The sequence below is a fragment of the Electrona antarctica genome (assembly GCF_951216825.1).
Source record: "Electrona antarctica genome assembly, chromosome: 4".
NCBI classification, from domain to species: Eukaryota; Metazoa; Chordata; class Actinopteri; order Myctophiformes; family Myctophidae; genus Electrona; species Electrona antarctica.
The window spans coordinates 32,951,653-33,019,152 of NC_136809.1; the positions used below are offsets into that span (position 1 = coordinate 32,951,653).

At 43.5% G+C, this 67,500-nt stretch overlaps 5 protein-coding genes and 1 pseudogene across 7 annotated transcripts in view; 4 read left to right on the forward strand and 2 right to left on the reverse strand.

Annotated features, from left to right (window-relative positions):
• Positions 1-2,874, forward strand: part of LOC306921991 (dolichyl-diphosphooligosaccharide--protein glycosyltransferase subunit TUSC3) — a 138,221-nt gene extending 135,347 nt beyond the window's left edge. For both annotated transcript variants that reach the window (XM_079499342.1, XM_079499341.1), the window contains one exon: positions 2,651-2,874. In XM_079499342.1, coding sequence (XP_079355468.1) covers positions 2,651-2,666 — 16 coding nt within the window. In that variant the 3' untranslated portion in view covers positions 2,667-2,874. The remainder of the gene's footprint in view (positions 1-2,650) is intronic.
• Positions 2,875-25,356: 22,482 nt separating this feature from the next.
• Positions 25,357-26,256, reverse strand: LOC306921259 (ATP-dependent (S)-NAD(P)H-hydrate dehydratase-like; the record flags this gene model as incomplete). The annotated part of the gene is made up of 1 exon (XM_079498369.1): positions 25,357-26,256. One exon carries the CDS (start codon positions 26,254-26,256, stop codon positions 25,357-25,359), a length of 900 nt encoding a protein of 299 aa, XP_079354495.1.
• Positions 26,257-26,760: 504 nt separating this feature from the next.
• On the forward strand, positions 26,761-28,458 carry LOC306921260 (mitochondrial import receptor subunit TOM70-like; the record flags this gene model as incomplete). Its single annotated transcript, XM_079498370.1, has 1 exon — positions 26,761-28,458. One exon carries the CDS (start codon positions 26,761-26,763, stop codon positions 28,456-28,458), a length of 1,698 nt encoding a protein of 565 aa, XP_079354496.1.
• Positions 28,459-37,273: 8,815 nt separating this feature from the next.
• On the reverse strand, positions 37,274-38,335 carry LOC306921261 (solute carrier family 25 member 3-like; the record flags this gene model as incomplete). The annotated part of the gene is made up of 1 exon (XM_079498371.1): positions 37,274-38,335. One exon carries the CDS (start codon positions 38,333-38,335, stop codon positions 37,274-37,276), a length of 1,062 nt encoding a protein of 353 aa, XP_079354497.1.
• A 789-nt stretch (positions 38,336-39,124) lies between these two features.
• LOC306921263 (mitochondrial inner membrane protease ATP23 homolog) lies at positions 39,125-40,264 on the forward strand (annotated as a pseudogene). Its single transcript has 2 exons — positions 39,125-39,323; positions 39,886-40,264. The product of its transcript is annotated as a mitochondrial inner membrane protease ATP23 homolog (transcript).
• Positions 40,265-46,688: 6,424 nt separating this feature from the next.
• On the forward strand, positions 46,689-47,710 carry LOC306921983 (cytoplasmic tRNA 2-thiolation protein 1-like; the record flags this gene model as incomplete). The annotated part of the gene is given in 2 exon segments (XM_079499332.1): positions 46,689-47,085; positions 47,088-47,710. Coding segments are annotated over 2 exon segments (1,020 nt in total).
• Between the last annotated feature and the right edge of the window lie 19,790 nt (positions 47,711-67,500).

Below are 67,500 nucleotides of genomic sequence, written 5' to 3' on the forward strand. Positions count from 1 at the left end.
TATGGCTTATAGAGTAATGTCTTACAGAAAACGGGAGGCATACTATGATCCGACGGAGCATTGGTTCGAAGGAGCATTGGTCCGAGGTGCGCTGGGGGTCGGGAGAGGGTTGGGGTTAGGTTTAGGTGTGCTGCCCCGGGGAAGGTTAGGTTTCTGGATAACAGCGAGTTGAGAAAACAGGCTTGAAAGGTTCACTTCTGTGGTCTCTAACATTACACCTAGCTACATGTTTAAGCATTTATTTCGAGTTCAGCTCTGACATTTATTTGAGACATGCTCTAGTATGTGAAGAGTCTGCCTGTGCTATTAACTCATTTTGGATAAAAAAATCTGTTTTTCTCCGTGAAAAGCTGGAGGCTCACTGGCTCAGTGGCGAATATAGCGACGGTGCAACCGGTGCAATGCACCGGGGCCCAGCGCCCCCAAGGGGCCCATGAAGGGGGAAGAAGAAGAAAAAAAAGAGTCAAGACGACGGTGAAAGCCTGGTTTCAGAGGCTACTCGGTCGCAGGAAGAGTAACACCAAGGAATTGTCAGTGATGTCACTGACTGACTGGTTTATAAACAGCTTCACATAGATATTATAAGAAATAGATGCCTCACTGGCCGTTACAGTTCATTGGAGCGATGTGTATCCCAATGAAGGCGGAAGTGCAGTGCTGAAGGCTTTTTTTATTTTTTAGCAAATCTTTATAACAGTCATGACAATATACATTACAATACAAAACAAGACAAACAAACAAACACAAACAACAAAGTTATTAACAATACAACATCAGAGCCAGGGGGGATTAGATTACTAACGGAAAACATTAAAGAGTGAACACAAAGCAACAGTTCTCCGCAGCTTTCTTATTTAGAAGTGCTGAAGGCATTTGCTGAAGGCGACTGCGTCGCTGCCCAAGTGACGTCACTCATGCGACTCCTCTCTCGCTGTCACTCAAGTGACTACTGGCCAATCACAGCGTGTCTTTTCCGGGACTTATGTTACGCACGCGGAAGCTTGACAAGCTTCCGCTAATGCTTTGCAAGGAATGTCGGGAAAATTGTGCCTTCAATGGTGACACGCGCCTCAGAGCCGGAAAGGGCGTCTACGTATATATGTCTATGCAGCTTCAAGTCCATACTACCTCCGTTTTGCATAACAGTGACATCACTGTCCACTCCTTCTTGGTATCTTTACCACAGCCTTGTTTCAACGTGTGTGTTACTGTGTTCATGCGCTGCCTGTCAGCAGCACAACATAGCTCAGCTCAGCTGTAGCCTATTTTGTCACGTTCTGTCGCGCTAATGAAACACTAGATGGGGTTATTATATGTCATGTCAGCACTATCAGAAGCTGTAACCCAGGTAAAGTAATGGCACTCTGCAAGTTTAACTAAAGTTGTTCCCATCTATCCAAAGTGCAGGCTGCAGCCCTGCACTTAGACAGACATTACAGAAAACAGATACATACAGATTGATTGAAAGTGAAACATACAAATTGATGTAAACATACATACAGATTGAGCCACAATATTTAATTTTCTAGGGGGCCTAAACAATATATTTGCACCGGGTCCTATTATGTTTATGTTTATTTATTTGATATGGACATAACACTTGCATTGCTCATTGCACAGTTGTACAAATTGTAGATGCATCGTTTACAGTGTGTTAACACATGTGTACAGCTGTGCCAGGTCCATTCGCCACTGTGGAGGCTGCAAAATGGCAGTCCACAAGAGATTGAGCTAACAGACAAGAGTCTGTTAGCTCAACAAAAGCATATCCACACTCCATTTTTGTTTACCATAGCGTGATGAAACAAACCTACAAACACATGGTCTGTGTTGAATGACCATACCGAGGAGACTGAATACACATGGTCTGTGTTGAATGACCATACAGAGGAGACTGAATACACATGGTCTGTGTTGAATGACCATACCGAGGAGACTGAATACACATGGTCTGTGTTGAATGACCATACCGAGGAGACTGAATACACATGGTCTGTGTTGAATGACCATACCGAGGAGACTGAATACACATGGTCTGTGTTGAATGACCATACCGAGGAGACTGAATACACATGGTCTGTGTTGAATGACCATACCGAGGAGACTGAATACACATGGTCTGTGTTGAATGACCATACAGAGGAGACTGAATACACATGGTCTGTGTTGAATGACCATACCGAGGAGACTGAATACACATGGTCTGTGTTGAATGACCATACAGAGGAGACTGAATACACATGGTCTGTGTTGAATGACCATACCGAGGAGACTGAATACACATGGTCTGTGTTGAATGTTTCCTAATTCTGATTGCTACGGCCGATCATGTGCAGACATGCACGTCAACGCACTTCAAGGTGTGTGTGTGTGTGTGTGTGTGTGTGTGTGTGTGTGTGTGTGTGTGTGTGTGTGTGTGTGTGTGTGTGTGTGTGTGTGTGTGTGTGTGTGTGTGTGTGTGTGTGTGTGTGTGTGTGTGTGTGTGTGTGTGTGTGGGGTAAATATGGAATGGCTGTCCTGGCAGTCCATCCTGAAAAGTACATATTTTGGACATATTTGGTTTCTGCACGACAGCAGAGATTTATATAAAAAAAACTCTGATTGTGACAGCCATACTTGAACAAGCTCTTTCTGTGTGTCTCTGTTTCAGCTTCCTTATTAAATAAACACTCCAGAAGAGACTGTTGGAGAGAGCTGAGCGCACGATACTGGAAGAGGAACAAGCATGATGGCATACTGTACCGTACTGTAGTTGAACTTATAGTCTAGAGTGCATGGTCTTTTTACAAACTACTGAGTTGGGTTATCACCTTTGCAATCTGATTATGTAATAAATTATTCTGTCACAAGCGTGAATAAAGTCCTGATTTTGAACAGTACTGTTGATTTCTGCCCACAGAGTTGGGGGTGGGGGGGGGGGGGGGGGGGGTGGTGTGTGTGCGTGTGTGCGTGCGTGCGTGCGTGCGTGCGTGCGTGCGTGCGCGCGTATGGCTGCCTTTCGCAGCCCATCCCTCATGGACACACTTTACAATACATTATATTTCCTGACACCAAAATATTAAACAAAAATAAATAAATGTGTGTGATTGTGTTGGTGTGCCTTCTACAGAACTACAAAAGGTTCTGTTTTTGATACCGCCACTGCCAGCTCAGAGTGTGAGTAGCCCAGCTTGGTTAACCACTTAAAGGACCACTTCAACCTATCTTCATATAATTGGTACTCACTAATGTTCATGATAAATTACCAACATTTTTTTTCAACCGAGTCTGTGTCTCATAGGAGGGCTGTGGGCAGTTCAGAAACCCGTCCACCAGTGACATCGTTGATATTTTTTTCAAAAGATATTTAGATGTTTGTTGTCCATTAACGCATTGCAACTTTTCAAGGAATAGAAAGCCTGCAGTTTATATTGGCTTGGATTCCCCATCGATGATGTCACTGGTGGACGGGTTTCTGAACTAGCCTGGCTAATAAGCCAGACTCAAATCACACTGTCGTGTGGTATTTGAGTCTGGAGATGCTGTGTATGGATCTTGTTTCCCGGGGGGCGGGTTCAAACATTTTCTCTTTGACGCAATTGGTTAGAGCTACTGTCAGTCAAAGGTCTCAAGCATTGAACGTCACTGTACCAAAGCCCGCCCATATTGCATACCGTGTCCCGATTGGCCACACCAGTTCTCTGGTGTAGGAAATGGGCGTACAATTGAGCCTCTCCAGACCGTAATCCGCCGGCAGGCAATTTTTTTTTGCCAACGGCTGATTCGGTCTGGCTTATTAGCCAGGCTATTTCTGAACTGCCCAGCCACAGCCCTCCCATGAGACACAGACCGAGTAGAAAATAATGGTGGCATTTTATCATGATCATTAGTGAGGACCGATTATATGAAGATAGGTTGAAAAGTGGTGAAGTGGTCCTTTAAACCAGCATGTGAATTCTGTAGAAAACTTTTAGCCGGAAATAGCAGATCTACAAGCTCACAGGCTTGTGAGCTTGTAGATCTGATATTTGTGCTGAACAGAAACCCCCCCCAAAAAAAACACTTGACAGATGGACTCTGGTCAACCATGTATATGGCTTAAGTGTTGGAGAGCCCCCAGTGAGGCTCTCCAATGTCGGCCCTACTGGTCAGAGGTGGGACTGCAGGCGGACCCGTGGAGTTATGAGGAGGAAACCCCGTGCCGCTGGAGTTTAACATTGATTGCTCGTTTGCACTTCCGCATTTTGGGCACCAAATCGAAAAAATGCGGAAGTAGACGTGCTTCAAAACGCAACTTCCACTGGAATGAATAGCAGGTGGCGGGGCTGTCACTCCGGTTCGGCCTCTATCCTTTTATTACTCTATGGCGTAAACCCCTATTGTTTCCGTAGGCCTACGGATTCCGCCATTTTAGCAGTTTTGGCAGTTCTGTGCTGTCGTTTTCCACAAAATTCTGCAATAATATGGTAGAGGGCCGTGAGGATCCCTCAGTAACTGAAGCTCACAGTCATTCGTCAAAAGACCTCTTTAGATCTACCAATGAGTCAATTTTATGATTTGCTCGATCCACTTTTTCGGACGTCAAACAATTTTGGGGCCTTTTTAACCACTCTCCTTGAAATTGCATTTCCAATCATGCGACATGATGCGAGTGGAGTCTAGACTCTGGTTACGGGACTACAACATTGACAGACAACCTCTTTAGCCAATCAGCATAACAAAAAAAGCTGATGTCATCTCCAGTCTCCAATCAGTGAATGACACTAGCCCGGGACACAGAACCTGATATTATGATTAATTATTCTATATATTCTTTCCTGTTGTGGAGAAAAAATCACACCCGTGTGAACTGAGTGGTGTAAGGTCTTATATAGCCTGATCAGCTGTGGTCTGACGTAATGTCTGACATAATGAAATCACACCCGGGTGAACTGGGTGACCGTAGCAACCATGCTCATTTTTTGATACGAACAGACAGACAGACAGACACGTAAACTAACAAAGCCAGTCGTAGGAGTGGTTTACACCACTCAAAAACCCTTCAAAGGCATAACGCCTATTTGGAAGATGAGATGACATCACGCCTCTCTGTATTGCATGCCCCTCTGTATTACTTATAATATAGCTCATTGTGTATATTGCATATAGCTTTTTTCTTTTTGGGCTTGATTGACCCCGTCTTATAGCTATATTTTATTTTTGAGGGGCGCTAGCCCCTCCTATATCCATCTTTTTAACTTTGTCCTACACAAACATTGAATTCCCATTGACAGAGTATATGATAAGATCGAGTGCCCCTCACTTCATACGGATAATGCCAGCAGGACAGGTACCGGCTATATCTGACCCCATCAGTTTCCGTTAGCATTGCTACGAATGTGCTTTCTCAGTATAACTGTAGTGCCGATTGAAAACACTGTCATCGCTTATCAGGCTTGCAAACCATGGATGACGAGGCCAAATTTCTGGTGCACACAATTTACATTTACAATTTACAATTTAGCAGACGCTCTTAATCCAGAGCGATTTAGGCAAGAACAAAAAGCATGGCAATACATCACATACATAAAAAGTAGTATTCAAGAAACATGTGTAAGCTAAGAACGTAAAAGTGGAATCTCTATGAAACTATACATATAAACTATACATACTGTATACTATACATATAAAGTGATATGACTACATACAATGCAATTCTAGTGCTGTCTACATCACATGCTATAAGTCTGTATAAAATGCTATTTAAGTCTACAAAAGTGCTATCTAAGGGGCTAGGGTAAGTGCTACGGGCCATGATGGAGTCTGAACAGGTGGGTTTTCAGACTACGGCGGAAGATTGGGAGTGAGGTTACAGTTCTGATTGTCATGGGAGAGTTTGGGACGTGTGGAGCGTTGACCCGGCATTTTTTAGTGAGGGTACTTCCAGCTTCCCTGTGTTGGCTGATCTGAGTGTGCTGGAGGGTTTGTAGGGTTCGATCATACTTGCAAGATATGGGGGAGCCATACCTTTGGTTGCTTTGAATGCCAGCATCAGAGTTTTGTATTTTGTGCGGGCAGCGACCGGGAGCCAATGGAGGGAGCGGAGAAGGGGGAGAGAATTTTGGCTGGTTGAAGACCAAGCGAGCTGTGGCATTTTGGATCAGTCAGTTGGAGGGGCTTAAGTGCACATGCCGGTACGTTACACACTAATGTAATGTAATACCTATGTTTATTTATTTTCACATGTTCATTTTTATGATTTTTATACTTTTGGAAATATTTAACTTTAGTTGGGACGTAACATTTGCCACATTGGAGCATGTGGCTCCGTCTGTACATGTTGATTTTTTGAGTGGTGTAAACCACTCCTACAACTGGCTTTTGTGTGCAGAAAAAAATGAGCATGGTTGCTATGTTCAAAATAATTTCTGACGTAATTAAATCACACCCGGGTGAACTGGATGACCGTAGCAACCATGGTCATTTTCTCTGCACAGAAAAAGCCAGTTGTGAAATCACATCCGGGTGTGATTTCATTACGTCAGATCAGAGCTGATCAGGCTACATAATACCTTACCTTATTTCATTACGTCAGACATTACGTCAGACCACAGCTGATCATGCTATATAAAACCTTACACCACTCAGTTCACACGGGTGTGATTTTTTTTGTTATATTAGAGACAGTGAAAGACCTTGCTCAAATATGGAGATGACCTACTGTATATACATTTGTGCACCTGGGCCAGAGTGGATGTGCATGCTCTATTACCTTTGCTACCGCTATCATAACAGGACACATGAAGTCTGAGATCTACATGGAAGACTGTCTGTCTGCCTTTCATGTCCATAAATGGAGTTCTGTATCGGGCTTGCCAAAATATGAACAGGCCAATCTGTGATGTCAGTACTATGACACCATCATTGTAGTTCCTATAGCCTGTCTGTCTCTCTGCCGTTAATGTGGACTAGAGCGGCCTACTTTGAACGATGCAAGTTGCAAATTAATGCCCCACCCAGATGGTATGCGTTGGCGCCTCTACAGCGGTGCCCGTTGGGCACTGGCCTACTTGGAACGATGCAAGTTGGAAATGCATTCTCCACCCAGATATTATGTCTGTGTCTCTTTTATGCCCATATATGGAGTTCTTTGTCAGGCATGCCCAATTATGGAGTATATGCAGACGTCAGAATGATGTCAGAACACCGGCCACACTCGACACCGGCCACTGCACCCCCTGTGGTGGTGTGGAACACGCGTGTCGAATTTGAAGTCGGTGGGGTGAACGGTTCTCAAGTTACTTGGATTACACACAGACAGACAGACATACAGAGACTTGATGCATTTATAGATAGATAGATGTCAGATTGCATGTGGCCAGTCTATTGTATAATGCCAGTGCTAAGATGTCGGTCATCTTCATATTTAGGCAGTTTCAGCACAATGTGAGCTCCGTTGAAGAAAAGTTAACTTCCTTGGGTTACTGATCGGTCCAGTGCCACTAGTTTGTGAGATTAACCCTGGACAGACACAGACAAACAGATCGACCCTCGATCTTCTAGAAGGCTCAGCCGCCTACAATGCCACACCGTAAAGATTGGTCAAGTTAATTTTGCTATTTAGATTTAAACAGGTCTCATTTGCAGTGACATGAGTATTCCTCAAGAAGGCTTGAGTAAACCCCACCCGACCAAAGAACAAGAAAAACAAGAAAGAAACATCCAAAATGTGCTTAAGTGTCTATGCACTTAGCGTTGCCGTTTTCTGTGTCTTTTGTGTTTCTTCTTGACGGTACATTTAACACAGAACCACTGCTCATCGTCCGGTGGAGCTGTCAGAATTCCAACACAAGGCAAATGGTACCAGTCATCACAGACATCACAACCTATCATCAAGCTGCCGTCATCAGGCTGGTTGCAGCCAGGACAGGTCCAGATCTCGTTTCCGCATGTATCTGGGACCACAGCGGTGCATGCTGGTGTTTCCACTGTTTCTCCGATACTGATGGCCTGATCTACAGCGGCCTCATCTACACCGGTGCATATGGGCGTTTCCATGGTCACCTCATCGGTACCGAGGGCCTCATCTTCTATTGGTGTTTCCAAGGTGCCTGGAGTGGACAGTAGAGAGATGGGAGGAAGCATGGGCGGGGGGGAAGCAGAAGGGGGAAGTGGCGATGCAGGCGGTGCCAGAGAGGGGACGGGTGGACTGAGAGCTGGGGCTCGCGGCGGTGTCAGGGGGCGCTTTCCAGGGCCAGATTCTGACTCACAGGTCTTAGGCAATGGTGGTGTTTTGGGCTCCAAGTTTGGGACCACATTGCTAATAAAAAATGTGTCAAGTCCAGCTACCACGCTGAGGGTCAGACTGGGATTGACTGGGGACAGGACAGCCACTGGGGTGTCCAATTTAACTTTTTTTAAGGAAATATTTTCTTCATTCTCTTTTTTGTTATCTTCTCCCCTCTCTCTTTTCCTCTTTTCTTTCACCTTATCATTCATCTTCTCTTGCCCCTTTGTCTCACTCTCCTTGTCCGTCTGCTTCTCCTTGTTGGCCCTCTCTTTTCCTTTTTTCTCCTTCACCTTATTGTCCATTTCCTTTTTCTCCTCCTCCTTTTCCTTCTCCTTATTGTCATTTTTATTTGTGGCCTTCTTTTGCCCCTTTTCCTCCTTTGTCGCAATACTGCCCTTGTCCTTTTCCTTCTCCTTACTGTCCTTCTCCATCTTCGCCTTGGCCTTATCGTTCTCCCTTTTCTCCTCCTTGTCCTTTATCTTCTCCTTGGCTGTATCTTGCCCCTTTTTCTCGTTCTCCTTGTCCTTTTCCTTCTTGTCCTTTTCTTTCTCCTCCTTGGCCTTCTCTTGCACCCTTTTCTCCTTCACCCTGATGTCAATTTCCTTCTTCTCATTTGCCTTCTCTTTCCCCTCTTTCTCCTTCTCCTTATAATCCTTTTCTTTGTCCTTCTCCTTCACCTTTTCTTGACCCTTTTTCTCTGTTGTCTCAAGTTTCACCATGTCCTTTTCCTTCTCCTTCTCGTACTTCATGGCCTTCTCTTGTCCCTTTTTGTCCTTGTCCTTTATCTTCTCCTTGGTTGTCTCTTGTCCTCTTTTCTCGTTCTCCTTGTCCCTTTCTTTCTCCTTTTTCTCTTTTCCTTTATCTATCTCCTTGGCCTTCTCTTGTCCCTTTTTCTCCTTGTCCTCGTCCTTTCCCTTCTCCTTATTGTCTTTCTCCTTCTTGGCCTTCTCTTTCCCCTTTGCCTCATTCTCCTCCCTCTGCTTTTCCTTCTCCCTTTCCTTCTTCTTCTCTTTCCTGTCTTTGTCTTTCCTCATTTCCTTCTCCTTGATCTTCACTTCCTTGTCCTGGAGTATTGGAGGCAGTATGGAGGGGACTTGTGAGCAGGTGGAAGGGCTGGAGAGGGGTGTGACATCGCCCAGGCTGAATGAAGGGCTGGAGAGGGGTGTGACATCGCCCAGGCTGAATGAAGGGCTGGAGAGGGGTGTGACATCGCCCAGGCTGAATGAAGTGACTTTACTCCTGTCCTGTTTCTCTTTGTCCCTTTTGCTTCGCTCTTTATGTTTTTTCTTGTCTCTACTCCTGTGTCGTTTCTCTTTATGCCTTTTACTGCGCTCTTTATCGTGTTTGTGTTTCTCTTTCCTGGACCGATAAGCATCTTTGGCCTTCACAGACCCAACAAAGTCATGCTGATGGACATATTCCTCATCCTCACTGCCGGAGGGGTTGAAGAGAGGCGGGACATTGTCCAGATGTAATGGAGTGAGGGAAGACACTTTTGGCCTGTCATCATTCCTCTTGTTTTTACTCTTGTCTCGTTTCTCTCTGTGCTTTTTACTTCGCTCTCTATCTTTCTTCTTGTCTTTGTGTTTCTCCTTCCTGGACCCATCAGCATCTTTGGACTTCACCTTCACAGACCCCTCAGGCCCGACAAAGTCCTTCTGACTGAAATGCTCCTCATCCTTACTGGCAAACTCCTTCCAGGGTATTTTGCTCTCCTTGGTGAAGTCCTTGCTCTTGTCCCTGCTCTCATGCTTGTTCTTTTCTTTGAGCTTGCCCTTGTCCTGGCCTTTGTCTTCGGCCTCATCCTTGGCCTTCCTTTTTGTTTTGATCTTCGGCTTCATCTTTATGTCTGCTGATGGAACGTTCCTGTTCTCATCTGCCTTCGGAAGGGGTTCAGGAGTGTTTGGTGAAGCCGATCCTGAAGACTCTCCTTGTTTTTGCGGGTGTGCGTAGGGCGTAGGGGGCCTTCTTGGTCTGATGACCCTGTTGCTCTCAGACTCTGAGCCTGAGGAGAAACCAAACAGGTCAGGCTTCTGCTCAAAACATACTCTAGCAATCACAGCATCAATAGAGTCATCCATGGCAGGGTCGTCACATTCGAGTTGAGTCTTAGGTAACTCTTCACCATCCATACTTGAACACATGTGGATGTTCTCCTTGCCCTGGGGGTGAGATGCTTTGGCATTGTCCAACTTTGGCCTCTTGTGGCTTTTAGGACTCTTAGTTCTGACCACTGGTTTTTTCCTCTTCTTTGAAGATGTCAGAGAGTCAGAGCCAGCATCGATAGGTGGATCATTGACCTCTTTCTGGGATTTAGTCCTTAGTCTGCTGCGGGTGGAGACCTTGGGCTTTCTTGTGGCGGTGCCATTGGACTTGAGCTCAGAATGTGTAGGTACTGCTGGAGTTGATGTTTCAGGTGTTTCAGGTGAAAGGGTGCGAAGGCTATCTGGAGAATCTAGGCTGCTCAGTGAGTGGGTCTCCCTGTGCTCACCCTCCCATTCTGGACTGAGGCTAGGATCCAGGCGTGGTCTCTTGGACGTGGGCATCCTACCCATAGTTGAATCAGGGCTGTCAGGGTGCCACTTCAGTGGGTGGTTCTCATCTTCGAGAGCCTCGTCTTCCTCCCTTTCCTCGTCATCTTCTAGTGGCACATGCATAGCTTGAGCTAAGGTGCCCATGTCAGATAGAACCCCTTCTTCCTCTTCTTCTGGTAACACAAGAGGTGGCATATAATCAGGAATGTAGTCCTTTCTCCCATCTGCTTCCACAGGCTCTGGAAATTGCAGGTTGTTGTTTTTGCTGACAGGGAAAAGTGGAATTCGATGGCCAAATGCCACAGGCCCCATGGTGTGGACGTAGTCCTCCAGTTCATTCAAACGCACCCCTAGCAGTTTGAAGGCCTGGCCAACATCGTCCAGCACTGGGTCCGCCTGTGGCCCGTGGTGTCGATGCTCAGAGTATTGATGGCAGGCCCTGGCCAGGCGATGGATGTATCGCTGCAGGACATCCGACAGAAGGTCACACGCGCTCAGCTGCACCGCATCCCAGCCCAGAGCCTGGCAGATCTGTGCCACCGAAACATGCAGCAGTGAGCGGGCATAGCTCTCGGACATCTTGCAGACAAGTATAAAGTTCCTTAATCCGGTCAACCCCGACTCCAAAACATGTCCCCAGTCAAGTGTACGTTGAAAGACACGACAAAGAACTCTGGGGAAAAAGTAAATAGATGCAAATACAAAATGTGCGGGGAAGATTAGTCGGTTGATGCGGAACAACCTATGATATTGTAATTCAGTCACACTGATTGCTTGTTTTTGTCTCTGAAATCTCTTAACTCTGCTGTAGCAATCTGACAGCTGTGGTGCTGCACGATTAAACAAGACAGGATCTAATATCCATATTTAATCCCTGTCATATTGATGTCGTAGATCATACTCTATGATGACGTCAGTCATATATGACATCACTACTATAATGACATCACTGTGAGTACTATAGACGAATAACAGTTTAAGTCCTAATTTTATTCTGACCCGTCCACGAAAAGGCCTCGTTGTCCTGACCCCTTATCCATCATCTATACATTATGGATAATTAGTGTGGACTGATATTCGTCTATAGTATTTCGGAGAATCTCAAGAACAGTCAATGACATTGTGAGATGGAGGATGACTGATTTAAGCAGTCACACCTGGCCTGAGTCAAACTAGAACTGGACTCAGAGCTGGGTGTGGCTGCGCACCTGTTGTGCATGGACTTGATCAAGGCACAACAGGATAAATCGGTCATCTCCACAAACACTCAAGAGAGAGCCTCTGTCCGGACGGTGGAGAGCTATCGCCTCTCCTGTGTTAAATGTCATATGTTGCGTTATTCCTTGCACATGGAGGAATAAAACAGTCTACTTAAGAAAGCTGCCCTGTGTTGTGTCCTTCCTTGCCCTGGGTGGTGACTAGTCGGTCACAGACATCAATCCGTTATGGTACTCCATATTTGGGTATATTGAGAGAGATGCAAACAGAGATTTGAGGAATGTATAGATATATCGTCTCTGTGGGGAGGAAACCGAATTATGTCCAAAACGTACTTTTCAGGATTCAAAGAGTAAAAAATAAAAAAAGTAAAAAAATGAAAGTGTGCGTGTGCGTGACGGGGAGAGATATTTGAGGTTTCAGAGTTGACAGCTCATTGAGTCTCATCATCATTGATTTACCCCACCCCTCTTCCTGTCATCTGTCTCAATACTTCTATCATACAAATGAAGACAGTCTGTAGCGTCTAAATACAAACACAGTCTTGAAGTATGCAGGGTGCAATTATGTGCACAGAAACATGCTCTCTCTCTCTCTCTCTCTCTGCCAGCTCTCTAACTCTGACTCCCTGATGTATTGCATTTATTCTCTTTCTAATAAGCACATCGTTGACAGTGCGTCAGTCATGTTGCCATGGTAACCAGAGAAGTCCACTCAGCATATGAAGTGAAGTCAATTGAGCATCGGTTGCTGCAGCTTGGTGGACATAGTGGGGGCAAGGCTGGTGGCATGGCTTCTCCCAGATGGAAATAAGGAGTGGTGTATAGTGACTAAGTACATTTACCCAAGTACTGTATTTAAGTACAATATCATTTTGAGGTATTTCCAAGTTTTTATACTGTCTTTATACTCTCCATTGCAATTCAGCTACAATTCAGCTACAACTCAGAGGTGAATATTGTACTTTTACTCCGCTAAAATTATTTGGAGGAAAATAAATTATTATTCGGGGGTGAAAGTGGGCCGTAACGGGCCGGTACTCTGTTCCGGTAAAAGATTCAGCGCCAGGACGCAGTGCCGTTAAGACAAGGGGACGACAGCTGTCAACTTACAAGGAAACTAATTTTGGCAAAGTCAACTTGACACAATATCATGATAATTGCTGCGGGCCGGTGACACATCCTGGGCTTCACCTCCTCTTTACAATATCAGGAGCTAAGAAGCACCAAACCTCCTGCGATACCTATAATCTCCCATGGAGGAATATATAGGAATATATATATTCAAGGAAACTCATTTTGGCAAAGTCAACCCGACAATGTCACAATGATTGCTGCGGGCCGGGTACTCAGTGTGGCTTTCCGCTTTTGTTTCCGAACGTAATCATCAAGATTTGGAGCAATCATAGTTGCCTTAGTTCAGACTTCACTGGAAGAGAGAGAGAGGGGGAGAGAGAGATGGAGAGATGGAGAGATGGAGGGAGTGAGGACAGGGTTTTAAATGAAGGAAGGAAGAGGGGATAATAGAAATGGTAGTTTGAGGATAACACCGTAGCTTGACAGCTCGCCAGGTGTGATCTGCAGAAGTACTGCCTCACACATCGCATTAGGGCTGCTTCCCACAAAACTCATTCTGAGGAGCAATATTTCATCTCTGATGAAAAACAGACACTAACAAAAAGAATGACAATCCTCTCATGTACCAGTTAGTATACAGTATGGAGATGAAATGATTAAAATGACTTACTTATAAACATTAGTTACAAAGTTCTGTAACAGTTTTTCCTTTTTACAAAACAAGTTGAACTTGTGTCTGATAACGCTAACCTATAGACGAATCCATGGAGCAGTGCCCTGTAGGCCAGGTGTAGGCAATCAATACTGAGGTGTTAAGCACACACCTCACAGACACCTCGGCTATGGCTGCACTCAGGGCACCCCTCCATGGATTTTACTATACGGCCAATCTGCACTCACAGACAGACAGACAGACAGACAGACAGACAGACAGACAGAGAGACAGACAGAGAGACAGATAGACAGATAGAGGGACACTTGAAGAGCCACAGTCAAATCGATACTTCCTATCGAGTGATGCCAGGACAATGTCAGGACAAGCTGTCATCGCCATGGTAACTGGTCTGACCACTCAGAGCTGACTGCGAGCATGGTGTGTGTGTGTATGGGGGGGGGGTCCTCACGGTGCCGTGTCGTTAGTCAGAAGGTTCCTTGTTCCGAAATTACTATCCCTATCTCTAATCCTAACCTAAACATAACCGCAAGCACGGGAGCAGTGCATGTTCGGACCAACGGGACTTCGGATCTATGGGCAGTTCCCGTCCTCACATATGTCTCTGTCGAGTGGAAACTTTTACTTTTCTAGATTCAAATTCAAAAATAGCAGATCGACAAGCTCGATTCGAGCTTGTATAGATCTTTTGGATGCTTTTGTGTGACGTTGTAGTATTCACCTGTTTTTGTTGACGCTGTAGTATGATCAAGTAGGGCGTTAATTTGCGAAGGATTCCAAATGCTTATCAAAATAGCTAGAAAGGCAGCGCAAAGTGACGCTTTTTTTGGCTTATCGATTTGTAATTTGAATCCCGAAAAACTAGCCAACACCAACTCGGGATTCCTGGATCGCTGCCCTCCACAATTTCCTATCCAATAATCCAACATCAGGTTCTTGAGCTCTGCAGTGTTGTCAGCCAAGCTGTCGCGCCGCAGCACGTCTACATAGGTGGTACGCTTCTTTCCCCTCCTGGCTTTGCCCTGGGTTGGCTCCCATAAGGTCAATTTACTTGCCACAAGTTCTGGGTGCCTGGCGCAGTGCCCTGCCAGCCTCATCCTTCTCTTTCTGACTTTGTCCGTGACCCGTGGTAGGTCCCCATAGAGGTACACATTTTCTGATGCGGTAACGTTATAACTTTATAACTTTATAACATTAACGTTATAACCTTATAACTTTATAAAGTTATAACTTCTAAAATATTAGATCAACTTTCGTTCATTTTGGACAACTCTATCACACAGAACTGTTTTTTGTGTCCAATAGTTCCATGTGATAGAGGGGTCAAAGTTGAGCGAAAGTTGTGCTAATATTTTAGAAATAGGTCAACAATACAAATGACGCTAGTTTTGTGGATTAATTTACTTTTAATGCGTGCGGAACTAATTAATATTCACCAAAACCAGAGCAGAACTCCCACCATGGGACTCAGGCAATCAATTAATACAGTTGCAACCACTGTATTAATGGCACGTGTTTCATACAACTTAAGTTAAAAATGTGTGAACTATCCCTTTAAGTAAGTTGCAATACCACAGTGTAGGTCATTCAACATAATTGAGTATCAAATTATACTTAAAAATACCAAAATTAAAATGACTCATTATGTAGAATGTCTCACTTAGATAATCAAAGTCACCAGGAACTAAAGTAAATAAAATCAAATAGGCTAATTGTAGTGACGTAAAATTACAACATTTGCCTCTGAGATGTAGTGGAGTAGAAGTAAAGTATTGAAATGGGAAATATTCCAGTAAAGTAAAAACTTTAATGGATGTGTGTGGGCACATGCAGATGTTGTGTTTGGCAAGTAAGTGTTGTTTGTTTCAAGCACGACACTAAGAGGAGAAAGGTTAATTATATATAGACTAATTATGTCTCAAATGAAGAAAGAAAAAACATTAGCATTTGCCTCTCATGTCTGCTATATAACTCTTCACTGGCAACAGCCTTAAAGACGTAGGAAAATTAAACATATGTTTTTCACACTTTTAGAGCATATCTGTGGTATATCTTTACCTAACAACAATTTTTCTATACCAAAAAAATTGGAACTTTGTATTTGTATATCAAAAGTCCATAAAAAACTAATTTGAATTGCTTCCTTTGAAAGAAAACGTGATATGATGTGTGATGACGTGTCGAGTCTTGCATGAATAAAAAAGGAATTTTGATTTCATGCACCTGTTTTATTCCCATCACTGCGCGTTCCTCCAAACCAGCTGGTTTTGATTACAGAACGACGTTTTTAATCTCATTCAAGATGACATCCAGACATTGTATTACTTGTTTTAAACTTAATCTTCACGCTAAAATATGTATCTGAATTATTATTTATATAACATATATATTAAATAGATATATATTATGTAGAGATAAGCCACGAGCTTTGCTGGCCATCTCTCTGTGACATGTAAACAAACAAACTCAATGCACGTGTCGCGCGCGCACATGTACAGTAGCTACAGTAGTTGCTACGTCCCATACCCTGAAGGGATGCGATGTTCTGATTGGTTAAAAAACACACAGCTTTCCGTTTCAGAGTGAAACTTCAATATAAAATTAACGAAAAAGCCATTGCACTAGACCTTTAACCAAAACCACTGGTGATCTGCAATGGCATGTTTTACATGGAATTGTAGAAGTGGATCATGAGGTTTCAGACGGTTTAGAGTATTGTTTGAATATAAATATTATATGAAAACAAATTGAGGTCTTGGATGCGTTCAAAAATATTTTGAATCACTTTTGTTGATGTGTTGCAATGTGTCATCATTTAGAATTGAGTCAAAATTGTATTTGTTCGGCATTGTATTGTATCTGTGATTGATTGGTTGAAAGAACTAATGTAGGAAACACTTGTGAATAAACAAGTTAAATGAAAACTATCTCTCCTCATCCCTCTCTCCATCTCTCTCTCTCTCTCTCTACTTTGTATATTCTACTTCACTACAGTACATCACAGAGGCAAATATCGTATGTTGTTATGACACATTTAGTCGTAACTTTGTAGTTACTTTGTTACTTAGTATAAAATAAATAAAATCTGATTTTGTCTGACTATTTTATAGTTTGTCTATTCAATCAAAAATCAGATACCTACAAAAATGTGTCTATGAGACCTAATCTCTGTTCAAATTTAAAGTGGCTCCACCATAAATTAGACATTTTTCAAGATGTTTTGTGTTTTTAGGTTCCCCAGTGTATTTTTACACCACACAAAGTTGTTTTTAACATTTTGTGATTGTCTGAATGGGACCTGATTCTTCCCAATATGGCGTCAGATTCTGTGAACCAATTTGAATAGTCATCCCCCTTTAATTGTACTTCGGGAAGCGTGTAAAGAAATGGACCCCAGGTCATCCCACTTTGTAGGCTACCTCGGGGTTACAAAAACAGACGGCTCGGTTCAATATATTTTACATAATTCCTGCTGGGATCCGCTCATAATTTCGACTGCACATTAATGGATGGAGTCGTGGAGCTGGATGGATGAAAACAAACACTATACAGCCAAAACCATTCCGAGGCTCCAGTCCAGACAACATCAACGCTGCTTTATCAGCTGCAGAGCTCTTGAGAGATTATATTTTACTTTGTCAATCATTGCTGTATTTGCGTCGTGAAGCATGGGAAAAGTTCCAACATGATACAAACTTGTTCAATTCCCCCCCCCCCCCCCCCCCCCCCCCCCTTTTCCTCCTCCCTCCCTCCCTCCCTGACACTGAGGTGGGCGGGGATAAGCGGTGAGGAGGGAACGGGGAGCTGGTGTGGGCATGTTTGGTATTGCAGCTGAAATACCTTGGAATAGCACCCTGAGAGAAAATTACTCTCAGCGTGCTTAATTAATAATCTGAGTGGTTGTTTAGGCTTCAGTGTGTATGAAAAAGGTATTAAAGGGCAACATTTATATAATACATTATAGATTTTAAATTCATGGTGGGGCCCTTTTAAAAGATAAGTATTTTTTAGCTCTGCACCAGTGCAACGATCGGGTGTCCATAAAGTCGCTTGGTTTAATTACTTGAAACCTAGGCATCAAGCGTTTTCTGTGAATGTGTGCATGCATGCACACTAATACTCTGATTACTGCAATCAGGTTAATCAGGTTATGGCAATAATTGGATTGAAGTGTTTACATGCATAGCAATACTGTGATAATGGCTGTCAGCCTCACATCCACTGCCAACAGTACATGTAATGTACAAATCCAATCATGAGAGAGAGAGATAGAGAGGGAGAGGGAGGGGCGGGCAGGCAGGCAGGTCAAGCTTTAAACGTGGCATGGTGAACTGAAACATTTAAAAACCTTTAGAGCATATCCATTGCCATAATATGGACATAGGCCTACCTTACAATAAATGCCAAAATCTTACATCAAAAGTCCTAAAAAGCCAATCTTAATTACTTCCTGTCAAACGAAAACATATATCACTATATGATGACATACACTATTATGAATATAAATTCATCTTGATTTCATTCACCTGTTTGATTCCCATACTGTAGATGCACGTTCGTCCAAAACACCTGATTGGAGATTCCAGCATTCTCCAGGAGTGGACCCTCTGATTGGTTGCGACGCTGCTCGAACTCTGTTTCAGACTGAAACTTTAAGTAAAATAACAGAAAAAGACATTTACAGCACGCCTTTAAGTCTGCTTCTATTTTACTTTTTATTAGACTCTTTGTGTGGTACAGTTCTGGCCGTTTTATTTGATTTCCTTTTACCAATTTAAAACTATGTGTTCCTATACGTCATTGTCGTATGCTCAAACCCTCCACTGCTGCCCAATTTAGCTCTGTTTTGTACGAGCTTAGATCAGACTGAAAATTCAGAGGGATATCAGAAGCCAGCGCCCTCGATTCTGTTGCGCCTTTAAAAATCCTGCGCCCCCGACCTAACGTTGAGCCATGGCTCAATGACACCAGAAGAGAATGTCAGAAGGCCGTGCGCAGGTGGAAAAGTGACAAAGCTTCACGCATCATATGACATCATCAAAGTATGTTGGAGAAATTATCAGATTACTGTCAAGGCTGAAAAAACTAAGTATTTCTCTGATATGATATGATTGAGAGAGAGTGTTGAGGGGGTAGAAAACAGCTCATGCAGCCCTAGAGAGTGACAAGCTGGAATTTTAAATACATTGTTTTCAATGTGGGCGGTGCAAATATCAGCAATTTTAGGCATATGGTTTCTTATCTTGTCCCCCTTAGGGGACAAAAATGTAACCGTTTGTTGCAGAAAAAGGATTTTGGGGGGATAAATCCCCTCTAAATTAATTAAACATAATCACAGGCGTGACATGACAATGTAATTGGCTAGCAAAATAAGTGGGAGGGGCCTATGTAAGCGATTGTGGCAATTTTTCAAAATTGGAACTTTTCATGTATCTTCTTACTTTTCCGGATTGTTATTATATATTTTACTTCGTGCAGCACGAAGGTTTGGAAACCTTGTGTCTTATGAAAAGTGCTATATTGGACATTATGCACTTCATTATTTAGTCTGTGTCTCCCCCTCATCCTCCTCTCTCTCTTTCTCTCTCCCCCTCCCTCAGGCATGACCAGTTGGATGAAGGCAATACAAAACTAACACACAGTGACATCTTGCTCACTCGCCCTCACTTTCTTTCTCCCTCTCTCGCCCACGCCGCTTCTTCTTCTCTTCTCCGCTTTTAGAAACATGTCTGAACTCCCTGAAACACTGCCATCCTCCCGTTTAGAAACAAGTCTGAACTCCCTGAAACACTGCCATCCTCCTGTTTAGAAATATGTCTGAACTTCCTGAAACATTGCCATCCTCCCGTTTAGAAATATGTCTGAACTCCCTGAAACACTGCCATCCTCCCGTTTAGAAACATGTCTGAACTCCCTGAAACACTGCCATCCTCCCGTTTAGAAACATGTCTGAACTTCCTGAAACACTGCCATCCTCCCGTTTAGAAACATGTCTGAACTCCCTGAAACACTGCCATCCTCCCGTTTAGAAACATGTCCGAACTTCCTGAAACACTGCCATCCTCCCGTTTAGAAACATGTCTGAACTCCCTGAAACACTGCCATCCTCCCGTTCAGAAATATGTCTGAACTCCCTGAAACACTGCCATCCTCCCATTTAGAAATATGTCTGAACTTCCTGAAACACTGCCATCCTCCCGTTTCCTTTTAGAAACATGTCTGAACTCCCTGAAACACTGCCATCCTCCCGTTTAGAAATATGTCTGAACTCCCTGAAACACTGCCATCCTCCTGTTTAGAAACATGTCTGAACTCCCTGAAACACTGCCATCCTCCCGTTTAGAAACATGTCTGAACTCCCTGAAACACTGCCATCCTCCCGTTTAGAAACATGTCTGAACTCCCTGAAACACTGCCATCCTCCCGTTTCCTTTTAGAAACATGTCTGAACTCCCTGAAACACTGCCATCCTCCCGTTTAGAAATATGTCTGAACTCCCTGAAACACTGCCATCCTCCCGTTTCCTGGGAGATGCTTCCTTAGCAACCCCTGAGGCCTCAGCAACAGAGACAGCTGGGTTTTGTTTCCTCGCTGGTAGAAACCTTTCACCAGTGGTGGAAAAAGTACTAGCATCTCTTGCTTAAGTAAAAGTAAAACATTAGCCTACTTGAGTAAAAGTAAACTATTGGCGTCATAATATAGTATAGTACCAATGTGTCTGAACTCCCTGAAACACTGCCATCCTCCCGTTTAGAAACATGTCTGAACTCCCTGAAACACTGCCATCCTCCCGTTTAGAAATATGTCTGAACTCCCTGAAACACTGCCATCCTCCCGTTTCCTTTTAGAAATCTGTCTGAACTCCGTGAAACACTGCCATCCTCCCGTTTAGAAACATGTCTGAACTCCCTGAAACACTGCCATCCTCCTGTTTAGAAACATGTCTGAACTCCCTGAAACACTGCCATCCTCCCGTTTCCTTTTAGAAATATGTCTGAACTCCCTGAAACACTGCCATCCTCCCGTTTCCTGAACTCCATGATACACTGCCATCCTCCTGTTTAGAAACATGTCTGAACTCCCTGAAACACTTCCATCCTCCCGTTTAGAAAATGTCTGAACTCCCTGAAACACTGCCATCCTCCCGTTTAGAAATATGTCTGAACTCCCTGAAACACTGCCATCCTCCCGTTTAGAAATATGTCTGAACTCCCTGAAACACTGCCATCCTCCCATTTAGAAAATGTCTGAACTTCCTGAAACACTGCCATCCTCCCGTTTCCTTTTAGAAATATGTCTGAACTCCCTGAAACACTGCCATCCTCCCGTTTAGAAATATGTCTGAACTCCCTGAAACACTGCCATCCTCCTGTTTAGAAACATGTCTGAACTCCCTGAAACACTGCCATCCTCCCGTTTAGAAACATGTCTGAACTCCCTGAAACACTGCCATCCTCCCGTTTAGAAACATGTCTGAACTTCCTGAAACACTGCCATCCTCCCGTTTAGAAACATGTCTGAACTTCCGGAAACACTGCCATCCTCCCGTTTAGAAATATGTCTGAACTCCCTGAAACACTGCCATCCTCCCGTTTAGAAATATGTCTGAACTTCCTGAAACACTGCCATCCTCCCGTTTCCTTTTAGAAACATGTCTGAACTCCCTGAAACACTGCCATCCTCCTGTTTCCTGGGAGATGCTTCCTTAGCAACCCCTGAGGCCTCAGCAACAGAGACAGCTGTTACAAATACGAATTTGCATATCACCTCTGTCATTTTGTTGTCAACGCTGATGAGGAGGAAGAACTCAATCTGATTCATATCTATATTCTATACTTTATAGCACAAAATGTTGTGTCCGTTTATTATATTATTCAAAAACCCTCTCCGATCTTGTTGGTGCACTCCTCATTAGCTCATTTCTGACATTCCTCACACCATATGTTCCCTCCACTGACTGAGAATAAGTACTAACAGGCATGCATCCTCTTCTCCCACATTTCCTTAGTCACTCTTCGTGCTTCTTGGAGCAGGCCTCTTCTTCACAGACCACTCGTTGGTGGACTTTTTGTTGCTTTGGTCATTTTCTCTTCTAAATCCTAAAAAAATTCTGAAAAAACATTATGTTATGAGTGGTGCTCAAACCTTTTCATGTATCTCAAGGACTCCCAAAATGTATTTTACCGCGGACCCCTATTGGATCCCCAAAAGCAAAGGTTTGAGTTAAAAATGCTAAAATACATGAATATATATATTCTGTATAGGGCATTCACAGATTAGAGGCATTATTAACACTCTTAAATATAACGCCAGGATTTATTAATAACTCTTATAATTCACGCAGCATTTTCCCCCGTTCAACCCTTATTTTAAAGAGCAAAAAGTCTAACGGGAAAAGTATCGGATCGGCCCTTATTTGTCATATCGGGTCATATCGGTATCGGTGAATATGCCAGTCTAACCACATATCCGACACAGGGGTAAGGGGTTGGAACTATGGCAGGTAAATAAAATGTTGGGACATGTGGAGTTTACTTTGGAGTTGCCCAAACTGCAAGTGAACATTTGAGTGAGGAGTCTGCTATAAACACGACATGAGATCACGACACTGGTATCGGTATTCGGTATCAGCTAACACAGAAATTGAGGTATCGGGATCGGATCGGAAACGAATGAATATGATCGTGACGCTACATTTCTTTTCAACCAGAGCCGCCCGTCAGCTTCAGTCTCACAGACCAGGCAACATGCTATACTGCGTCGTAGAAAAGTGTTTCACATCTCGAAAATAGCAGATTTACAAGCTCACAACGCTTCCATCTGTGAGGCATAGTGGACTTGTAACTCAGATTTTTCACAGCTACTGAGTTTAGTCCAATTATAACGACAGCTGCTGTTCACCGGCCCCGCCTATAGTTAACCCGTTACTCGCTGGTTAATTTCAAGCGCGCTTCCAACACAGTGTTTTAATCATTGTATTGGATGAAAAGATATGATATTTTACCAATGAATAATTGTCTATTCGACTCTAATTTTGGTATTCGAGTCGACTACCAAAAATCACTATTGTTGAATGCCCTAATATATTCAAAGATTTGCAGTTAATGAAATAGTGACAAATTGGACACTGGGTGTTTTCAGGTCTTCCAATAAAAAAATGAATACATTAAAATAATTGCATTAGAAGGACAATATCAGGGGATAATATCAGTCACCAGAACCAAGGTTGTGAGTTTTCTTTCTTTCTTGCAGCCAGATCAGTATTAAAGACTCCTACACTTCTTCAGAGAATGTGGATGTTTTTGTGTGTATCTGCACCCAGTTTAACCTCAAGACAACACCTCAAGATTGCCCTTTGAGGTGATAGCGCAGCTTTCCCTTGAAGTGAGTTTCAAGAGTGGCTTGGAGGACAGCTGTGTGCGTACAAACCCGGAGAGAGTGGCCGACAGCAACATTCTGACAAAGCTGAGAGTTCCGATGGCTGATACTGCTCCAGAAGGCTGATCATAAGTAGAAAGAGCTCGACAACACAACAGGGTAAGTGTTGGTGTTGTGTTCACCCATGCAGGGTCACGCATGCACACACACAGGCAGGCAGGAAGGCACGCTATGCTTGTATTACTGTACTTTTAGGACAGCATTTAAAATTCTGCATTGACATAATGGAAAATAACCACACAAAAAAAACCAATGTCCAAACTTTTGTTTGGACGTGTGACATCGACTACACCAACCATTGACCAAGTACAAAAAAAAGGGAAAGAAATCTGCCTATAACCATCAATTAGTTGAGTTGTAACGGGTTCCATTCACGGTATATGTTCTGTTGCTTATCCTTTTGACAAATACATGTACACAAAGTATGTTTATGCATTGTCTATGTCTATTATGTCAATCTACATTACAAAACAAAAGCAGAAAAGACCATGAACATTATGTAGTCCTAGAATGGCTGATATATTCCATACATATACAGCCATGGAACATCTTTGGCATGCTAATTTGTCACGCTCTGTGTGTACTCGCCCAATGATTAATTGCTGGTATTCACAGCAGCACTAAACGCATACAATCTTTCTTCAGAAGCACACAATGCAATCACAAATTACCAGGTGTGATTGAAGTACAATTACCCAGCACCAAAGGCAAGGCAGGAGTGTGATGCTGCATGATGCTGTTTATTAGTATCATCATTTTATTTTTATTTCTTTTACTGTTTATTGGGGTATAGAGTTAACTCGTTAAGAGCCAGAGTTAAAAGTGTCTATGCCCGCGATTTCAAGCATTTTTACTATATAACTATAGAATATCTTTCTCTGAGTCTCTGAGAATCGGAGATATTAAAAGTGCTGTCGCGACTCGCGATGCTCCGTTCCATATTTATGGGCAGTTGTATGTGGCTTTTTTTTGCCAAAAAGCAACAGAAAGCAGAGAAAAACTAGAAAAAGTGCCCTTCTGGGCACAGGTCTCCACCAGGAGGATAGGACTGTGTGAGATGTTTGGAAAAATGTTTAGGAGTAATATAAACATGTTTGCCTTTGATGGCAATTGGATGATTTGAGGCATTTTGTTCCAAAAATGTGTTTTGCAAAAATCAACCTGTTGGTGGCGCTATAACAGGCCAATGTGAAAAGGGTGGGATATATTCCTCAGCCTAGTAAGAAAATGTGTGAAAGATTTCACGTAAATTGCATGCTGCGTTCATGATTTGAGGCTTTTGTTCAAAACGGGGCAATCTTGCAAACTGTGAAAGCCAATTATAGCCAATTAGGATGGAATATGAAATATCGGACAGATCCGACTTGAGCACACGACCATAGAGATACTGTGTAACGATTTGTGAGATTTTTGGACAGAATCTGGAGGAGTAATATCAAAACATGTGTTTTACAAAAGTCGGCCTCCTGGTGGCGCTATAAAAGGCAGATGCGGAAAATGCAGGTCAAAGGTTTGTTCTTGGCCTCTAGGGAGTGTGCATGCAACGTTTCACGCAGATCGGTGCAGTTTTAGGTAAAAAATGTGAAAAGCTGCCTCATGGTGGCGCTATAACAGGCCGTTCTGGAAAATGCGGGGCATCGACCGGGTTAACGGTGCCGGAGATTAGCTGGTAACGGACGGACGGAAGGACGGACGGACGGATGGACACACACACACACACACACACACACACGGACGGAGTGCAAAACATACTCTCCCCATGCCTTCGGCCTGGTGGAGACAATAAATAATTTAATATTACGCTAAACCAGGATGAAAAAGCGATTGATTTTGGGCTGTAATCTCCTTCATCACTCCTAAAATCATTCACAGGTTACGGAAGAGTGCCCTCTATCGTAAACACGACAGGACGGGTGACTCGTCATGCAATCACAAATTACGGAGGTTGGAATTAGGGTGAACATAACTTCTCCCTGATTCAGGGTGCTTTCGCTTTTCTTAGGCTCGCCCCCCTATGTTGCCTACGAGAAATCTGCAAAAGAATGAAAAAAAATGAGTAGGCTTATAAACAATTGTGTACAGTTTGAGTGTTGGATTCATTCATCCATCCATCCATTCATTCATCTATTCATGCATTCATTCATTCATTCATTCATTCATTCATTCATTTCAGTTTTCAAAGAGCTTTTTGAAGGCAGAGCCGATCTCCTGGATCATGTCTGAAGTGGTTGTGGCTCGACCACGTTGGTGGAATGCTTGACGGTTGCACTGCCTGGTAAGGGAACAAGCCCCAAACGCTGCAACGACTGCTGGATTTACGCTTTGGAACATTCCAGCAGGTATAGCAAAGGCCCAGTGTGAGAGTACACCCAGGGATCCAGAGAGAAGATCACCTTGTCCACCACATCGTCTGCCGCTGCCCTCAACGCCACACAGGATCACCTTGGTGCCGTCCGTGATTAGATCCTGTTCCCCTTTGAGCACCACGGTGATGTTTCCCATAGCCACGCTGAGCTGCATGGCACTCCTCTGACGATCATTGGTGTCCATAGGACCATGGTGCAGTGCCTCATATAGTCGCGTGAACTCCATGAAGTTAGGGGTGACAATCCCCTTCTGGTACCCCTGGATGACAGATGGCTGCTGTGCAACAAGCCATAGTCCGTCTGCATCGATAACTATAGGAATATCTCTGGCTTTTGTTTTCTCTATAACCTCCATGGCTGTTTTCAGGAGTGCGTCATCTCTCCCTAGTCCTGGGCCCACCACCAGGCTGTGCAGTCTTGGGAGCCATTTCTCGGTCTCTTCCACTGCGTCAGGGCTGTCCAACACAGGGTGCACTATGAGCTCAGGGCTGTATGATTTGATGACAGTTGCGGCATCCCTGGTGCAGAATATGTGAGAGAGGTCAGCGCCCACTTTCAGTGCAGAAATGGCAGCAAAATATGGCGCTCCTGTATACTCTTGGCAACCTCCAATAATCCCGATTATTCCATCTTGTCCCTTATGCTTTTTTGATGTCAGCGGGGGAATGATACCCTTCACCAGTGTGAGGATATCATCATCCATACCTCTAAGTCCAGCAGAGCGAAAGCTGAAGTGGCGCTCTGCGACTGCACTCAAATGATGGGATAAAGCTGAAGATAGGACAACAATATTCTTCTTGATCATAAAGCAATTTGATGATAAGTCATCTATTGGTACTCTGAGAAAGGGCACTCGTCTTCTACTCTATCTATGAATCCAGGAATCTCAGTGTATCTATATTGTGTCTGTGTTCCTGTATGCCCATAGAGATGCCTGGTGGAGATGTCTGACACCATCGCTAGCCTCCAAAAACCTTTTACTCAGTATGGGCATAAGTTAATGTCATCAATTAATGTATATAATGGAGATGTCTGATGTCATATGTCATTAATATGACGGCATGATAATGCTGATGTGATCATTTTCCCCCAAGTTAACTCTGATAACTGGTAATGACATGCTTGCTGTGAGCCCCAGAAGTCAAAGTCGCAACTGACACCATCAGCAAAACTCTGTGAATTAAGTGCTCCTTCACAGCTAGCAGAAATGCTCTTTGTGAGTGCCCTGCCGCGGTTCCAGCTGGTGCTGCTGATGGGTTCCCCACTAGTCCTTGGAGTGGTGTACATGTGTATCTGCAAGGCCATAGAGAAGCAGCGTAGCGTGACAGGTAATGGAGAGAGTAAGACTCTTGAAGCCAGCATGAACCCCTTGCAAGGCCAAGACAACAGCCAAGACGACAGCCAAGACGACAGCCGCGACCAGGAAAGCATGAGTTCCTTAGACCAGGCCCAGGCAGCAAAGAAAAAGGGCAACATGTATTTCAAGGCTGGCAAGTATGACCAGGCTATCCAGTACTACACAGAGGCCATCACCCTCTGCCCCACCGAGCAAGGGGCCGATCTGTCAATCTTCTACCAGAACAGAGCTGCTGCTTATGAACAGCTGACACAATGGATGGAGGTGGTGCAGGACTGCTCTCAGGCCGTGAACCTTAATCCGCACTACGTCAAGGCTCTGTTCAGGAGGGCCAAGGCTCTGGAGAGACTGGACAACAAGCAGGAATGTCTGGAAGACGTCACGGCCGTGTGCATTCTCGAGGTATTCCAGAACCAGCAGAGCATGATGCTAGCAGAGAAGGTGCTGAAGCTGCTTGCAAAAGAGAAGGCCGAAGACAAGTACAAGAACCGCAAGCCGGTGCTGCCTTCTCCTCAGTTCATCAAGTCGTACTTTAGCTCGTTCACGGACGACATCATCTCCCAGAAGAAAGAAAATGAGGGTGAGTTAGCAGAGGCCAACAAGAGCTCTCCCTACCTAAATGCCAAACAGTACATGGAGGAGGAAAATTATGATAAGATCATCGGTGAATGCACCAAGGAGATTGATTCTGGAGGTAAACACACAATAGAGGCCCTGTTGCTGCGTGCCACATTCTACCTGCTGAGTGGAAATGCCACCAGGGCACAGCCTGACTTGGACCGCGTCATCAACATGCAGGATGCCAATGTTAAGCTCCGTGCCAATGCTTTGATCAAGCGTGGCATTATCTACATGCAGCAGCAACAGCCTCTGCTCTCTACGCAAGATTTCGACATGGCAGCAGAGATTGACACACGCAACTCAGACGTCTACCACCACAGGGGGCAGCTTAACATCCTGCTGGACCAAATGGATGATGCTGTACGAGATTTTGATCGGTTCATCCTGTTGAGGCCAAGCTGTGCTCAAGCCCATGCACAGAAGTGCTTTGCCCTCTACAGAAAGGCATTTACTGGAAACAACCAAGCCCAAGTACAGACGGCAATGAATGGTTTTGAGGATGTCATCAGAAGGTTTCCCAAATGTGCAGAGACGTATAGACTTTACGCTCAAGCCTTGATTGAACAGCAACAGTTTGGAAAAGCAGATGAGATGTACGACAAGTGCATTGACCTGGAACCAGACAATGCAATTACATATGTACACAAGGGTTTGCTGCAGCAAGAGTGGAAAGAAGACATTGACCTTAGTCTGGAGCTCATCAGCAAGGCAATTGAGATTGATAACACATGTGACTTAGCCTTTGAAACAATGGGACGCATTGAGTTTCAGAGGGGAAATCTCGACAAGGCAATAGAAATGTTCAACAATGCCATTAACTTTGCCAAATCAGAGATGGAGATTGTCAATTTGTACTCGTTGTGTGACATGGCCTACTCTCAGAAAGAAGTGGCAAGGAAGTACGGGCTCAAACCACAAATACCTTAATGTCTCTTCCAGCTGTAACCTAGACGAAAGGGAGTCTACTGGCACACCTCAGCCAAAACATAAGCAAGCCCAGTGCATCACAGGAGCAGGACAACACAGAATGCAGAGAAGGCACGAGCAACTGGAAGCCTCTTTACAACTAAGGATGTGTCTTAGTAATTCCGAGGCCAATACAATTAATCTTACTGTTATAATGAATTACACCATGGCACTTATTTTCAGATGTGTCATGTCTTATGCTTTTGTCATGTCACATGCAGTAAGCCAAGTGACTGAAGTGGGGGTTGTTAGTAGCAAGACAGCAGAAGAAACCACAGGGCAGATACAAAAAAGGAGATACAGCTAAGGGTAGTATAACAATATATATACTTACTGTATATAGTAATAGTAAATAATGATACAGAGTACAGACACAAAATATTTTAAATAACTGTCAGCTGCTCACTCTTTAGACATGACAAATATAACCGCAACATGGGTGATTTTATTGATATGTAATGTGAGAACATGATCAGTGGCCTGAAAAGGAATGTATGAAAACACTATGGAAAGTAGTGCTTCTGCAAACTTCCAAAGTTGCAAGGCCAATTGTTGAAATTGGCATGGAGGTTGAGAGCTGCTGCCTGTATTATACATGACAATGAAGGAATTAAGTGATGTTTGTTGACAGGTGCGTTAAATGGGAGCAAGCAGAACGGGAGGTCTTCAGAGAATAACAGGAATGTAAAAAAATAAAATAATTGACGCAATATCTCTACAAATCCCTCAGTTGTCTGGAATGAGGTATACTCTGCCTTGTACTGAGTGCAGCCTGTGATGTACTTGCTCTCGCATGCACTTTCTACAGACGCAAATGGGATCTATGCACAAATGGCATTTTCGACTTGGGCCCCTTCCCTACTTCCTTCACAGGAAGGTGTTACCACTCATACTAATGAAGGCTCTGTTCCATTCTGGTCTTGTGCATGTTGGCTCACTGGAAACACTCTGCTACACCAGTGGTTGTCATTGTGTCCTTGAGTGGGTTCCAAATGGCCCCGTACCAATGTGTAACTCTGAGAGTGTACAAATGGACCCGTTTTTTTTTTATTAAAACGTTTTAGAACCACTGCACACACACAAATGGAACAGAGCCTTTATTAGTATTATCAGTAACACCTGTGAAGGAAGTAGGCATGCGGCCCAGAAGTAGGAAGAGTTATTCTGTATGCATATAGCCCATTGCAGTCTGTCACAACCATGCACATTGTCTGTAGACCCACATATCAAAATGCTATGCCTCTTCTCAGAACTGCGCCTTGCATTTTAACCCTCTCGGCAACTAGGATTTTTTTGTTTGTTTATTTTTTTGTATTTATTTTTTTTGTTTTTTAAAGATTTTTGGTGGGACCCTATTTGGGTCAATTCTCCAAAAAAATCTACTAAAATAATATGAATTCAAAATTGTGAGGACATACTGAAGCTAGTGATCAAGATTCCCCTTCTGTTTGTTTCTCTAATATATTGTTACTCCGCTTACTATGAGTTTCCTAAGAGGTTCTTTCACCTCTCCTCCTCCTCCTCTGCCCTGTGTGTATTAATATTCTGTAGATCTCCTCAGGGTTGACCCAAGGGCAAGACTCTAAAACGATCTCATTTTCACTGGAAGCTTCCCATAATGCCCTCATAAAGGTGCAGAGTGGAGCCAATACATTTCTCTCGATAGGGGCAGAAAACAGAACACACCACATGCATACATGAAGGCATGGACAACACGTGTGTGTGTGTGTGTGTGTGTGTGTGTGTGTGTGTGTGTGTGTGTGTGTGTGTGTGTGTGTGCGCGCGCGCGCGTGTGCGTGTGTGTGCACGACGTGTGTGTGTGCGAGAGAGTCCAACCGTGAGTGAACAGAGTAACTCATTTAAGGCGAAGGTAATAAATAAATCTCTTTAGATGCAGTGCACGCTTACAGGTGCTTGACAGAATTTATTCAAATAATAAAGCGTAGAAGCAGATAATGGTTTAAGAAAGCCAGGCTGTTATCCAGGCCTGCTGTGCAATTGCTGTCTGAGCACCTTGGCTGCACAGGGTCTGTGTGGAAAACAGCCAACAAGCTGCAATCCATATTTTGTCCAGGCTTTTCTTGCTTTTCTTGATAATCATAGTGAAGGAAAGGGCAAAAGAATGGGTCATAGCATGTAAGCATGGTCCATTCTGATCTCCTAAACCCACATGTAGATCCACAACTTGAAGATCTATCAGTCTTTGTTCTTATGGAAACTTCACGGGCCACAGAAGCAGCTCTACTTGTATCCCGTTTTTAAATATTTAATTAACTTGGCGGAGGAAATGTCCCACGGGCCCTGATGCGAGATTGACAGCCCAGATTCCCCCCCCCCCCCCCCCCCCTCCCATTCCCAATGCCACTTTTACTCCATCTATCTTGACCAGCTCTTTTGAAAGAGTCTGTGGTTCTGGTTCTTTTCAAAACTCAATTTTACCATTTACAAATCTGTTCACAACCTTTTTAAATATATACAATTTACAATTTAGGCATTTTGCAGACACTCTTAATCCAGAGTGACTTGCAGTAAGCAGGAACAAAAATACATGGTAATACACCAAATACATACAAATAGTCATCATGAATCATACGTATATATGCTAAAAACCTAACAGTGGAATATCTATATAATGAGCTATGCATACAGTATACTATATGGTGCTGTGTCTACATAAGACGCTATCTAAGTTACATAAATTGAGCCTTTGCGTATGCCTGTAAGGTGCCTGTAAGGCTGCATGGTACAGCTGGTGCATGCATGTAATGCACCATAATAATAATAATAATAATAATAATAATAATATGAAATTATGCACCGGCTATATCTATAAGACTTAAATCACAAATGTTGTATATCCAGACCCGGGTCCCCAGTACCCCTTTTTTCTTTTCTTTTTTTGTCTCACAGCCAAATGCATATTCATTTAGGTGTGATCAATCTGGGAACCAATTCAGTATTCTCTCTCTCTCTCTCTCTCTCTCTCTCTCTCTCTGGGGGTAGGTAATACAATACATTTAAATAAATAATGTGACAGTCATCAATTACAGCCAATAGTTGTGAATAAACCCAGAAGATGAGGCGGCCCATATACATGTAGTAGCAGTGTGGAGGCTCCCATTAAGGCTGCACTGGAATATATGCCTAGTTGTGTGTGTGGGTGTGTGGGTGGGTGTGCGTGTGCGTGCGTGCGTGCGTGCGTGCGTGCGTGCGTGCGTGCGTGCGTGCGTGCGCCACGTTAAGAGATGGTGGGCGGTAAAGGCGCGGGTCGTTTATTTAAAGAGCCTCTATAAATGTTGGGAGCAGTGATAATGGCCGCTGGGCCCCGGCGTGACATTTTGACAAACACTGCTTATTATAGAAATGGTTTTATCAATGTGTTTACGGTCCCGTCCAAGTGTGTGTGTGTGTGTGTGTGTGTGTGTGTGTGTGTGTGTGTGTGGTACACGTACACATGGTTGTGTGTGTGTGTTGGTTCATTGCAATTGTGTATGCGTTGTGTAGGCCTATGTATATTTTGTTTCCATTTGCTGTGTGTGGCGTGGGTGAGTGTGTGTGTGAGCGTGTGTGTGTGCAGCTATAGTACCATTGTTATATTGCTGGGACTAGAGAGCAAAGCGAGACAATAACTGCTAAATAATGTATGTTTGTTTTTGACTGTTTAAATGAGCGGGGCGTTGGGGGACAGAGAGACTGGGGAGGGCCGAGGGGGTGCTCTCAATTGAAGTCTAATAACTTCATATATCTTCTTTCTCCGTCGCCCACTCTCCGTAATCTATACAAAAACACTAAGATCGCACGCACAAACGCTCAAATACACACACAAAACACACACGCACACACACGTGTGCACACGCATACACACACACAGGTTGTATTAATACTTGTGAGGGTGTCAATATTTTAGGACAACAATTTTGCCATTTTTAACTGTAAGCCTAGAGCCCGAAAATAGCAGATCTACAAGCTCACAATGTATGTCACGCTCCGGACTGCATGTGATTATACTTTTCTTTGTGGACATTATTCCACATTCCCAACCCTGTGAATAATTCAGAAAATAAATGGCACTGTTTTGGCTTTCACAATTATACTGTCTCAGTCTTGGTTTGGGACGGATCAGTTATCACTGATTGTGTGTGTGTGTGTGTGTGTGTGTGTGTGTGTGTGTGTGTGTGTGTGTGTGTGTGTGTGTGTGTGTGTGTGTGTGTGTGTGTGTGTGTGTGTGTGTGTGTGTGTGTGTGTGTGTGTGTGTGTGTGTGTGTGTGTGTGTGTGTGTGTGTGTGTGTGTGTGTGTGAGCGAGCCTGCCTGCCTGCCTGCCTGCCTGCCTGCCAGCCTGCCTGCGTGCATGCGCGTGTGTGTGTACATTTTAGTGTGTGAGCGTGCATCAGTTTGTCTCTCTCCCCTCTCTGTAGACCAGTCATCATCAGTGCCTGTGCCTGTCACGTTGTGCATGGTCAGATGAAGTCCAACACACTCCGTCACAGGTGTTGGGCTCCTGACGCTGACAGCTAGACTCAATTATGACCACGTTTGCCCATGAGCTTCTCACTTAATCTGTCTGTGCTCTCTCTCTCTCTCTCTCTCTCTCTCTCCCTCTCTCTCCCCTTTTATGGTATTTTCCTTCCTGTTTGTCTGCCCCTCTCACTTGTCTTTGCGTCTCTAATTCCCTCTGCATTGTCTATCCCTCTCTGTCATTTACATTGTCACTGTCGGATAGAAACCTTCTATCTCCATATAGTTCATATTTTCATGTTGTTGTTTCATAGATGCCTAGAATGACATGTCAACCATATGGGTACCAGGTTGAAAGTATGTCTGTCCTCTAATTATTTAACCAATTAAAAGTATTGAAAACAGCTTGTGACTAAATACGTGTGTGTTTATCGAGGGTCGAATAAGAAAACCAACCAATTAATTTATCTCGTGTGTAACTGCAAGGCCATGGCAGTCGGACAAGTCCATCACCTTCCACCACTCAGTCTAGGCGAACATGACAGAGTATGTTGACAACTTCACGCATCATGGAAGTAACATCGTGGACGTGGAGAAAGATGTCAAAAACAGAATCGGCAAAGCTGCAGGAGTGTTCCAATGGCTCCGGAACATCTGGTCGTCCAAAGCCATCACTACTGCCACCAAGCTACTGTACGCCTCTATATGTCAGTGGTCATCCCAACAGCGACCTACGCCTGTGAAACGTGGATGAGGACAGCCAGCATTACAAATAAGCTTGATGTCTTCCACAGACGTTGTCTCAGATCCATATTGAAGATCTCATGGAGAGACCATATCACCAATGAGGAGGTGATGAGAAGGGCAGGGGTAACACCACTGTCTGACATCGTCTCTGAAAGGAGAAGGAGAATGGCTGGGCACGTACTCCATCTGCCAAGAGAGAGACCTGCAAGTGTGGCAATGGACTGGAAGCCAGAAGGTGGAAAGAGGAAGAGAGGGAGGCCAAAGAAGACATGGAGACAGACAGCCAAGGAAGAACTATGCGAGATGGGTGTCAGCTGGCACGGAGCAAGAAGGGTCGCTAGGGACCGGAGCAAATGGAGGGGACTCGTCGCCCAATGTTCCAATAGGAACGGGAGTCTAAGTAAGTAAGTAACTGCACAGTAGATGTAGGCCTATCAATAAACAATAAATACATAAAAAAACATTAAACCTTGACCATTGTATCCTTTTGAACAGGTTATTTAGTTTATTTCCATTTCTTGAAAATGAACAGTTTTGGACAGTATTCCGCCCGAAAGAGATGATAATAGGATGTGTCCAAAACTGTTACTTTTCAGCATTCACATTCAAAAATAGCAAACGTAGCAGATTGACAAGCTCAAAACGCGAAGCCACGCATTTTGAGCTTTCAGATCTGCTACTTTTTATGCTTTTGTGTGACACTGTATTATGATCAAGTATAGGGCATTCATTTAGAAAATTAAAATGTAAATAAAAACACACAAAAAGTTAGAATATGGAGATGAGAGGTTTCTGTGTTCATGCACTTACTAGCAGAAACACAGACGCACCATCCACATTCAGCTCTCATACTTCCCCCAGAGGCTGATGGGAAACATAATCATGGTCTTCCCCTGTGGACTACTTACTGTCACTCCTCGTCTCATAAAGACAGGTGTGGTATGAGTCCTACTTTACTTTCTGTGTGTGCGTGTGCGTGTGCGTGTGCGTGTGCGCGCGCGTGCGTGCGCCAGTGTATACTTGTACTGGTGAGGGCCAAATGTCCCCACAAGTACAGGCCTATACAAATTTGAAAAAGAATGTACATTGTACATGTACAACAACAAAACTGTAAAAATGTATTCCATATAAATATTGACTATGCGGAAAAGATATCCTTGCATGTATAGTAATACTGTGTGTGTGTGTGTGTGTGTGTGTGTGTGTGTGTGCGTGTGTGCGTGCGTGCGTGCGTGCGTGCGTGCGTGTTTGTTTGTCTGACACCTCGGTGAGTCGTGTTTGAATGTGCATTTGATGTGTTTCATTGAAAGGGGTCTGATCTCATCAGCACCTCATCATTCAGCTGGATGCTTGGCAGCTGCTCCCTGTCTTCCCGGTCTGGTTATGAGACAGCCTTTCAAAGCCACCCCATTTACACCCATAGTGTTGCTTTAAGATTTGTTTTACATCCACTTATTTATGATCCACATGGCATTCTGATGTGCCAGAGTTGCAATACCTTGCAATTTGCTTAGATCTCATGAGATGCAGTGTTAGACAAAGGTAGTACAGCCTCCCTTCCTCATCATCTTAACACTTAGCCCGCTAGCATTTATTGAAAAATTAGGATCTAATTCACGCCAACTAAATTGGGGCAAAGCATATTTTGAGCAGAGCAATTTGGATTTCATGTCTAACACAACGCTTACAGATGCCAACCATTGCTGTGCACGGATGTCCTGCCATCTTATTGGCTGAGCCTGAAACAAAGTAAACATGGACTTCTCATGGTTGTGGTAACAAGTGTCTGATCGTAAATTACCGGATAATCAGACTCAATCAGGAGGATTTATTTTTTCCCACATCAATTAAAAATGTAATCAAATATGCAAATGATCTAATTCAATATGAACAATACAAAAATGTACCAGCCAGACCAAGTACAGAGACAAAAGTGAAGTTCTGTATTGTTCATTCAGAATTCTAATCTGAAATGTATACAACTACAGTGCCCGTTGGGCACTGGCCTACGTCTCTCTGTGTCCCTTTATGGAGATTTCTGTATCTGTCTCTCTGTGTCCCTTTATTGCTATATGATTTCTCTGTCAGGCATGCCCAAATATGGAGTGCTGTGACGTCAGAACAGGCCAGCTCCATATTTGGACCCTTGGCAGGGGCCCTGTCCAGAGCCCGGGCAGAGGCCTTTTGTGGCGGTTCTAGACAACCGTGGGTCCGGACCGACCGACTCGACTCCGGGCACTGCACTCCCTGTGGAGGTGTGGAACAGGTGTCGAATTTGAAGTCTGTGGGGGCGAATAGTTCTCGAGTTACGTGCATTACAGCCATACACACGTACAGACAAATGTACAGACAGACAGAGACGTGGTGCATGTATAGACAGACAGACAGACAGACAGACAGACAGACAGACAGACAGACAGACAGACAGTAGTCGGGGCCAGTTTCCCTGCTTCATCTCTCTCTCGTTCTGAGTAGGGTAGTTTAACGTCAGGACCACCAGGGGAGGCACGTGCCGGCCCCGGCATCCCGGACAAAAGGTTGGATGGAGGGATGACTCAATAGATCCCTCCAAGGACCCCTTAGCTGGTATCGGCTGGTATCATTGGCCTGGGAATATTTAAAGACCCCCGAACTAGAGACATATAAGGAAGACAAAAATAGAAAAATGTTATAATCTGGTTTGGCCCCTAGAAGATTTAACGTTTTTGTAAGACTGCAATGAAAACAGTGCACTCCTCCTCAATAACAAGACGAAAAGTATTAATTCATGCACTGTATTGTGCATTTATTTATCGGGATATTACTTGGGCCGGTAAGACTGCAATGAAAACAGTGCGCTCGTCATGCTGCGATGTTAAGTGATTTAAATAGAATAATATAGAAATGTGGGAAAAGTGCTCGGATTTTAAAGTAAGTAAGTTTGTAAGTGAGGTTTATTATTGTCCATCGCTGTTTCACAAGTAAAAGTAGAAATATCACAATGTAACACTCTTTTACAAGTAAAATAATTGTGTTTTTTTTTGTAAATTAATGCCCACTTTGAAATAATTACCAAAAATAAATCAACCTTTTTCCCTTATGTGTTTTATACTTTTTGAAATATTTAACTATCATTTAAGTGGGGTTACAATGTGACAAGGTCCATCATGTGTGAGGCTATCGGGAACAGATTGGCATTCTGACGCACCGCCACTATGTGGCTTCTGCGTGCGTTTAGGTTAGTTTATGTTGCGTTCACAAAGGCAGACGCAAAGACGAATGGGAGTATCATTTGGAGCAGCTACATGCATCATTGCGTCTTTTGCATCGTCATGTCGCTGACATTGACCATTGACAATGAATGGTAGACTGCGTCTTTGTGTCTGCCCGTGTGAACGCAACATTATGGTTAGGTTATGTTGTCTGCCGCAACGAACACACCAACTTGGGAGAGTTTAAGCATGGATGACATAACCCATGTGTACATGTAGTTGGCACTGTCGCCTAATATGAGGTAGAACGTGGAACATCACTTTGTCAGACATCGACAGATTGAGCCCATGAAACTGTTTCTCTATAGATAGTACCACACATCTACTTCTTCTTCAGTGACTCTGGCATCTCCGGTGGAGGGGGGCGGGGTAGACGGAAGTACACCTTAACGGAGTCGTAGATGAACCACTGCAGGGCGGTCAGAGTGCCCACCATGATGATCCGAGCCCCCAGACCCTTCCACACGCCTGCGGGTCCCAGCTTCTTGAGCACCTGCATGGCAGTGCTGCCTTTCTCCTTATTGAGCACGGAGACCACAGAATCGGCGGGATGCGACACGACGGCGCAGAACACGCCGGCGATATAACCGGCCACGAAGGTCACTACCAGCTGCTCGGACTGGCTGCACTCGCTGCGAGGTTTGGGCACGACGTGTTTGTAGAGCATCTCCACGGTCCTCTCGAAGCAGGCAAACTTCATCATGGTGTAAGGAATCTGCCTCATCCACAGGGGGCCCAGTCCTTTGTAGAAAGCCCAGAGGCCCTCCTCGGTGTACATCTTAGGTGCACACGCTCTCAGGGTGTTGGCATAACCAGGCTGGGTCTGGATGCGCACTTTACATGCCTCCATGGGGGACAGAGCAATGTCAGCAAAGAACTCTGCGCTAGCAGAGGCGGCCAAGTAGAGAGATGTCCTCCACAGGTAGGTATTCTCCTCTCCCAGAAGGTCACTGTAGAAGAGAACAAACTTGCAGAGACCTTGCATGGAGTATCCGATGAACGTGGGAGCCCAGCCCTTTGCCAGCCCACGGACACCGTCCTCTTTCACTGTAAGTGAGAACCCGTTGAAGATGCTCTTGTACTTTGCAGGGTCCACCTGCAGTCTGCATTTGACCAGATCAAGGGGTACAACTAATGTATGTGTGACTCCACAGCTGAGAATGCCCCCGAAGCCACACAAGGCATAGTATTTCGCAGACCCAAAATCGCAGCTCACATCATCTGCAGCAGCTGCTAGTCTCCGTCCACTGTCACGTTCTGGTTCTGGCTGAGCACAGCTGCTAGTCTCCGTCAGGCTACGTTCTGGTTCTGGCTGAGCACCGTCTTTTCTTGGTGTGAACTGTGGGATACCGAACGGGTTGGCCCGGTTGTGTTGCAACAGCATAGTCGGATACATTGTATCTTTTGGAATATTTTGCAGTAAAATATGGCACTGTGGCTATATGGGCCTCTGAGACAGGTTTGATGATATTTTCTATCAGTTGGCTGGACAAGTACCGCACTAATGCAGTGTTTCACAGGTCATGATTTTTGTAATTAAGGGGCTAATTATAGTCAAAGAGTCTATGATGTCAGTTCTTGTGATGTCAATCATCAAGACCTGTTCACTTGAACACTTATTCCTGTCAGGATGGGACCAATGGTTTATGTTTACCTGTATGCCTGTATGTTGCCTGCATGTCTGTATGTTTTTCTCCGTGGTCGTGTGGTGTAAGGTCTGCGACTGAAACCCAATCCCTTGAAGGCTTGAATTGGTTCATTGTTGGATCCCCAAATATGGATGTGTAGAAAAGTTTACATCATTCTTACGGCACTACAGAGTTGTGTAAAAATACAACAAGAACCATTCAACCAGTAAGTTACTCGCTTCAATTGAAGGGTTATTAACTGTCATGTTACAATTTGCTGAGCTATAGCAGCAGTCCAGGCAGGATCCTTGGACTGTACTGCTTTGCTCTGCTTCACAACCTCGCCTGAGCATCTAGTGGTGTGACCGCGACCACCTGACATTATTGATCCAGAATCATAGGATATACAATAACTGAACACGCAATGGCTCATGCTAAAAATGAAGCAGAGGACTACAAATACGATACTACAATACGTTTCCAGACAGGAATAAAAGAAGATTCAATAAAGGATCTCTTGCAAAAAGGCTGTTCACTTTCAAGCCATGTTACAGTATACAATAGAATGTCCATATGCAAAACTCCTCCTTAAGCCATGAAAAGTTCAGGATGTGCAGTGTTTAAAGACCGCCATTTCTCCTGTGAGGATTGCGACGGGGCTGTGCGGGCTTGACTTGACCTTGTCTCAAATTGCCTTGTGTCAGAATAAAATTAATCAGCATATAGGACTAGTAGCATGCCAACGTTTGTGCTATTGCCATTGAGAATGCAATCCAGGCGTTTAAGTTAAATAACTCAAACTACAAAACATTTCAAAGTAAAAAGTTCCAGCATGTGTGCCCACAGTAAGCTGAATTATAAAAAGTGTGAATGGAGTTTCTAGGTGAAAGTGACTTTTTGACGTACCATAGAGCTACCATTGAGCCCCATTATAAATGTCTCAAATTTGAAAGCACTATATTTCTAAAACTATGAAACATTTCAAAGATTCCTGTTCCTGTCCACCGTAAGATGAACCTAAATAGGTTTGAATGGGGTTTCTAGGTGTAAGTATGTAGGACTAGTAGCATGCCAAAGTTTGTGCTATTGCCATTGAGAATGCATTGGGCGTTTAAGTTAAATACTGGGGGGTCATATTTTGACATAATTTCACCCCCTCCCTATTCCAAAGCTGCAGGTACATTATATATTTAAACTATTTTCAGCAATGGTACAATTATTTTTTCAGTGGGTAGATCTTGTTGAGCTCGTCATTTTGAAAGTAGATCTCACAAATCTCATAAATGTGTGGGCACCCCTGATGTAGGACTATATGAGCTCATCCATGCCTTGGACCACTGACAGGCACACGTAGACTGGTTCAACAACGTCAAACATTTGGCTTGTTCAGAGATTCAAGCTTATAACTCAGCGGGGACTGTTCCTTTAGCAACGAAGTCGCCCGATTTAACTTAGGTATGAAGCAGCAGCATCAGGAGTGTGTCCGGGGACATGCCTTTCGCTCTATCCTGGCCGTGAGGACGATCACTAGAGAAGAGGCTGAGAAAACAGTGCATGAGGTCTTTGACTCCTGTTTCAATGACCACACACCGTTCGGTCGGATTCCGCACGGCAAGAAGGATGCAGAGTTCACCTTCAGAGATTATGAGAACAGGGAACAGTATTATAGACCGGTTCCCAAATGAAAAAAAAAAAACCTTTAGAAAATGATCCTGTATGCATTATTGAGGAAAAGTACTTAATGTTTTGTTTCTATAAGATTTTTATGTGCTGATTCCATTTATGCCGTATGCCGAGTGATACGGGTCACCGTTTCGTCAGAAATTGAGTAATTAGCATAATTAATCGCTATAAAAGCTGGAAATAATTCTAACAAATAATTGTACATAATGTGTTGTTTCTATATGATTTTTATGTGCTGAATCCATTTCTGCCATATGCCGAGTGATACGAGTCACCGTTTCAAGTAAGTAATTAGCATAATTAATCACAAAAAACTGGAAATAGCTATAATTTTGATAAATTAATCTTATAAAAGCCCTGTGAGCCTGGTCTCCAGAGTAATTTGCTGCATTCCATGATTTGTTTTGTCACTTTGTTTTGTCACGAGAAAGTGTTGTTCCAAAGAACTGGTCTGGAACCCTCACTTCTGGTTCTGGTGACTCCTGCCATTCACAGAGTGAGATATAGACCTCCAAGACACGTCAATTCAAATCGTCAGAACATCTAAGGGTAGCCATACTGTACATCAACGAAGCGCTGCTCTCACTCCCTTGACAGTACAGACGACAGTTGTCAGGAGCTATGCTAGCTTATGGCTGTGACTTGTGCTCAGTCTGGTGCTTGTGCTCTGCTAAACATCGTTTCTCCACAGGACTCCATTGCTTCTATGGCTGCTGTTGTTCCTTGCCTCTACACCCTTGCCACTCCCACTTGGCCTCACCCCCCAAACCCACCTCACCCCTGCCCACTTTGACAGGCTGGAATGGCTTAGGGTCGACGACAGAGTACAGCATCTTGCAATGGGTCTGGTCCACAAGATTCGATACACCACCAAGATACCCATGTACAGTACCTGTCTAAATACTTCCTTAATGTTAACAAAGTCCACACCCACACCAGAGGGAGTGCAACAAACCATGTGCAACCCAGATTCGGCACAAATTATTTTCGCTCCTATGCCACCAAAATGTGGAACGCCCTACCAACAGTCATTAAGACATGTGAATCCCTTGACTCCTTCAAAACCGCTCTCAAAGGGCACCTACAGACGGCTGCAATTCGAAACTGGCCCCTGTAAAATCTGAATCAAAATAAATCAAAATGTTATAAATAATACTGAGAATAATAATAATCCATCAAAGTACAATACATAAACCCAAGAGACATAAAAACATACATTTTTAATATTATTCAAAAATAGTTATAATTATAGCCATTTCCATTTCGTTTTTATAGTGATTAATTATGCTAATTACTCAATTTCTGACGAAACGGTGACCCGTATCACTCGGCATACGGATGGATACACAATGGAATCAGCACATAAAAATAATATAGAAATAACACAAGTACTTTTCCTCAAGAATGCCTACAGGCTTCAGGCTTTTGGCATTTCGGGACCGATCTATTATGCAAACCTTTAAACGGGGTGGGGGGCTGGCGGCTGGCGCCCCTCAAAAGCTGCATAACTGACCTGCATAACTGCATAACTGCCTTTGTGAGCTTGTTGAACGGCTAACAAAAACGTTCAAACTGCTTTTCAGATGTAATTATAGTCTAACATCTTCACACTTCAAAAAATCTGCAATATTCTTAAATGGCTGATGAGTTGGGGAGTATGTTTTGATTGATTGGATATTTTATTAACAGTTGAAAAGGTACAGGCAGCACATACAAAATCCATGGATAAATCACGAAAGAGCCAAATATACCTCCCGCCAGACATTTGATGCACGACAAACACACAGGTGTTGGGATTTATCAGTTGGATAACTGTATTGTGTCACTTGAAAAATAGCAAGCTAGAATGGGACTTAATTTACAATCCGCCACTACGGTGAGGTGACCCTTCACATTATTCTTATTATACTTAAGGAAGAAAAACAGGAAAATGTTATTACGAAGTTTTACAAATTGAATGGAGCTGTGACCTTAATTTGCTTGACTCTCCTTCTCTTTACACTCTTTGCACTCACTCTACCTCTCTCTCTCTCTCTCTCTCTCTCACGCACGCACGCACGCACGCACGCACGCACGCACGCACGCACGCACGCACGCACACACGCACGCACGCACGCTCGCACACACGCACAAATCAATACATGCTCACTGTCCGACCCCCAAATTACACCTTAAAGGGTAAGACCACTTTTTTAGACGTTTGGGTTGTTTTCTTACCTTATTATGGGCAAACTAGTCCATTCCATGAGTTATTTCGCTCCGTTGTGTTTATTCGAAATTTGAGAAATAAAAAAAGTCGCTCATTGACTTCCATTGTAACGGGGAAACAGCTCTCAAAGTCACCCTTTTAGCACATGAACCAACGCAACAAAAGCGGATTCTGACAGTTTATGACACTTTTGAATGATTTATTGAAAATTCTCTGTTGTGAATGTGTGACAACGAAAGACCTTCAGAGAAAGCTTGGCTTGTCTGCTTCCAGGAAAAAAATGAACGGAGTTGATAAAATGTTTAGTTGTGGTGTTGGAAGCCATTTAAAAGAGCCTGCATTTACACTGGGTAGTGTTTCTAGGACAACAAAAAAAGTTATGACCGGTTGAAGTTTTATTTTCTAAATAACTTTTTTTCTGCTGGGCGTACATAGCCATGCAATATCTCATTTTAAAGGGTGAGTTGTCTAGTTCAATTAAAATAAAATAAAAAGTTTCTCACATGTACCACTGTAGATATTTTGCCATCTATAAATAGCATGGTCAGTCATGATCAATCTGACCTATCCAGCTAAAAGTCCCCCTAGCTCTGAAATGGAACATCATATAAACTCAATTCTTTTTTGGGGTAAAATTAGACATTCTAACGCACATTTTGATATATACCATGTTTACATAGTCTTACCAGTACCGTGTCTATTCATGCATGTATCTCAAAAACCTGTTGTGAAGAAACAGTTTTGATAAAAAACTCATCCAAGGACATTGTTTTGATATGACTTTGTGCCCATGATATGTATCAAAATATAGACTTGAATGTATACTGTATTATAACAAAAAAATTGGGTTCTTACCATCTACCGTTACAGAGTAAATCACAGTTGAAACTCGCTTAGTCAAACCATAAACCTCAGACTAGTGAACAAAATAGCCATGACAGGTCTAACTCATTGTAAAAGCTTGTCTTTTATTTTTTATGACTACTAACATAATACAATTATAATAAATATTACAGAAAATAAATAGGCCTACATACAAAACAGTTGTCCCCAAACTCCCCAGTGTCCCCAAACCACTGCATTCCAGTTGTTCTTGACGGTGTGTGTGTGTGTAGGCTAAATTTTAAAAAAAACAACTGAAATGAATGAATGCATCCGGTTCAGTGTCGGAGAACTCCATCGCAGTCTTGACTCTTCGTCTTCATCATCTTCGTCTTCATCATCATCATCATCATCATCATCCTCCTCCTCCGATGCCAGTTCTAAATATATAAAAATAAACATTTAGCTGTAGTCAGCCCGGCCAATAGCCAGTTGGGGGGGGGGGGGGGGACGTAGGCTATCTGACATCATCGTCATCATCATCATCACACGGAGACACACTAAACAATGTACAATCATGATTGTATACAATATACAATGAATGCAATTATCATGCAAGCTCAGACGTCAATGAAACGTCATACAGATCTTATATAATACGCTACTGTTAGCTTCACTCCCCGTCCCCCCTCCGATCCTTGTAGCAACGTCATCATAACCACGCGTTGCTTCAGTAAACGATGCATGTTTGTTCTCCGTCTTTGTAGACAGTAAATAAAAGGAGCGAACATTACTCTAAAGATCAGATCGCCTATAAGGCACGCTACAATATAAAATACTTGTACTGCCATGCGTGCATGCCTGCTACGATACATTTGTACTGCACCAACCAACCGATCGACACCAACCCCCCCCTCCAGCCCTTAGCCAGCACCAATGCACCGACCAACACCATTAGCCAGCACCTTCGGTGCTGGCTAATGGCTGGGGGCCATCGTGGTGAGTCATTCTGGCGTCATGATCTGACTAGTAGTAGTAATTATCCAAGCATCTATTTGTAGCGATCATCTTATGATTTCTGATCACTATAGAAGGGCATTTTCTACAATAAGATTACCTCAAAACATTCCGGGTTGATCGTCTTCTTCAATGGTTTCCCGGTATAGCTCATCGGACGACGATGGGGAGACAATGAAAAAAGGAGGGAGGGAGCAGCGAGTCTCGCTGTAAGCACTGGACCAGGGCTACTCCGCCTGGAGAAGGCGACTGGGACGCGTATGGATCAATACTACTACCACAAAACTCGCTCAAATAAATAGTACTGCTTTCAACTTTTTCTGCTAGAAAATCGCTCGGGCGAGACGGCAAACAGGCAAAACAATGAAAACTATGAAGACTCCCTCTGCCCCCACTGTTTACAGGGGGTGGGACCAGCTTCCAATGGCAACACGTACACGTGTGTCACGTGACACGGGTTTTCTGGGTAATGTAGTTGGAATATAAGCTCAGGAATTTAAACAGCGCTTCGGAGCATATTAATATGTTTAGATTCATCAAAAACTGTGAAGACGCCAATTGGCGTCATTGATCATTTACGGAATTCTGATGAAGACGCCAATTGGCGTCTTTCATCTTCTAAGGGTTAAGATAGATTTATAAAGTTACTATTTTAGTCGGAGATAGACTCGTTTCCAATAAGGAAGTGGTGTACAGTTTTGGTCCAATCAGATCGTTTTTCACAGCAGTGATTCGGTCGGCGTAGGCTTACTTACCGGATCTTCTTTCTACACAAATTAGTCAAAATAAGACAAAGTTGACATTTTTTATTAAAAATAAAACCGTATGAGTTTTCCTGATGTCATAAACTGTCAGAATCAGCTTTTGTTGCGTTGGTTCATGTGCTAAAAGGGTGACTTTGAGAGCTGTTTCCCCGTTACAATGGAAGTCAATGAGCGACTTTTTTTATTTCTCAAATTTCGAATAAACAACACAACGGAGCGAAATAACTCATGGAATGGACTAGTTTGCCCATAATAAGGTAAGAAAACAACCCAAAAAAAAGTGGTCTTACCCTTTAACACAGTAATTTAACTTGAGAGATGTTTATTAACGAATATCCACAGACGACATATAATAATAATGAATGCCACAGACGAATAACAGTCTAAGTCCACACTATTGATCCATAATGTATAAATGATAGATAAGGGTTCAGGACAACGAGGCCTTTTCGTGGAGGGGTCAGATTGAAATTTGGACTTAGACTGTTTTTCGTCTGTGGTACTCAGGTGTGAAAAAGAGACTTAAAGGGGAAAACCACCCATTTTCAACATTTTACTATGTCATTAATATACCTTAGAGCTGTTGTGTGGAAATAATAAAAAAGTCCCCCCATTCTGTGTTTCCCAGAACTGTAATTATGAAGAAAAAAAAAATCATTAACATGGTGAAACACATCTTGATGATGTCATCAAGATGTGCTTCACCATGTTAATGATTTTTTTCAGACCTCTAGTTCTAGGAAACACAGAATGGGGGGGACTTTTTTATTATTTCCACACAACAGCTCTAAGGTATATTAATGACATAGTAAAATGTTGAAAATGAGTGGAATGCCCCTTTAAGGATAGTCGGCCTCTAATGGCGTGTGTGTGCGTACAGTACGTGCACGCGTGTGCATGCATGCCTGTGTTTGTATACAGCTGTCAATCTTGTCAGTGTACAGGTGTTAGTTGTAATTAATGCATTCATGTCTGCAAGTGATTTAACATTCTAAGTCATGTTGTAATTGCCTGTGCTTGCATGTATGTGCGTGTGCTTGTAACTGCTAAAACCTTTATTAACACAAATTATGTATTGTAGAGTATATCGTCTCAGTTGAGTGGAAACCTCATTATGTCTAAAACCACTACCTTTCAGGATTAAAATTAATTTTAAAGCGTAGCAGATCTGAAAGCTCAAAATGCAAAGCGACACGTTTTCAGCTGGATATACATTATATATAACTCTGGACCCTCTATCGATATTGGCAAGATAAAATCCTATTTTTTTGATTTTTCCTTCCGGTGAAAATAAATCATTTTCTGGCCAATAAGTGCCAGAAAATGTGTGGTGGAGGGCTCAGAGTGCCCACCGGGGAAAGTAGTCTTGACTAGTGGTTGGAAGTGGTCTTCATGATGAAACGTATAATAATGAAGTTTCTCGATGTGCCTTTTATGCCCTGCCCGTATATGGAGATTCCAGTACTCTCCCCAAGCTGATTGGTTGAAACACTTGCCCATATATGGCGTTCCCTGAACCCTTTCAAGCTGGTGCGTCATCGATATCTTGTTATTCTATAGTGTAGTCCAGAGCGCTGGTGTAGTCATTGTCTTCTTAGGTCATTTCCTTCCAAGATGCCAATACAGTGCAGCAGTTGCTCTGAAAAGCGTGCAGCACTGAGACGTCCAAAGACCGGACACTCAATGTGCAAACAGTGCTTCTTTGGCGCCTTTGAGGAGGAGGTGCATCAGACCATTATGGCGGCGAGGCTCTTCAAACATGGAGAGACTGTAGCAATCGGCGCCTCTGGCGGAAAAGACTCTACGGTGCTGGCGTATCTAATGAAGACACTAAACGGGCGATACAGATACGGACTCAATCTCGTGCTGCTCTCAGTGGATGAGGGAATCTCGGGCTACCGGGACGACTCCTTGGAGACGGTGAAGAGGAACCAGCGGCAGTACGACCTCCCGCTAAAGATCGTGTCCTATGAAGAGCTGTACGGCTGGACCATGGACGCTATAGTGAAGCAGTGAAGAAGAATAACTGCACTTTCTGCGGGGTGTTCAGGAGGCAGGCGTTGGACAGAGGAGCCATCGTGCTCAAAGTGGATAAGATATGCACAGGCCACAATGCCGACGACGTGGCCGAGACGGTGTTGATGAACGTGCTGCGAGGGGACATTGCGCGCTTGCGCCGCTGCACTGCCATATCCACGGCCTCTGAAGGCAAGGGCGTTGTCCCGCGCTGCAAGCCCCTCAAATATGCCTATGAAAAAGAGATTGTGCTCTACGCTTACTTCAAGAAGTTGGACTACTTCTCCACAGAGTGCGTTTACTCGCCTAACGGCTATCGCGGACACGCTCGTACCTTCCTTGGTACGAGCGTGCGGCCTAGCTCCATAATGGACGTCATTCACTCTGGTGAGAACCTGTCGGTGAAGGAGGGGGTGAAGATGCCAGTACAGGGGACTTGCAGTCGATGCGGCTACATCTCTAGCCAGGCACTCTGTAAAGCCTGTGTGTTGTTGGAGGGTTTGAACCGAGGGCTGCCTAAGTTGGGCATTGGAAAGCATCACCGCCTCCATGACAAAATCCTCAACCAACAACCTCTGACGGAAAAGGAGGAGAGGAAGTTGAAGGCTATTGACTTTTGAGATTTATCGGGAACTTTATTTATATAGTATTTCAATAAAATAAATACATAAATAAAAAGTAATGGCACACTGGCCACCACTTATTTTGCTAACTTAAAAGAGATGATTGCAATATTTGCTGAGAATTAAACCCCTAATTTGATATATTTTATTGTAGGCAGTAGGCAGTGCAAACTGCTAAATGTTTAGAATGATATGTGAATAAATTCAGTATTGTTCCAGGATGATGTTGGTATTGTGTCTATTACTGTAGGGTTATCAAACAACATGTCTTAATGGTGAGGCTATGTTCCCAATTTAATTTAGTTTTTTGTATTATATTATTATAAATGCATCTTATAGAACAAAATGTATATACTCCAGAGTTAATCAAGAGTTACTCCTCAGTCTCCTCAGTTCAATTGATGAGATGTTGACCACACAAATAACATAAAATATATGTGTTTGACTGTACTCTGTACTGTTTACATTTCTGCCTAATAAAGTAATCAATCAATCAATCAATCAATCAATCAATCAATCAATCAATCAATGGGAATCTCCTTGCATGCGTTTGTGTTTGTGTCCCTTGTTTGTGTCCCTTTTATGCCTATATGGAGATCCCCAAAATGTGATCCGTACAGTGGATTGAGACACCATGGCCATTGTTCAGCATTTTACATCATTTTATTGTAAGCTTTCCTATGGTGGATCATTCATTGAAATTTGACAATATTTGAAGAAGATTTGATCGTTTTAAATTTGTTGAACCAGAAACCTGACCCCTTTTCCACCGGTTGGTTCAGTTCTTTTTGGTTCTTATGCATGAGCCAGAGCTAGAGCAAGCATAGGCAAGGCAAGAACAGCTTTTATACTTCTCAAGAACATCTGGCGCTCTAGGGAGATACAGCAAAAAAAACATTCTCATTCTATAATAAATATTGGTTAAATCTATTTGTGAGTTATCTGACTGAAATACATATACAGTAACATACTTTGTGATTAGGGAATATGTTGGTTAAGATATGACTGAATATTTAACCCCGAAATGTAGTGTAGGGAAAATATATTTTGTTTTGTGTAGTTAAACCATGGTCATTTTCTGTTGACAAGGTTTGATCATAAGGGGAGCTGTGGGGAAAAGCATGTTAGCAAAGTTCCAGGAACAAGTCAAGGTCAAGGAACATTTACATTTGCCTTTCTTCTTTTCTTTTTTTGAGCAATGCATTTCTTGACAGAAAGTAGCTCATAACATGTCTACGGTGGATTTTTATGAAACAAATGTTTGCAGATTGAAAGAGGATAATTCAAGCTTGCCTTACAGCTGCAATGTTGGTGAGTTTAACACACACACACACACACACACACACACACACACACACACACACACACACACACACACACACACACACACACACACACACACACACACACACACACACATACATACATACCCAACTGTATTTCTCCTTTAAGCACAATGACGTCAAAACAAACTCGATATCCTGTGTGATTGTTTAGCTGGAATAAATAACTTGATGGCACTTAACTTTCCTCAGCTGCATGCTAACAAAACAGAGATCCTTGTCATAGGCCCTGAAAACATCACTAACGCAATCCGGCTTTCCTTGGGCCCACTGGCCTCCAACATGACTGACACTGCCAAGAATCTGGGTGTCTTTTTCCATAAACACATGAACTTCGAGCCCCACATAAAGAAGGTCACCCAATCATGTTTTTATCACTTAAGGAATATATCAAAAATCAAACCAATTCTCACTTTTCAAGATCTGGAAAAAATCATTCATGCTTTTGTTTCATCCCGTCTCGACTATTGCAATGGACTCTACACTACCCTCAACTGTTCCTCTATTCACAAACTACAATTAGTACAGAATACAGCTGCTAGAATTCTCACCAATACAAACCAGAAATCCTTTTAACAACCTATAAAGCACTACATGGCCTAGCCCCCGTTTATATCACAGACTTACTGGTGGCAAAACCAAATGTAAGACCTCTCAGGTCCTCTGACAAAGGCCTCCTAAATATTCCTGTGACAACTCAAAACCAAGGGGGACCGGGCCTTTGCAGTGGTTGCTCCCACACTGTGGAACGCCCTACCCTTTTCAATTAAAAATGCAGAGTCTGTTGAAGGTTTCAAGGTCTTGTTAAAAACTCACTTATTTAGGTTACATTTTATCTTGTAAACTTTTATTTTTGACCATCATTGTTGTCAACTTATGTTTCTGCTTTTATTCTTTGTTGTGTTTGCTCCTTTGTGCCTTTTTAACTTGATTGTTTATATTGTTGTTTTTACTGTACAGCACTTTGTAACTTTGTTTTGAAAAGTGCTTTATAAATAAAATGTACTTACTCACACACACACACACACACACACACACACACACACACACACACACACACACACACACACACACACACACACACACACACACACACACACACACACACACACACACACATATATATCTACAGTATATCATAAACTGAAGGTCAACTGCCCAAACTAGCGGCCATCATCCCAAGGACGGCATCACAACTTTTCATGGCAGCTGTCCCAAAAGCGAGCATGCAGCCCACACACCCTGACATGTTGAATGCTCTTTCCATGCACTCGCATCCTGGTGCATCTGTCATGGCAGTGATCAGCCAAACGGTGCCTTCAACCCGGCGTTGGGGTGGGGATGCTGCCGATGATTGCCAGGTTTTACGATCTCCGGTCGTAGACGGGACAATGCATCACTGTGCAAGCAAAAACACAGGCAAGGGAGAGATAGAGAGAGAGAGAGAGAGAGAGACAGAGCGCATCAGTCTCCCACAAACAGCTAAAGGCCAGCAGAAAGTAGCCATTTGCATTGGCCCCCCTACTCGCATAATCAACCTCTAATCAAGGGCTTATAGGATCGTTAGGGCTTGTTAGGGCTCGTTAGAGCTAGTTAGTGCGCTGATTTATGCACTGTGTGTGTATGGAGGGCCTCTGAGCCACACACCCCTGTTCACACACATGGACATTATGACCCGGACACTGACATTTGCAGTGATGCTCTCTCTTCTCTATTTCTGACACTCCGATGAGTGTGTGTGTGTGTGTGTGTGTGTCTGTGTGTCTGTGTGTGTGTGCGTGCGTGCGTGCGTGCGTGAGTGCGTGCGTGCGTGCGTGCGTGCGTATAACGTACGTGTACGTATGTCCTCATCACCTGAGGTTGCTTGAATCGCACACTTGATGTTTCCTGTAATCTGTTCATTATCATAATATCATTAGACACCATGAGGATAATTACACATGCGCACACAGTACACACACACACACACACACACGCACGCACGCACGCACGCACGCACGCACGCACGCACACACACACACAGAAGATGCAAAACAAAACTATAAACCTGCCAAGAGCATCCCAGTCTGGTCTCCTCCAAAGACAAAAAGGATGAGGAGATGAGACGACATCCATTCACACAGCAGAGGCAATTACACCATCTAATCAATGTGTGTGCGTGAGTGCGTGTGTGTGTGTGCGTGTGTGTGTGTGTGCGTGTGTGTGTGTGTGCGCACACGCGCGCGCAGACAGTATTTGGTGCGAACAGTGTCTGCTTGTCCAAACTTTTTCCCCCTATATTTCACCCACCAAAGTTTGAACAATAAGTATTGTTTCACTATTCACAAGACAAACCGAGTCCATTTGACAAAGTGGCCAGTCTGTGCGTGTGTGCGTGTGTGCGTGCGTGCGTGCGTGCGTGCGTGCGTGCGTGCGTGCGTGCGTGTGTGTGCGTGCACGTCTTGATTTAATGTCTCCTTACTGTGCACTTTCCTGCCTCTCAGTATTCTGTCGTCGGCATGGAAAAGCTCTCAAGCTGTGGGACAGAGCCTCACATCTCCTCTAAATCTAGTTTCTGTCCAATTGCCATTTTTCCATCACTCATTCACCTTTTCTTCTTCTCCTCCCCTCCCCTCCTCCTATCCATCACTCATTCACCTCTCCTCTCCTCCCTTTTCTTCTCCTCCCCTCCCCTCTCCATTCTAGCTTTCTTTATCCACACGCATCCCCTCCGTCATTCTCTGCCTCTCTCTCTCTCTCTCTCTCTCTCTCTCTCTCTCTCTCTCGTTTGCTGGCAGCATACACGCCTCAAACGAGGTCGAACTGTTTTTCCAGCTTGCCGAAACCAAACAAGTTCTCAGAGGACAAAAACTATGATGTGGCTCCTCCCTGTGTTCTGCACGTTTTACCCCTCCCACTGTTTTCGGTGCTGGTGATGTTAAAATGAGGCCTTTAGTTATTCCGCGGGGGAAGTTCAGTTGACAAAGTGCAGCACAGCAGTTAAGACACAGCTCCGGGGCAAGAAAACATACTGTAGATAGAGCGGGATAAAATACATCACACTCAAATAAAAAAACCATGGACAAAATATACAATATACAACAGTAAACACCCTCAACACAACAGTGCTTGCATAGTGCAGGATAAAATGCCCCGCAGCAGAGATCCCTGTCGTCACCTGGATCTGTTTGTTTTCATCACACTCGGACCCGCTTTAAAATCATCTGTCTGTGGGATTTCACCATTCCTGGCGACAGACGCAGAGGACAACGTGTGTGCTATCTATCTACATTAATTAACTGGAACCTGCCTGTGTTTATAATCCATCAGAGATGAATTATAGAGGATTACAGAGGTTATCCCCCCGGACATGGTCGAGGCAGATGGCCGACCACCAAGCCTGTGGGTCTGTGACACACCCAAATAAATGTGTGAAGAAATGTATTTCCTGTTGATAGAAAATGTAACATATCAATCTGGGTATAACAATGGAATATATTGGTTAAAATATGGTTGAATATGTAGTGTACGGAAAAACATCTTTTGTTTTGTGTAGTTGAATATGTCATTCATTTTCTGTTGACAAGGTTTGATCATAAGGGGTAGGGTTTAATATTTTCCCGGATTTGGCTCATTTTAATTCCCGGGAATTTGCGGACCTTTTCCCGGGCTCCCGCGGGAATTCCCGTCAGAAAAAAAAGAAAAGAAGTGCCCACCAAAATGCATTTATATGTATAGATACTTCATATGTTCAATAGAATAGTGATATTTTTTGGTTTAAAACGTTTTATTTGAACGAAATATGAACATATAGCCTACAATAAAAGTATTACATTAAAATATTAATAATGTTATAGGCCTACTACGCTATTCAGAAAAAGGGACACAGGAGTTTGCACTAATGTGACTGTCGAAGCACGGGGAAAAAACGACCTCACGTCTTTCACATAGATACCTTAGCCATGGTCTTTCACCCTTTGAGCATGCAGCCATGCAGTGGGTCCCCTTCTCCGCTGCAGAGAATGTGATCATCCCGCTTTGTACTTTATGAAAAGTCCGATTGGGTGTTAAATTAGCCAGCACGTCCAGTGCACAGCACACTGATTATTAGAGAGAGAGAGCGAGAGCGAGAGAGATAGAGAGAGGGAGAGAGGGAGAGAGAGAGAGAGAGAGAGAAAGACGCTGCGTGCTGGTGGTTATTATAAAACAAATTGTAGCCTACTCATCTTTGTTTGTGTTCCGTTTCACGTTATTGCTGCACACATGCAGGCAAAAGCAAAAAGGGGTTTAGAAGTGACAATGTCCATCACAGGGACAGGAAACTCCTCGCTCAGTCGCTCCGTCCGTAATACACACAATTCTCACAGAGTGACTGATTAGGCTAATGATTGACAGGTGCAGCAGCTTTGGGAGCGTGCCTGAAGATGTCTGTCAGACATTCATATTTTGCTAAAGTGTATATAAACTCTGTAGGCCTATCTGATTAATTGCGGGAGGATGCAGGATTCGCGGGGTCCCACTGATTTCATCTTGACCGGCCGGCGGCCGTGCCTGCCCGCCCGCAGGTAGGCTATTTAAATACCGCCCGCGCCGCAAACATTTACATTGGGTCCCGCTGGCTCCAGTTCCCGTTGCAGGCTTGCAGCCCTCGAGTGTAATCCATAATTCCATATAAATATCATCTAACATGTTTGAAAATGATGGGAGGGTTCAGATTGAACATTTGATCACTCATAGATAAGGGGAAAGAACGCGCACTGTGTGAAAACTCCAATAGTGTAATTTCCCTACAAGAAAAAAAAAAAAACTCCGGGACAACGGGTCCCGAAGAAATTTCCGGGCGGGAAATTGCGTGCCCTATAACCGGGAGGACCGAAATCCCGGGATCCCGGCATTAAACCCTAATAAGGGGTGCTGTGGGGAAAAAGCATGTTAGCAAAAGTTCCAGGAAGTGACGTACCAGGAACAGCTATAAAAGTACAGGAAGTGAGGCAGCCGTGGGTTCCATTTTAGGTACCAAAAAGAGTGTTTGCTGGTGGTTTTGAAAGAGACTCTTTTAAGGCCAATACTAAACCATAATCAGAAATTGATAAACCACAGAGTAGCGGGACCAGAGATCTGGCAGAAGCGCCTGTCACAGACATGTGCAAAGCAAGTTCAGCACAGGTAAAGTGCGTCTTATCCGGGTCTTATCAATCCACACGAGGAAGCTTCGCAAGCTTCCGCTTTGCTTCCACTATGCTTCGCAAGGAATCTTGGGAAAATGTTGCCTTCAACAGAGACACACGCATACCCTCTATAACTCATGGACATACAATTAGCCCTTCACTAAGTCCCTCCCCAACCCATCCTTGTCTAATAGGCACGTTAGCAGCGAAGAAAGCTTGACCTGCATAGCAACCGTTGCTAAACTATTTGGATTGGCATTGGACAATCGCCTTTTGGGGTGGGATTTAGTTTCTTCCAGTTAAGGCGAGAGTTTTTGTTGCGACTGTAGCAAAAATATTGCTTGCTCAGGGTGGGACAATGTCGGTAATTTGCTCTTCATGTAAAGTGTCTTGAGACAACTTGTGATTTGACACTAAAATAAACCCCAACCTCTGTATTGTGGGGAAAGCTTTTGCAGAAAATAATAGATACAGTAGATAAGCACACAACGTGTCATGTTGACGCAACGCAGCGTGTTGTGAGCTTTTCCATCGGCTATTTTCAGCAAAAGCTTTCCCCACAATAACAGAAAACAGAACAGACACTAGAGCCCTGGGGGACTCTGCTCAACCATATAGATTTAAGTGATTATAAGTAGCCAGTTGATCAGAGATCTCCACCCACTGATATGAAACATCTAAACGTATATGCAGCCCATACATCGTGCATCTCTAACTGAATGGGGTCGTAGCATTTTATTTACAAAGACAAAATGTGGGGGATCATTCAAAATCGAGGCATTGGAAACCCACGGCATTACGTTTTCTCAGCATGTACTTCCGTGCTCAAGCACGCACCACCAAACCCCTCCCCATCCCATCTCTCTCACCCCCACCTCACTCCTCTATCATTTCTCTTCCACTCTCTTTCTTGTGTCTTTCTGGCTCATCTCTTCGAGGTGGCTTGGCATATCTTTATTGCTGTTTTATTTATTTATTTATTTATTTATTTTTGCTGCTGATGAGGCACTTTCCTGTGCCAGGCAGAAGACAGTGTTTCGCTGTGTAATGCACTTATTACTGGGAACTACAAATGACCTCCTGTGCCGACATACCCGGGCCACACAGAAAGCCGTGTTCAGCTGGCTTTCTGCTGGTCTGTGTGGTACTGGTAGTGTTCTCATTAGCATCTCCTTCTTATGCCATGTTTATTATGTCGGCTGAAAACTAGGCGTGTAACGATACATTTTAACAGCGATACGATACGCATCACAATACATGGTTGATGACACAATTCAATACGATACCATTCAATAATTTTAAATCGATACACTACAGTATTTAGCAAAGAACAAATCTGTGTGAAACGTCTAGATAGTGTAGGATGTTAAGGGAAACATTTATTATTATGTATATAAATAAGAAACTGACAGTAACTGAGTAAATGTACTTGAGTACTGTACTTTCTGAGGATCGATTATTCAGTACTTTACTTGAGTATTAGATTTTGTTGATACTTAATTACTCTTACTCGAGTAGACATAGAAATATTTTACTTGTAATACTCGTAAGGATGTACTTTTAGGTTTGGCTGTTTTTTGAGTGGCGCTAGGCTCTCCAACATCTGGGTCCTCACCTTCATCTTCAATGTTTGTGTTACACAATAATTGTGTTTACACAAACACTCAAAATTGTCCATTCATTGTCATTGGGATTTAATGTTTGTGTAGGACGTTTGTGTTAGCACATACACCAAAAGCTGGACATAGGGTAACAGGCAACCCTGAAAATCAACATGCCCCCCGTGAGGTCATGTGGCAGCCACACTGGGCGACCCTCACTTCTCACAAGTGTGATTTTTTTCTTCCCCACTTCTGACACCAGCCGTGTCTGTGGCCTCCCCCCCCCCCCCCCCCCCCCCCCCCCATCGCCAGCGGCAGCAGGGCTACTCTCGCTCGATGTTCAAACTGTTGTTAAGAAGGGACGACTAGCGCAATCAATTCTTACTTTTTTCTGTAGTGTATCAAGAAAGGAAAGTATAATCCTGTTATACTAAGATGTATAACGTATGGTTCTACAAGCTAGCACACCAGTGCATGCAGTGCAGGTGGTTTTAGAGTTACTTTTAAGAGTTACAAGGTCCTATGAATTCACTGTGAACAAATTACAGCAATTTGTAGATAAGAAATGTACTTTTACTCTTGAATACTTAAGTACATTTAAAAGCAAGTACTTTTGTTTACTCTTACATGTACATGTACTCTTACATTTGACTGAGCTACTTTTACTTGACCAGGCCCTATTTGTTCAAGTACTCAAGTACTGGGGTTGAGTATATAGTGAGTACTCTGTCCAACTCTGAACACAGTGATTCTGTGGCAAATACATGGACATTGTAATTGAACACATAATGGACAAATTCGCACCTTGACATGGTGCACCCGATAGGCCTACACACATTTATCGATAGACCTGTAGCGACATTGAATGGAAAACTAAATTAAAACCCAAAATGTTGCTTAAGTACAGTGCTTGAGTAAATGTACTTAGTTACTTTCAACCAGTGCAACGTTGTACTTGCTCATCGGTAAGATGGAATTCACAGCACAGTGAACAACGGGGCCCGATAGTTAACTGGAGCCAGAGACCTTTTAAATTAAATAATGTCTGCACTCAGTCTGTTTGCTAATGTGCCGCCCCCCATGTCCTCACACAACACCACTATTTGTTTAGATTAGCTGAAGTCCCATTACATTAGCTAACTAAACACTCAGTAGAGGAGAGGTTGTGCGGGTTGGTGAGAGCTTCTGAATTGTATATCGTTGCTGTCGGGCGGATTGTAACCAAAATGGTTACTTAATTTTCAAAATGTTTCAAGAACAGCGTAAATAGCCCATCTACAAACTCACGACATGCGTAGTGAGATTGTAGATCTGCTATTTTTGCTACTTTTGTGAGGTACCAATAAGGCTTAGATTTATGAAAAAAAATAAAATAAAAATAAACAATATGAAAAACTATAAAAAATAGCCTAGAGAGGTACAAGGTTTCTGAATGACTGCGATGTTATACTGTTATAATGCAACTTCACTCAGACACAGGAAGAAATCATTATTACAGGAAAACTGGGATAGTATTATTACAATCTCCTTCATCGCTGCTATGGGTTTGCCACCTTCTCCCATATTGCATAGATTAGTAGGCTGCATAGTGCACACTGCAGTTATTGCACTGTGTAAAACATTTTAAAGAGCTATTTTGGAAAATATTCAGTGAGGTCGTACTTTCGCTTGTCTGCGACTTATTGTGATAAAGGTATTGAAACAACATTGAAAAGGTAGGTTAAATAATGTATTTTTTTACCTCAATATGAAATGATCCTGTATCATCATGTGTCGATCACTTATGACATAAGTGATCGACACATTAAATGTTTTTCAGTTTGGTTCCAAAATGAATGTGTTTGAAAATGGTCCATTTTGGATTTGAGCTACCACGGTCTTCAGAGGTGTAAGCTGACGTCTCTCTGCGCATCTGAAAATAAACATTATAGCATTTACTATTAGTAATATAAAGGACTTTCTGTGTGGAGTTTGCATGTTCTCCCTGTGTCCCCTACGGCCTATAGGGTAGGTACCCTCACAAAAAACATACAGTAATCCTGGTCTCCCCACCGGGGAAACGCCACCGCGCATGTCGGGAGCGACGGTGTTGTCGGACTAATGCCTGTCAGTCTGTTAGTATGTCTACTAAACGTATGCACCCCGCCGATCACTCAACAATTTTCTAGTTTCTACCTACTGTTTGTCTATTCGACCCCTCGAATTTGAATAGTCAGTTGACAAATCCCCTCATTGTTAAAATGAGCACATTATTCTGCCCCAGTTCTGTGGTGAGGCAACCTCAGAGTCAGTCTTGTTGCACGAATCTGGAACATATTTGTGCAACATATAAATAATCTGCAGGAAGCCATGGAGGAAATCCATGAGGAACGAAGGTCTGAAGATACCTGCAATTCTAAAGCAGAACAATGGAAGTCAGTTTCTTTCCATATAGGGCTCCCAAAAAAAAAAAAAAAAAAAAAAAAAAAAAAAACATTTGACAGACAAATGTACGGAGCCCCCCCCCCTAAGTGGCCACCGAAGAAAAAATACTTTATCTTGCCCGGTCGAGATATTATCTCGCCCGGTCGAGATAATTATCTTGTCCAGTCGAGATAATTTACTTTGTCCAGTCGAGATAATATCTCGCCTGGGCGAGATAATTATTATTTACCATATTTAATTGTAAAAAAATAAAATAATCCGGGGTTGAAAAGGAAAGTTACATTGTGCAGCTTTAAACATTATACTTTGGAATACTTAATGTGAGTTTTTGGTTTTTTAATCCAGTACTTAAGACTGAGCAACTGGCACTTGTAGTGTTGAGTATTATCTATGCTTTGACTCAAGTACTGCTGTTGAGTGCTTTGTCCCCCAGTGGTTATATGATGGTATAACCTGCAAACCATGCAGTCATGAATAACAAAAATCTTAAAGTGATATTTTGGGGTTAAAACAAAAGGCTTTTTGTTAAAAGTTTAAATCACACAAGTGTTTGTTCAGTGACAGAGGTCTCCCAGCTATTCAATAAACAGAAACAATTATATATACGTATAGATATATATTTTTTATGTTCCAGTTCCAATTTTGTCTGCTCCTTTCTTTGTGTCATCACTTACAATTCCACTTGTTTAATCTGTATCCTGACTGCATTCTCTATCCTGATTGGATAAAATTGGTATCCCAGTTTCAGTTTCGGTTTCTGAAAATGCATTTTCTGTTTAATTAATAAATCACACCTGTGCGAAGTGAGGGGCGCTCTTATCATCGTACATCTCAGACACTATGACGTATAATTCTCTTTTCAATGTCAATGGGAATTTAATGTTTGTGTAAGACAAAATCTACACTAACTAGCTGAATATAGAGAGACATGGAGAGCTTTTTAACACTTTATTTTAACCAAAGAAAATCACTTTAAGTGATCGCCACAGTAAATGTTGTCCCTGGGCCTGCCTGGCCCACTTCTGGTGCCTGACTAATGTCTTTCTAAGCCTAATGACCTCAGCCGTGCATAACCCAATGTTTATCAACCTCTCATTTATCAATGGAGTTAATCCATGCAGTCTTAATGGATGATTTTCTTTAAACCATGCTAAATGAGGTGGGTCTGTTATTTAAATCTGTCGGTAAATGTTATTTACATCTTTGGCATAAATGCACACTGGGAGGAAGGGTTTTTTTCCCTTTTTTACGCCTGGCTTCCATTTGTTTAATAGATAAATGGATGCCACAGGTAATAGGATGTAGAGTTACTTTAGCTCTGCGGGGGGGAGGATGGGTGGGGGGGCTAAACAGGCTGGTGTTCATCACATCACTGTCCCAGAAACAATTAAGTCTACAAAGATTGAAGGTTACACATTTTGAGTGAGGTTGTAGATCGGCTTTTTGTGCTGTTTTTTGTGCAATACCATTGTACGGCAACGTATAAAATAAGGCTTAACATATTGATAGTCAGGTATTAATTAATTAATTCTTCCGACACTGTCAGTGTTTTTCAGTTCTTTTGAAGTCCCACGGGACACAAGACGTGAACCAGATGTAAAGAAATGCTGTGTGGAGTGGCGGACGATCACAATGTGAGTTCGTAGCTCGTCTGTTTTCGCTATGAATTTATTAGTGTACTTTTTAAAATTATTATAAACGGTTTTGGACATACTATGGTTTCCACCCGACAGCAACAATATTCAAGAGATATGTTCTCAAGTCATAACTGCGATATGACATCCAGACTGTCATGGATATCATGTGTGACTGTTCAAAGCCTACACATGCACATCAAAGAAACAAACAAGATAGAATGGCTTGTATAATGTATACGTTCTCGTGAGATTCCTCATAGAGCTTTTTTTTCTCCACTGATACATGTCTGACATCAAGTTGGACAAATCTGGCAATGAAAGGACTTGTGATTGGATGGGATGTTCAGATACTGTATGCTGTGACATTCAAAGATCAGTCGGGTCTGATCAAAGGGTGCGATGCATGTCGAGCAAGCATGCTCCAGACACAATGCCGCTGACATTTCAACAGTGTTGAAAGGTGACATGCAGTCAGTCATCCACATCATTTTGGTTTTCTCTATAGCCAACCCAGCACCAACCAACAATTCAGGCAACAGATATAAACAACGGTTTAGGATTCTTTCCTCATGTGTCCAGTGTGTTTTCATAACCTTTCGACTGTTGTTTTACTTTACTGCGTGGTGCCTAAAGCAGGGGTTGGCTGTGCCTCAGGCTGAGGCTCTGTCTGTCTCTGTCTCTGTTTATGTATAGATCAGGAACCAAGAATCAATAGGGGTTTTGATTTGTCACTCACTCAAACATCACGCACAAGCAACTAAATGTTGCAGTAACATGGTCTGCAAGTGATGTATCTGAACCATGAGAGCCCCGGAGAAAAGTTGTGACACACGGCAGACAGCAGATCAGAGATGAGGTTGTTTATTTCGCAAGTACACAGCGCAGCAATGCATACAGGTTAAATGCTCACGCCAGCCAGAGTGGCCTGACGTGCTCCACACATGGGCTGACGCCCGACTGACAAAGAGTCCCATCTTGGTCAACCTTTTAAGCAGTTTACATGAGTGTAGGGTGTCAACAGACATTTTAGTGACAAGTCCTTTGATCAATCAGTCTGTTCCTTCATGTCAACAAACTCCTTTGTCGCACAAATAGCCACAGGAAGGCACATAGCAAATGGCCAGGCCCTCACCACATGGGACCGGGTGTGTGAGCTTGGAGTGGAAGACAGTCACAGACACCCTACAGACACCTCCAAATGAAAGTCAAGATGAGCACAGTAGCACACATTACTAAGAATTATGAATTCCAGATTCATCATAACCCCCCTTATGACCGTCCAAAAGACTGTCATACCAAAATATGGAACCATAATTCTTACCACCCCCCTTGATCCTCAGCTGGACGGTACATTCAAGACATCAGAAACAGCAGCATTACAGTAGGACTTTCCCCAAAATGGTTTACAGACATTTAAGATCACAGCTTGTCATAAATGATTACATTACATTACATTTCATCCTCGATGTGCTTTTAGGACTCTCTCTGTGTTACTTTAATCTTAGGCTAAAACATAAAAAAATAAACACTTACAACATTCACTTCATGACCCCTTAGGTCATGGACGGACCATCGTGAGACCTGACCACCTCTTTGTGATTCACACCCACGGAAACAACATATAAAAAACTACATGTTAGCCTAAAAACCACAGTAAAAATCCCCTTTACACCTCGATAACTCAGCTGTCTGTAATCCAAATCATTTTTCTGACAAATACCTAATCCCAAACAAAGAATAATGGTCAAATGATTAGTACAAATAATAACTGACATTTAACAGACGTTGCCGCTTTCAGGAAATTTAGGACGTGCAATAACATATACGTTTATAATGCTTTAGATAAAACTCTGCTCTACTAGGGTAGTACATAATAAATGACGCTGGACCCCAGCTAAACAGTCTGGACCCCAGCTAAACAGTAATAAGAAAAGATAAAAATACATTAACAGGCCAGAGTTTAAGCAATATTTAACTAATATTCTCTACACGTCTCGAGGAAATTACCTAATTGTTTCATAAGTAGGCTACTCATGACTCAACTTATCTAATTATACGACAAAAACATACACCAACATAATGCCTATTAATTCATGTTGAAAACAAACGCGACACACGATTTGTAATCAGAGAGAAGGGAAGTTCATCTTCGCCTCTGATATATGGACAAAGGAAAATCTTCTGTATGCTGCATTCCGTTACCTCAATGTTCGCCAGGCCACGGATCAAGTTGTGAAAAAGTTCACACTGTTTTCGCTGTCCTCATCATCATCTCATCTCCCCCCTCCCAACTCAGAACTCATCAGAGTTGGGAAGAAAAAGGCCGTTGCGTAACTTCATCACAGACGCCGCGTATGACGACTGCAAGGCCCTCAGCTCGTGTTGGTCAGTCGGCCAAGGAAAGTGAAAACCACCGCCGCGCCATGCGTCGAGTGGTCGCCTCTCCCCCGGGGAACCATGGGGTCCCCGCCGCCGCGCTGCGCTGCGTCCCATCACCCCGTCGTCCACCGCCAGCGCGCTGATGCAAAGACGATGGTCCCCGCCAACCGCAGCCGCACACCGCTCACCGTCTCCCCGCCGTCGATGCGACCGCCCCTGTCCATCCTCTCGCAGGGCAGGGTCGTGAGGCAGCCTGTAGCCGGCGAAGGCCTCCATCCCCATGTAGACGCACTGAACGCTGGATCACACGTCCCCGTCGTTGCTCACAAAAACTCCCCACCTCGAATTAGACTGAATAAAAAAGCCGCCGGTTCTGTTTGTCTGGCACATAAAAAATGTCCAATGACAACGGATTTCGGACACCATCTGAAGTATCTGAACCATGAGAGCCCCGGAGAAAAGTTGTGACACACGGCAGACAGCAGATCAGAGATGAGGTTGTTTATTTCGCAAGTACACAGCGCAGCAATGCATACAGGATTGTGCAAAATTGGGGGGTACATCACGCTGGGCACAATATACGCTGTAGAGTGCATTGCTGAAATTTGTAGCAGGTAGCAATTAGCAGGATTTTGGCGGAAGTACCGCTCAAGGAAATGACGTTGACGCTTTACACATTGTTTTACATTCTCTGTGAATGAAACAAGTGTTGTGATTGGTCAAAAAGAATATCGTATCCGGGGGATATACAGCTGACGGATGTTCCGGACCGACACTTCCGGCTATGCACACTCTGCCTTTTTTTCCCCCACAAATGTTTTATCCCACAATTTTTTCACCCAGTGTCTAATGTAATCCTGGGCGCTACACCTCCTCTGCCAACCTGGGGGGGCAGCGGACTGACTGCTTCCTTCTATTCATGAGGAGTCCAAGCTTCTTATTTTCACCTGACAGGGGAGAGTTTCCCCGGCCGGACGTAGCGTGTGGAATAAGGAACACGTTATTCTGACCAGTTCCTTTCCCCTCCATCAGGTGCCCCGGCTGGCCAGGAGGAGGTAGTTTAGAGACCAGGATTACGGCATGTTTTTGTGAGGGTACCTACCCTAGGGGACACGGGGAGAACATGCAAACTCCACACAGAAAGGCCCTTTCGCCAACCCCCCCTCGGGTATGGGCACTGATGACGCGGAGGAGGGAGCACGCCCCCAGTACCCACAGCGTCGCCAGCGGGAATGGAACCCAGGACCTTCTAGCTGTGAGGCGACAGCACTACCAACTGTGCCACCGTGTCCCCCACTCTCTGCCTTATATTGTAACCAGGCTTTTCTCTTCGCAGATGAGTAAGCCTGGGACCGAGGCTAGGGGAAGTATTCCTTCCTATGGAACTGATACCAGTAAACTTATTTTTGTGAAAAGAAATAACCACACGAGGTACAACAATTTACAAATTTTACAAATTAATGCAGCTTTCTTTTTTAAGTGGTGCAACCACTTCCTTAAGTGACTATGTGTGGGTGGGTGGGTGGCTGGCTGGCTGGGTGTGTCTGAGCACGAAAACAGCATGGTTGTTTTTCACCACCTGTGCGCAACCTAACACGCACACAAACACACGCACATATTAACTGTATATATGGTGATTTTGGGTGTGCCAGTACAGTACAGTGACAGTACAGTACAGTAGAGGGTAGGGACCCCCACACGGTAACTCTGTCATTTAAGCAAAAAGCGTATCTGTAATCTCTGTCCTCACAAAAGTATAGACCGATCTCAGCTCATGTTATCAACGTTGGTGATGTGTACAGGCAGGTGAAACATTCTGATTCCCAAACGGCCGCTCTCTACCTCCTGAAACACTGCTGCCCCCAAGAGTGTTGATTCTAGATATTGCTATTGACTGTCGAACCAAAATACCTTGCTGTTTTCCCCCTTACGTTAAATGTTTTTGCCTCAACATGGCAACAAAATGGCATATAGTGTGGGTCCGTTGGAACCCGAAACTAAATGCAATTTTGATTTGCAAGTCATTTCCACAATGAAATGGAATGCAGTCAGACATTCAGGCTATGAAATGAAGTCCTATACTGTATATCGTCGCTGTTGGAAACCTATTATGCCCAAAACTGTTACTTTTCAGGATTCAAATTCAAAAATAGCGAAAGAAGCAGATCGACGAGGTCAAAACGTGCCACGTATTTTTTATACTTTTATGTAGTATTATCAATTAGGGCATTCATTTATGAATAAACACAAAAGGTTTTTTTTTAGCCAATCAAAGCATGCCAAAAAGCAATCCCAGACCATGCAATGGATGGCAGTCAATGATAGGATGACACTGTATACTGCATTTATATTGAACATTATTTTGGCGTGTGTATATGTGTGTGTGCGTGTGAGAGAGACTTGTAGTTAAGTTATTGTAGCAGCTGGCCATTATTCAATTAGTGTTACTTCACATTCCCGGAAACCACATGAAGACCATGGGCATGCCATGAGCCAGGGTGTGTGTGCTTGCTTGCGTGTGTGTGCAGTGGTCTCCAGCTGAGAGAGCAGAATAATGTGATTGGCCTGTGGACCTAATAAGATCAGCTGTGGCATCACTCCATGATGGGCGTCGTCCATCATCCATCCATCATTCAGGGACCTGGTGGCACCACAACAACATGCAGGAATCCCACAACATTGTGGTGCAGGGGATTCCCCAACCTTTTCCTAAAGATCCTAAAGATACATTTATGCTAGCCTCGTTCCCAGCCTTCACTCATTTCTAAGGACAAAACCCTGGTGGTCATGCTTTCACTGGTGAAAGCATGGCAACAAAGGTGATCAAAACAAAAATCAAAGAACAAGATTCCTGGGCAGAATTTCCTCTTTTGTCAACAAAAGCGGTCTCAAGACTCTTGCGAGTGCCCTAATGCAGCCCTCTGACTACCGTATGCTTCCACCACTTGGTTCTCCAGCATCCCAATGTCACTTAAGACTATAAAGCTTCATACCCCCAAAACAAACTAATTTGACTACTTCTCGGCCTGGGGCCCATGACCCACCTCTTTCCAACCCATTTTGCTAATCTAAACTGGCTCTGGGTAGAAGACAGAGTTAATGTTATAATGCGATCCAACATAGCAACATAGCACACAAAACAAAAGTCTTTAGATAGTGCCACGGAAACGATTGATTATTACTTCCGATTCATAAAATTAGCGGCAGGCTGCGGCTTTTTGTGACATTAAATGTCGGCGGGGAACGAGTTAACACCCTGAACGCCCAGGACGAAGTTCTTTGTCCTTTCTATTAGTAACGCCCGACGCTCAGGACGAAGTATTGTCCAAAAGACGAAGTTTATTGATACGAGAACAGATCGCATGGCTGTATAGCCCAGGTGCGCCTGCTGGGCTCTCCTCTGTGACGCGCAAGAGTGAGACGTCATCGAAAAACTCCCTCCCCTGTTTAGCTGATGAAAACGAAAATCTTAAAACGTTCATAACTCGCGATCTAAATCATCCCGTCTTTTTATGAAAAAAGATCCTGTGTTAGACGGCGCTCCGCGGTCCAGTCGCTAGTCTCGATAGATTTATTCTTGTCTCCCGTTGTTGTCGATCGACTCTAGAGTGGTGTGGCTATTGTTAGCTGCTACACACACATCAACCACTTCCGCCGGTCCGTCCGGAAAAGGGGTCCGTGTTCATAAATCGACTGGGCGCATGAATGTAATGGATTAAATAACCCTGGCCGCTTAAAGTGTTAAGGGTGCGTCCGATCACGTCCTACAGTATAGGCGATTTGTGCCGATTAATTGAATCCGTCGAAACACGCCCTTAGCAGAGAAAATTGGGATTGACATTCAAAATTGTGAACGCAGCCTTGCCCTCAATGCCCTCAATGCCCTCAGTGCCCGCATACCTGACTAACTATAAAATAATGAGCGACACCCACAGCCACAACACTAGAGGGAGCGAGAAAAACAATCTGGTACCACCCACTTTCAAAACAAATATGGGTAAATTCTCCTTCTACAGCACTGCCATCCAAGTGTGGAATGCCCTGACCCCCTCCCTCAAAGAATGCAGTTCACTTGCATCTTTTAAAACAGGCCTGAAATTCCACCATTGAGCAGGCCCAAGGGCGAAGAAATGATCACCCCCTTACTCTTTCTCCTCCCTGTGCATACAGTGTTATTTTTTTCTGTGATGATATTGATTTTCTTTGCGCACGCACGCACGCACGCACGCACGCACGCACGCACGCGCGCACACACACACACACACACACACACACACACACGGCAGGACTGCTCAGATCTAACATCTTCAAGATTCAAGATTCAATACTTTATTGCCATGTCAACAGAGTTGATTGGAATTTGTTTCAGTGCTCTAAAACCAGACATAGAAATAGACACATATTCACATCACATATTCAGACAGTAGAAAAAGATACAAAAGTACAAACATCATATGAGAGAGACCAATAAATAAGAAGAATGCAAAACTTTACAATTCATGAGAGAGAGACCAATAAATAAGAAGAATGCAATGTTACAGTTCATGGTAAATAAATAGCAATTCCTCGCAGTTCATCGTTCTTACAAAGCAGCCTCGGGATAAGTGCTGCTCTTAAAGCGGGAGGTATTGCACTTTAGAGACCGAAGTCTTTTACCTGAAGGTAGGGGTGCAAAGAGAGAGCTGGCAGGGTGGGAGGGGTCGGCAATCACCTTCTGCATCCTACGCTTGGTGCGAGTGGAGTAGATAGAGGAGACAGATGGGAGGTCGAGGCCAATGATTTTTGATGCCGTGTGTACCACCCTTTCCAGCTGTTTCCTCTCTAAGACTGTTGTGTTTCCATACCACACTGTGACTGAGAAGACGAGCACACTCTCCACAGTGGCTCTGTAGAAGTGAACCAACGCCTCCACAGTCACACCATCTTAACTTTCATGTGTGGCCTGTAGTGCATTGGTAAGCATTTTTTTCATATTTAATTGTAAGTCATTGGTGGGTGGTGAGCGCGCAATTTGTAAAAGCTTGCACATACACAGGATGAAGTTGTGTATTTATAGCAGTGGTTCTAACTTCTAATTGGTGTAAAGTATAACTAAATAGCCTACATTTACTAAAATACTGTACTTAATAACACCCTCCGCGCCATTGCCGACGATTAAGGTCAATTGAAGCCTAATTTTGATACTGACGCTTAACGCCATTGCCGACGGCCATCGGCAATTGAGCTTTCATAGCGCGTTCGATTGCTCGAGCCAAA